The 72,089-nt window shown below is 40.5% G+C and overlaps 1 pseudogene and 6 gene segments (V, D, J or C); all 7 read right to left on the bottom strand.

The window, feature by feature from the left end:
* Nucleotides 1–3,938: 3,938 nt before the first annotated feature.
* Nucleotides 3,939–4,938, bottom strand: LOC118724836. The segment is given in 2 exon segments: nucleotides 3,939–4,584; nucleotides 4,839–4,938. Coding segments are annotated over 2 exon segments (357 nt in total).
* A 13,056-nt stretch (nucleotides 4,939–17,994) lies between these two features.
* On the bottom strand, nucleotides 17,995–20,197 carry LOC118724826. The segment is given in 2 exon segments: nucleotides 17,995–19,900; nucleotides 19,988–20,197. Coding segments are annotated over 2 exon segments (363 nt in total).
* Nucleotides 20,198–27,097: 6,900 nt separating this feature from the next.
* LOC118714699 lies at nucleotides 27,098–27,793 on the bottom strand. The segment is given in 2 exon segments: nucleotides 27,098–27,462; nucleotides 27,670–27,793. Coding segments are annotated over 2 exon segments (417 nt in total).
* A 2,882-nt stretch (nucleotides 27,794–30,675) lies between these two features.
* Nucleotides 30,676–31,603, bottom strand: LOC118714580. The segment is given in 2 exon segments: nucleotides 30,676–31,125; nucleotides 31,379–31,603. Coding segments are annotated over 2 exon segments (453 nt in total).
* An 11,704-nt stretch (nucleotides 31,604–43,307) lies between these two features.
* LOC123652692 lies at nucleotides 43,308–44,747 on the bottom strand. The segment is given in 2 exon segments: nucleotides 43,308–43,996; nucleotides 44,636–44,747. Coding segments are annotated over 2 exon segments (399 nt in total).
* Nucleotides 44,748–51,786: 7,039 nt separating this feature from the next.
* LOC118714488 lies at nucleotides 51,787–53,285 on the bottom strand (annotated as a pseudogene).
* A 468-nt stretch (nucleotides 53,286–53,753) lies between these two features.
* Nucleotides 53,754–54,551, bottom strand: LOC118714427. The segment is given in 2 exon segments: nucleotides 53,754–54,187; nucleotides 54,416–54,551. Coding segments are annotated over 2 exon segments (522 nt in total).
* Nucleotides 54,552–72,089: the final 17,538 nt, after the last annotated feature.

The raw sequence follows: 72,089 nt of genomic DNA, 5'->3' as shown, positions 1-72,089 counted from the left end.
AGATCAGAAATGCTGGCTCCCAGAAGTTCCTCTGTGCCTTGGCCTTCCCAAACACATGAAGGATTTGATTCCAGAGTCTAGAAATCTGACCTAGATTTTTCAGAATTGTTCCAGTTCTTTTGTATGTATTAGCAGTTTCTTGTAAATTAAATTAAATTAAATTAAATTGAATTAAATTAAATTTTATATTTTCCATCACCATTTATTTCCTCTATGATGGCTCCCACCTTCCCTACTGCCCTCACAAGATCATGCCCAGTTCTTTCTCTTTTTGTTTAATTCTTCCCCTCCCAACACTCCCACCGCACTCCACCCACACCCCACCAGAGCTGTCTTCTTTTTTTTTTTTTAATTTCTCTTTATTGTTGAAAGTGTTCTAGATGTCCTCTTTGTTTCTTAGTTGTTGTTTTTCCCATTGACCCCCTTCTCCCCACACCTGTCCCTCCGAAGCCTTCACCACTCTATGATCTACATCCATGAACTATGTACATCCTATATAATAAAGAGGTAATATGCAAATAGACCACTACTCCAACACACAAGATGGCTGTCCCCATGTGGTCAAATATGGCCCCCTCCCCCCCTTGTGAACACAAGATGGCCACCACAAGATGGCCAGCAGTGGAGGGCAGTTGTGGGCAATCAAGCCAGCAGGGGAGGGCAGTTGGGGGTGATCAGGCCTGTAGGGGAGGGTTGTTAGTGGTGATCAGGTCAGCAGGGGAGAATAATTAGTGTCAATCAGGCCAGCAGGGGAGCAGTTAGGCATTGATCATGCTGGCAGGAGAATGGTTAGGTGGTGATCAAGTTGGCAGGCAGAGATGGTAAGGGAAAATCAGGCAGGCAGGCAGGTGAGCAGTTGGGAGCCACCAGTCCTAGACTGTGAGAGGGATGTCTGACTGCCTTCAAAGGGTCTCAGATTGGAAAGAGTGCAGGCTGGCTAAGAGATACCCCAGCCCCAAATGAATTTCATGTACCAGGTCTGTATTATGCATAAAAGTTCCTTGGTTAAACTTTTTCCCTTTACCCACTATCCCCGTCCCCCTTCCCTTTGACATTCACTAGTCTGTTCCATGGTTTGATGTCTGTGGATATATTTTGTTCATTAGATTTTACATATGAGTGAAATCATGTGATATTTATCTTTCTCTGACTGGTTTATTTTGTTTAGCATAATGCTCTCCAGGTCCATACATGCTGTTGCAAATGGTAAGAGTTCCTTCTTTTTTACCCCCACATAGTATTCCATTGTGTAAATGTATAACAGCATTTTTTATCCACTCATTTGCTGATAGGCACTTGGGCTGTTTCCAAATCTTAGCTATTGTAAATTGCACTGCTATGAACATAGGGGTGCATATCAGAGCTGTCTTCTTGAACCTGAGAATCCTTTGCAGCTCCTGTCAACTAATGCAAGCAGTGCCCTCTTCAGATCAAATAAGTAATTACTGGGGAAATTTCTATAATTGACTCTTCTACACAGAAAAAAAAAAAAAATGTTTTAATCCAGAAATCTGTTCAGAAAGTTATCTGTTTATATGAGTTTCTGATTCCTATTTCCACTTAATGAAGAGACCTTGATTATTTATTTATTACAAATTTTTATTGAGTTTATTGGGGTGACATTGGTTAATGAAATTATATAGTTTTCAGGTGTACAATTTTATAGTACAACATCCGTATATTGTATTTTATGTTCACCACTCCAAGTCAAGTCTCCTTCCATCACCATTTATCCCTCTTTTTCCTTCCTCTACCTCCTCCCACCCCTTTCTTTCTGGTAATCACCAAATTGTTGTCTGTGTCTATAACTTCTCCTACCCTCTTTCCTTCCCTCCCTCCCTGCCTTCTTTTCTTTTCTTTTCTTTTCTTTTCTTTTCTTTTCTTTTCTTTTCTTTTCTTTTCTTTTCTTTTCTTTTCTTTCTTTTCTTTTCTTTTATTCTCTCTCTCTCTCTCTCTCTCTCTCTCTCTCTCTCTCTCTCTCTCTCTCTCTCTTCACTTTTCTTTCTTCCTTCCTTTCTCTCTTCACTTTTCTTCTCCAGCTCCACCAAATCTTCTCTTCTCTAATAGCGTACAGTTTGTTTTCTTTAGTTTGTTTTCTTTAGGTATGAACCTGTTTCTATTTTGTTTGTTTATTTTGCCCATTAGATTGCATATATAAGTGAAATCACATGCTATTTGTAGTTCTCTGACTGTGTTATTTTACTTAGCATAATATTCTCTAGATCCATTCTTGCTGTCACAAAAGGTAAGATTCCCCCCCACATTTTTTTTTTTTTTTACATTTGAGTAGTATTTTATTGTTTCCCCCAAATAAACCCTGAAATAAGGACTCAGGTGAAGGTAATTTATTTAGGGAGTGATATTAGGAAGCATGAGTGAGAAAGTATGTAGGGCAAGGTTGGGGCTTGATTCTGCCAGGATCTCCCAAGAAGAGCTTAGGGTCCCTTAGGATTGTTAGCTGGAAATCAGGAAGCTAGTGCATTTAATTTATTGGTCCTCTTTCATCACTGGTTGGTGCTTGCCAGGAGGGCTGGTAATTCCCCTGTCCTTTCAGGCTGTGCTTGCCTGTGGCCTGAGTGAGCTCTTAAAGAGTCAGAGAAAGCCTTGGGGTAGAAAGTAAAAATTGTTCAGTGCATGCTTAATGTTGGATGTTACAGTTTGAATGAGTCTGAGTATCCACAGACTTGTCTACCACAGCCATTAATAAAATTAGAGCGAGACATTTGAATGGGGCAACAAGTCACACATTCACTTTGCACTATTGAAATGCATGCTTATCACTATATTACTGAATTTTCAAGGTTTTGGCTGGGTGCTATTTATTTAAAACACTTAATACAGGATGGTTTTAAAAAAATTGCAGCCAGCCAAAACCTGGAGAATTCAGTTTAAACATTTAATTACTGCTTCTGGAGAACAGCATTTTAATCACTAAGTGTGTTGCCCCTGAGCAGCTTCTTAGAGGAGCCTTTGACATGAGTGTTGGGCCCTACTTCTTTATCAGGTAGCAAGGCTGTAATTGATAGTCATCTTCTCCCTCTTCTTCCACACTCTCCAGATTTCCTTGCATAGCTCTTCAGTCAACCTAGATTGCTTGCCTGGTGCGGTGACTGAAGGTCAAAGTTCTTAATCACTCTGCCCTTTTATAGATCTTGTATCAATAATTGCCACATGTTGTTTTTATTGGACATGGAAATGCCCAATATGAAACACTGCAATTCCGGATATATTCCTTCTTGCCCTTGATGTGTCACAACAACCTGCTGCTTCATGACTATGAGGGTCAGCTACCCCTCCAAGTCTGATAACCATTGTCTTTGTCTGCTGGACCATTGGCACATGGAGTTCAAAGTGACCTAGATGATGGTCATAACTAGTTTCAGTGGGACCCTTGCTGAATTCCCTGGTGGAAACAGTCTTCCTCTGGGAACCAGACCTCTAATCCAATAGAACCTAACGTTGAGGGAAAGAGAACAATAAATTCTGGAATGGGGTATAGGAGAGATGTGAGAAGAGTCTATTCCACACCCATTTCTTAGTTTCTACACTTGTGTATATTAGCTAGGATGCTAAAAGTATCTATTCATATATCAGCCATTAATATAACAAATTTTATTTCTTCTGGAGAATAGCATTGTAGCCACTAATGTTGGCCCTGAGTGGGTCCTTTGCTGAGCCTTTAACAGGCCATTCTATCATTTCCTCTGGATCATCTGACCTCTGTATCATGGACATAGGTCATCTTTCAGGTTCTTGGATGGACTAGTGGATACCCTCCCAAGGTATGCTGCCACTGTCTCATTTTCTGTATTTTAAATTGGGTACTTTGTTCTGTGGAGATTCTGTGTTAGTCATGGATGGGAAAATAAGAGAAAAGTGAAAAAAAAAACATTTTATAAAGGTTCAAGTAACAAGATGGAAAAGTTTAAGATTCTTGTAGGTATGTACTCCCAGGCAAATTATAAAATTTTTCTGGATGAAGGAAATGCTTAGGAAGTCTGATCTGTCACATATATCACACAGAGCTATGAGGGTTACATGTGATAATATGTATGAGGACTCTTGGTAAAATTGGAAGGCACTACATATGCCATTATTTTTATTGTAATTTTAAGGACTCTAGCTTGCAGACATCCATCTTTCTGTGTTTCTGATATTCAGATATAAGGAATTTTAATTCCCAAGAAAAGACAATAATTTCTATGTTCCTATTAAGCACCCCTTGACACAGGCACTGAGGCCAGAGGTTTCTGTAAGCCTCTCCCTGTCACTCATCTCACTGTGCCTCACTGAGAGCACAGAAGTACACTGCAGCATCCTCCAGCTGGCAGTCTGAGATCCTGAGGCTGAAGTTTTTGGTTGCTTTCTGGAAGTTCACGGAGAAGTGATTATCTGTTGCATTCTGTTGCTTCAAAGATTCTTGGCGGATAATGAAAACCATCTCCCCGCTGGGAGGCTGTTTGTACCAGAACAAATAATAATTACTTTCACTTGTATCATATGTGCAGGCCAGGGTCACAGGCTCTGCCTCCTGCACAGACGTTTCTTGTTGAGGCTGAGTGACCTTCTGGGCCAGGCTGGATCCTGTGGGAAAGAGGACAGAAAGGACTGCACTGGGGGATGGCACCAGAGAGATAAAGCAGGCAGACTCCCAGCTGGCTCCCATACCCACCCACCTTTCCTCTTCTTGATCCAAACCCCAGGCAGAACATATATCACTTTTGGATCCCTTAGCTGGGCTCTGTGAGACAATGCAGGTTCTGTGCTCTTAATCCTCTCTTGTTTTAGAGCTGCATTAGGTAACATTATAAATAAATAAAGACTTACAGCTTCCTTACCAAGACAGGTAGAGACCATGACTGCCCATAGCAAGGTAGCAAGCGTCATGCTGGCAGTTCTCCCTGCAGGCTGAGGAGTCTCTTTCTCTGATTTAGATTCTTCTCTGTGCTTGGTGACAGGAAATGGTATCATAGGTAGGAGGAGTGTCATAGTGAGGAGTCTCTCCGATACATTTTGGTCTCTCTTTCAGAAAATAGGCCTTGCTTATAATTTTAATGAAAGTGAGACTTGTTTTCAGAGTTCTTTTATTCTAGAATGAAAATAGAGAGGAAAGAATGCTGACATTTATTTCTGATATGACCTAGTTTTGAAGAGGAGGCTGGACCTGGAATGGCGAGCAGAAGTGGCAGGTTTCATTTGGAACAATGGCGAACTCTGAAATTTTTGTTTTCTTCTTTTGAAAATAAAAATGGCAAAGCAATTATGGTTAATATGAACAATTGATTACGGATAATAAGAATGCACTTGGTATATTATATATTCAATTTTTACAATTTCTTAAAATAAAGAGAAAAAAGATACATGTTTTGACTAAAAAGAGCACTGACAAACTTGGAAGCTGTTCATATCATGTCTAATTATGTCTACTTTTCCATAGCTACTTTAAAAAATTAGTCCTTCTTTGTGCTGTATCAAGTTCCTCTGAAGTAACTTTTGCAAGTGTTCTCATCAGCACTAAATAGCCTCAATCAACTCATTGTAAGAGTTGTTCTCACTACACATTTCATTTTGAGAAAAGATTGTGAACAAAAAACTTTTAAACAAAATGAATGTACTATGATTCATTAGATTTCCCATTTCCAGAGGAGTGACAGAGATGCATACTTAATTTCAGAGTTGGAGTCCCTGAGCAGCATGGTTCTCCATAACCAAGTGGTAAGGGGCTGAACCTCTCACCTCAGAGAGGTGCAGGGAGTTGTGAGAATTGGGAACAGCCTCGAATGAAGATGTTAGAATCTCTTGTGCTCCCAAACCCAGTTTGGTAACAATGGGAGAAGGGGCAACAATTTCTTCTAGATCATCTCCATCCTTGTCTGATGATTTGAATTTCTGAAAGTCAGCTTCAAAATGAGGATTTGTGTTAACAGTTTGTAAAAACATTGGTAGGAAGTGATTCAGGGAAGGGAAGGAAGATGATATAGGGTGTTGTCCATCAAGTGAGTTATTACTATGGGCAATTGGAGCTTAATCCAGCTGGGAAAGGCTGGGATTCAGGATAGCATACCCTTTAGAGTTATCTGAAATAAAGCATGAAGGAGCTGGAATAATCCATAAACTCACTGCCATCGCTGACTGGGGGCTGCCTAGGAACTCAGCACCGTGTTGAAGAACAGCTCTTCAACTTCTCCGAGTGCTATCTCATGCAGGTGCTTTGGCTGGGCCTTCGAGTTGTTATTCCAATGTTCTCCTAGGCTAGTGGTTTGTGGATAACGCTCTTTTTAGTAGGATCATTATATCCAGCGGTCAAGTGTCCATTGTCACACCTCCTTGGTATAACATGGGTCTGTTGTTGCAGAGGGATGAGAAATCCTTTAAAGATCAGTTAGACACTTTGAGCCCTCAGTTTTGTGCTGTTATGTGTGGCATTATGGAAGGGAAGGCAACTCCTACCCAGATGTGTGTATGAATCCAAATTTAAATAAAAGATTTCTGTCACCTCCAGCATGGAAGTGGTTTAATGTAATCAACTTGCCAACCAGTGGCTGGTGATTTCCTTCAGAAGTGATTCCATATTGAAGGCTCACTGTGGTGTCTTCTGCTAACAGGATGGCTGTTTGGCAGCAGAAGTAGCTAAATCTATCTGAATTGTTGAGATAAAACCATCATTCTGGGCTATGGAGAACCTCTATCCTGTCACCTTGGCTAATCTGTTCATTGGTCTATTTTTCAAGCACTGAAGTGGACAGACACTGGTGGCATCCTCTGTTTGGATTATGTTGCTTCCTCTGTAGTGGGTGTGGATATCCTATCTAATAAAGAGGGAATATGCTAATTGACCATCACACCCTCACAAAGATGGTAGCACCCACAGCCACAAGATGCTCAGCCCTACCAGGGAGGCAGACACGCAGTATGTCCAGGCCTGCCCCCAGGTGGGTCTGGCTGCTCCATGAGCCTGCCTCTGGGGTCCCCTAGTCCTCTCAGCCCCTCAGCCACCCAGGACCAGCCCGAAGCACAGGCAAGCCTCGTATGTTGACTGCCCAGCTGCCCAAGGCTGCCAGAGACTCAGGTAACCAGGGTCACTGAGGCTTGTGCTGCCAGCAGTGGCAGCAGCAGGGGTGTGATGGGGCATTGCCTTTCCCTGGTTGCTGAGTCACCTCCTGCCCCTGAGGGCTCCTGGACTGTGAGAGGGGGTAGGCTGAGCTGAAGAACCCTCCCTCCAGTGCATGAATTTTCATGCAGTGGGCCTCTAGTAAGAGATAATGATTTCAACTATTTGTGCCTATACACACTGCTTCTTCAGTTCATCGTCACTCCTTAATGTGACTCATCTTCCTCCCATTCCACCGGCTCAGGAGTCTGACCTTAGAAAAGAGCAGGATTCTGAGCACTTTTCAAAGACCCACTGTTCATAACCTCTGGTCACACCCCTTTGATTCTTCCCCTGCCGGCTGGTTGACCTTTCCCCTCTAAAGGAGAAACCAGATTTCCCATCACATTGTGTTCTCTTTTTATGATGTCCTTTATGAACTTTATATTACAAGTTTCCCTCAGGTTTTGCACTTGATCTTCTAAGCCAGTCTTTTTGGGATGTCAAAATATATTTCCTTTCATTTCTGTAGTTGATGACCATAGCTTTACAGATACTATATTTCCAGTATATTTGTAAAAGTCTACAAAGGATCTCAATTTGGACAAAAGAGCAAGAATTTGACTAATTTTGCCGAAACCGGTTTGGCTCAATGGATAGCACGTTGGCTTGGGGACTGAAGGGTCCCAGGTTCGATTCCGGTCAAGGGTATGTACCTTGGTTGCAGGCATATCCCCAGTGGGGGTGTGCAAGAGGCAGCTGATCGATGACTCTCTCTCATCGATGTTTCTAACTCTCTCTCTCTCTCTCCCTTCCTCTCTGTACAAAATCAATAAAATATATATTTAAAAAAAAAGAATTTGACTAATTTTAACTGAGTAAGGACTTCACACTGAGAAACAAAATACTGTATATCACATGGTATTTGACATCACTGTCCTTCTACACATGGTCTTCAAATGAAAAACATTTTATTATATGCAATAAAAAGTGCCTCATGTTTCCCTTTACTTAGAGCAAAGTTAAAGTCAGTGTCCTGAAGACCTTAGAGGGAAGGTGCAGGGCTGGGCAGGGTTTAGGTGCAGGGTTCAGGTGCCTGAGCCACACTGTGTGCTCGCTGCACACAGGAACCTGGTTGAATCCTGGAGCGTGGAATCCCTCACATGCAGGGAAAAGTGCTGGCCCTCTGTGTTAAGCCTGACAGTGAATTTTCTGCTGATCTTTTCTTTCACATTTAACCGCATTTGTATCAGGGAGTTGAGTCCTTTCCCGGGATCTTGCCTAAACCATTGGAAGAAATCAAAATTGCTGTTTGTATAACTACAATTCATCGTGAAGCTCTCTCCTTCCTGGACTTTCAGGAAAGCTGGGCTCTGTTCCACTGGCGGTTGTTGGTTTGACCCTGTTTAGGAAGAGTGAAGAGATTTTTATACAAAAGAAACTGTTTTTTTTTTTCCTTAGTTGTTTTCTGTTCCTTAGAATAAACCCCCGTTTGTCCCTGAGATCCCTCTAGATTTCATTCTCAGAGGTGCCCCATTTCCCTCGCTTGGCTCTGCTGTTCCCCCTCACACTGTCCCTCACTCACAGGTTAGCTGCACACACAGGAGCATCAGGGAAGCTCGCAGGGGAATCTCCATTTTTGCTTCTTCCTGGAGACTGAGGATTCAGTTAGGAGACGTGGAACTGGCCATGTTCAGTGGGCCTATGTCACTGTTCTAGATTCTTCTGTTTCTCTTGGGTGGAAACCCCTGGTGATCTTCTTACTGTTTTTGCAACCAACCAAAATTTCACTTGTCACATTAAACTCATCTTTGAAAAATACTCTTTCTTGCTGCTCCTCTGCAGAGGTCTAGCTTCCAGCCAGTCATTTATGTCAGTGGAAACACTGCCCCCATGTGGTCTGAACTTTTAAATTAAAGTTTGTTTTTAATTTAATACCACTTAGTACAAAGTAATCATGTTCAATGAAAGGAAATTAGGACATACAGGGGCGGGGCGGGGTGTGGAGGGGAAGAAAACAAAATAGTCTCAAAATGTTCTTCAGGGATAACTATCTGAATATCCTTAACAACTGATATTCCGTTCCTCACTCTCCTCCCGTTTGATGGAAATCTATGTGGGTTCTTTGCCTGTATGACTCTGTATTACATTCTAAGGGGTATAAATAAAAGGTTGAGAGAAGAACTGGTTGTTTCTCTTAACTGGTTATGGTCTACCCTGTTTTGTTATGTTTCTCAATCTGAACAGTTTTAAATTAGTTAAAAGAGTTGACTTTCCCAGAATTCTCTATTATCTATCTATCTATCTATCTATCTATCTATCTATCTATCTAAAAAGCCAGCCACCATAATGGTCATAATGACCATAATGACCGGTAGCTATGACACCCACTGTGTCCAGCAAACTGGCCTGATCAGGGCATGGGGCTTGCTGACCAACCTTGCAGCCCTTCGTCTCTGCTGGCTTGACCCTGATTGGACTCTCCCACCCCAATCAAGAGTGGGGCGGGCTGGCCAAAAGCCCTCTCCCTTCCTCCCCGCCAGCCCTGCCCCCAATCAGCCCACTACACCATGATAGGCCCACTGCTTCTCCTCCACCCCCCACTGGTCCACCCCTGATTACAATCCTCCCCAATAGGGGGCAGGGCTGGCTGGCCAACCTCCCGCCATCTCCTCCTCGCGACAGGCCAGCCCTAATCCGCCCCAATTGGGACTGGGCCAGCAGACCACACCCATGCACAAATTTATGCACTGGACCTCTAGAAAAAATATAAAGAAGGGAGCTATAATATCCTATCGTTTAATATATTCTCAACTTTGAGAGAACAACCTGGTATCTGGCTAACTTTGAGAATGATGATGCATTTGCAAAAAATCTAAGTGTTTCTTATATTTAGATCTGGGCATTGTGCAAACTCTAGTAATTTCTCATATTTTACATATTAGTTACCTGAAACATATTAATTTCATATTTCTTATATTTTCAGCAAGGATTAGGGACTCAAGAAAATGAGAGATTAAGAAAGTTCTATTCTTCGAATTCAATCCTCATTCAGATGACACTAGATACCTACTTGACCACATTTTCTCAGCTACATTCCCTGGGTAAACCCTGGCCCTGGCAAATCTATCCCCATCCTTCCCTCCCTTCATTTCTTAGTGTGGGCCTGAGGTAAGTGGCTAAAAGTATGTGATGAATAACATCTTTGATATTAATTGTGGATATTAGTCTTTCATTCTTCTTCATATATGAAATTTTTAAAATAGGGAGGCTGCTTATTCTAGCTTTTCCCCTGATCAGCTTGTAATTGTCCCTCAGACTGGATTTAGCACCCTTTGAAAGATGCAGGTATGAGATAAACGTTGTTGTACCTTCTCCTGTCCTCTCATTGCTGCTTGAGAAAAACACAATGAACACATGGGGTGGTTGCCAGATAACGAGTATTTGTAAATTGGTACACTTCCCTGTGAATATGATTGTTCTTTTTCCCAGTAAGAACACTGTCAAATCATGTCAGATCTGACACTGCAGAAATGCTAGCAAACCTTCTAGGTATCTTAAGATTTCCTTTCTACTGCTGAGTACATTTAACAAGAATGATTTCAAAGAAAGGAATTTTAATCTGGGAAGAAAAGAAGGAGTTGTTCCTGTTGTTTGGAGGCATTGATATTTACACGAACATTTCCCTTGAAATTTTCTCTCCTGTCTCCAAGTGATGGTTTTAACATTCTAGGCTATTCCCAGCAGGAATGCATCTAGTGAAAAGTGACTAACAATTTTCCTGAGCAATGATAGACAGGAGTTGTGGGAGGTCATTAATAAATGTTGAATGTTGCCAGCTAAAGTTTATTCACCTTTAACCTTGTGGCATGTTTAATAAAATGTGCAAAAAAAAAAAAATTCTAATTATACAGCTAGGGAGACTAAAAACACACATATAAAATAGTTAACTCTAGGTGGCAGTGCATGATAGGCATCTGCCTTTACTACAAAGAGAAGCAAACTATAGGAACAAAGTATTTGGAGTTAGGAGGAAATAGCTCCAGGTTGTTGTGTCTCAGTGGTTGAACATCGACCCATGAACCAGGAAGTCACAGTTTGATTCCCTGTCAGAGCACCTGCCCAGGTTGTTGGCTCAATCCCCAGTAGGGGGAGTGCAGGAGGCAGCTGATTAATGATTCTCACCATTGATGTTCCTATATTTTCCTCTCCCTTTTTCTCTCTAACATCAATAAAAAATATTTAAAAAATATTTTTTGAAAAGTAAGTAGCTTAATAACTGGCAAAATAGCTAAGAAGAAAAATCATACGACCATAATCATTAATGCAGAAAAAAAATGTAACAAAATACAACCCAATTGTTAAAAATATTAAAAAATAAGAATTAAAAATTAATTCCTTAACATAAAATGCATATTCCATAGCCCCAAATCAGCACCTATTGATGGGGAAATGTAGAAGTTTTCTTAAAGTTAGGAGAAAGACGCTGATATCCAATAGCTTTACCACTACTTAATACTGTGTTGTATTGAGATGGAGTAAATGAGGGGAGAGCCTATAGGAGGAAATAGGCATTATACTTTAGATACGTTAAATATTAGATGCCAATTATACATCCAGTATAAATGTTATACAGATTATAGTATACTAGAGGCCCAAATTTTGTGCACGGTATGTGTGCGTGTGTGTGTGTGTGTGTGTGTGTGTGGCGAGGGGGGGGGGGTTGAATAGAATAGCAAATCAATAATTAGCAAATCAATCCTTCTCACAATCCAGGACTGCTGGCTCCCAACTGTTCACCTGCCTGCCTTGCTGACTGCCCCTAACCATTTCTGCCTGCCAGCCTGATCACCCCCTAACCACTCCCATGCCAGCCTGATTTATGTCTAACTGCTCCCCTTCCAACCCATTTGCCTCCAACTTCCCTCCTCTGCCGGCCTGGTCACCCCTAAATGCCCTCCCCTGTAGGATTGATTGCCTTCAACTGCCCTCCCTTGCAGGCCTGGTCCCTCCCAACTGCACTCCCCTGCTGGCCATCTTGTGTCCACATGGGGGCAGGATCTTTGACCACATGGGACAACTATCTTGATCTTATGTGTTGGAGTGATGGTCAATCTGCATATTCCTCTTTTGTTAGATAGGATAGAGGCCTGGTACATGGGTGGGGGCCAGCTGGTTTGCCCTGAATGGTGTCCCAGATCAGGGTGGGGGTTCTCTTGGGGTGTGGGATGGCCTGGGCAAGGGGCCTGTGATGGTTTTCAGGCCAGCCATGCTCCCTAGTGACCCAATTGGAGGCCCTGGTATCTGGGATTTATTTACCTTCTATAATTGAAACTTTGTAGCCTGGAGTGGAGGTGTAGGAGGGCCAGGGCAGGTGGAAAGCTTGGCTTCCTCCATTGCCAGGGGCAACCCTAGCCTGCTCTCTCCAGCTTTGTGGCTGCCGCCATTTTTCTTGGGATTTATCTTCTATAATTAAAACTTTGTATCCTTGAGTGGAGGCCTGGGCCGGCCAGCGTGTGTGGAAAGCTTGGCTTCCTCCATTGCCAGGGAAACCCAAGCTTCCCTCCTGCTCTCTGTGGTGGCAGCCATCTTGGTTGGGGTTAATTTACATACTTGCTCTGATTGGCTGGTGGGCGTGGCTGGTGAGCATGGCTTGTGGGTGTAGTAGAGTGATGGTTAATTTGCATATTACTCTTTTATTAGGTAGGACATGAGACTGACTTTCAATGGAGAGGGCTGGGATCAAGATGTGCATTTGTGAGTCATCAATGTTTAAGTGATAACTAAAGCCATATTCCTAGATGAGATCGTAGGGGAGGTAGTCCTAAATCTTTTCCCTCTTAGAATCTCTAGCTGGACCTGAGAATTAAATTGATATAAAACAGAAGAGAGAGCATACAGCCCTAGCTGGTTTTGTTCAGTGGATAGACCTTCAATCTATGGCCTAATTGGTCTCAAGTTCAATTCTAGTCAAGGGCACATGCCCAGGTTTTGGCCTTGATCCCCAGTAGGGGTGTGCAGCAAGCAGCCAACCAATGGTTCTCTCTCATCATTGATGTTTCTATCTCTCTCTTCCTCTCCCTTTCTCTCTCTGAAATCAATAAAATTTATATATTATATATATGTATATATGTATATATTAAAAAGAGAGAGCATACAGATAATTAATTTAGAAAACCTTTTATAGAAGTTTTGTTATCCTGTTTCCCCGAAAATAAGACAGTGTCTTATATTAATTTTTGCTGCCAAAGATGAGCTAGGTCTTATTTTCAGGGGGTGTCTTATTTTTCCATGAAGAAGAATACAGTACACATTTATTGTTAAATGAAAATAAAGGAAATTTATTACCTGTATACGGTAATGGTAGTCCGGTAGTTGTCAACACAAACCAGACAAACTGTGAATCCTACAGTATCAATTTATTCAATGACAATCATGTCAACATCTTCTGGAACATCATCATAACATTCCAATCCCTGAATTTCCTGGTGAATTACTTGTGACTCCATTTCTTTCAGAATCAGTGGACCAAATCTCTCATGTTTAGCCTAGGGGGGGCCTTATTTTTGAGGGGATGCCTTATATTTCATTCAGAAGGAAACCTGTAAGTAGGTCTTATTTTCAGAGGATGTCTTATTTCAGGGAAACACGGTAGGAATGAAAAGAGAGACCGAAAACAAAAAGACTGTAAACTGTTGAACCACTAATTCCAGTTCTAGGATGCTGTCCTAATGAAATTATGAGAAATTGATCACATGATCTCACTCATTTGTGGAATATAATGAACAACATAAAATAATGAACAAAACAGATCCAGAGACAGAGAAACATTGATCAGACCATCAAACCTCAGAGGGAAGGTAGGGGAGGATGGGGGTGAGGGGGAGAGATCAACCAAAGGACTTGTACACATGCAAATAAGTCTAACCAATGGACACAGACACCAGGGGGGCAAGGGCATGAGTGGGGAAGTGGGGATACAAAGGGGGTATAAGGACACATTTTTAATACCTTAACCAATAAAGAAAAAAAAAGGAAATTCAAATTTGTGTTTAAGTTGTTTACCATAATACAATTTAAATAAATTAAAATGGGAAATAATAAAATATTCAAAAAAGAAAATTATGAAATTAAGTGTGATATACTTAAGATGCAGAATAGTAGATAATCAATTCAAACTATGAATGCAAATTTTAATAATAAAAGTCAGGCTCTTAATAAAAGGACAAGAGTGTTCCTGCAACGGTTTTTCATTTGAGAGATAATGAAGCCATTCTAATAACTTTCAAATTTTAGCTTTAAAGATCTATTAAGGCAAATCTTGAGTGTGTCCCTTTGGAGAGCTCTTCTCTGTCTATGGATTATTCCTGTTTCTTCTCTCTTTTTGTCAAATTGTTCTGGGTCTCTTTCACCATTCAAGATCCTAAATGAGTGTAAAATATCACCCAACATCTGTACCAAGAAAATCTTTCCTGGAACAATGGTGACTGGGATTACTCTAACTCTCCTGGTTGCTTTGCCTGGATAGATCATACATATTTGTTGAAAATAAGAAATGCAAACTTTGATTGCAAGTTTTCACATCTCTCACTTCATCCATCATCGAATAATGTTACAGATAGCTTTTTAATTGATAAAATAGATTTCACTTCCTCACTGTTCTCAGTTTCTAATTTTAAAGAGTGACTTTCACAATGATGTAGAAATAGGTCTAATTCTCTAAAAGGTAGAATAACCATGTTAGTTTTATTATAGTGTTGATATGTACTTTTTATGTGCTTACTTGATTCTCAAAACCCACACCAAATAGTAGAAAAATGGGCCTTCAAGATGCCTAAAATTTAGCATATTGCTGCCTGAAGAACCTTCTGTTTTATATACACCAAACCCTGCTTTTCAAAGAATAAACCAAATTAGACACCATGCTTGTGATGATTTTTTTTTTTAAAGACATGGGGGAAAGGGGTAAATTCGAGTTTAGCCTTTATGTCTAAGGACAATCTGACTTATGCTTATGGTAATTCAATATTCTGAAGAGCAGATAAGTAGGTGGAAACATAGCTAAACCACAACAGTTACAGGTCCAGAGAATGGTAAAATCTCACATAAATTCAGCAGTTATCTTGAATGAAAACATGCTAATTCCTGCTTTGCTTTATCAGTCCTCTCTTTTCCATTGGGAAACAGGTTATCTTTTCTGTTTGTTTTAGTCATTAAAGCAGTTTTGCTCCAAATGCACATTCATGTATCAATTTTGAACCTTGATGGTCATTGTTCTGCCCTCCATCCAAGAAGTCTCCAGTGGCTCTAGTGACAGGTGGCCTGTGCTGCTCTTTCACAGTCATCCCTCGTCACCCTCTGAGCTTGGGCAGAGGGAGACATGAAGGGCCCTGCATTCACTCTCTCCTGGGCTCGGGAGTCTCGTTTCCTTGGCTGAGACTGCTCTTCCTTCATGTGAGCACCCCCAAGGCGTGGAGGAGAGCTTCCTTCTCTTCCTCGGTTCTTATCTCTGTCTGGACAGGCTGGCAAGTATCCAAATGCTTGCTTTCCCGTGAGGGTGTCAGTGGTTTTGTCAGACGGTGCGGTTTCCTGGAAGGAGTGATCGGTCCCAGGGGCAAAGCTTTCCTCACCAAACCCACACGCAGACCACTTCACAGCCTTTTGCTGTGAGGGGCTTCTACCACGTGGCAGATCTTATAGACAGGTGCAGGTACAGCTCTTGGTTCAGAACCTAGACCATTTCAGGAAAACTGCTTCATAAAAAGCAGGTGGGAATGTAGCCTACTGTTCCTTCCTTTAGCTCCTCTGTCTTTCTCCTGCATTTAATTATTTTTGCCTCAAGAAGCTGACATTCTCTGCCAAACCTCAACTTAGTGAAGAGGCTGGAGGCTGGACTAGGTCCCTCCAGTCATATAAGAAGGAGTGGATTAACTTATATACCTTCCTTCTGCAGGAGGCTTGCTTTCCCCCAAAAGGGCACTTCTGTGTGCTCCCCATGTTCCCTCTCATATCTCCTTGGTTAACTACAGTCAAACTGGTTTGGCCTCTCTAACCAAGCAGAAGGGCCAAGAATTTCTCTTTTTTAGTTGGAACTGTAGACTTTTGTCATTGTTTTCACCAGTACCCAGTCTGCTGTGATTCTTACACTTTCTGTAAGTGTGGAAGCAGGTAAAGTTCTTAGTAAGGACATATACTATCTGGTTATACAAAATATGCCAAAACATTGCGGCAGGCCAAAATAGCTTGCATGTATAAAGACAATTTCCAGAAGGTTAAAGGATTTTATTATAAAAATAAAAATGACAAATGACAAAATGAAGTGAAAATCAAAATGGCTAAAAATCTAGGGGTATTTTTATAGGCATGAATCATGGGAACTATTCTTCAGTGAGGCAGGGTTGGGTCAAAACCTTGGGAACTTTTTGGGTGAAGTCTGAAACTGGCCCCTGCTCATGGAGGGCAAGGAGAGACAGAAGAGGAAGATCACACCGGATTGGTGGCAGCTTTAATAAGCAAGGGGACTTAGGAGGAGGTGTGGCATCTGTGGCTTCCAGGCAATATCTCCACCACCCAATAGAATCTCAAAAATGTATACAAAGGCCTTAACAAAAGGTCTCTCTCTCTCCCCTCTCTCTCTTTCTTCCCCCACTCAACCCATGCCTGAGATATGTTTTTATTGATTTTAGAGAGAGGGAAAGGGAGAGAGGGAGACATTAATGGGAAAGCTAAACGTCAATGGGTTGCCTCCTGTACTCACCCCAGCTAGAATCAAACCTGCCACCTAGGAATGTGCCCTGACCAGAAATCAAACCGGTAACCTTTTGGTGTATGAGACGATGATCCAACCAGCTGAGTACTAGGCAGGGCAGTTCTCTGTTCAAAACTAGTGAGAAGAAGAAAAAAAAAAAGATATTCACACATATTACTAGTGAGAGTGTGAAATGCTGTAAATTTATTTGAAAGGAATAAAAAATATCTGTTAAAAATAAAGGTAGAGATATCCTTTTATTGACTAATCCAACTTTTAGAAATCTACCCTAAAGATATAAACTATACGAATATAGTTATTTATCACAGCCATAGTCCTGACTTAACAAAACTGAATATCTACCAATAAAGAAGTACTTGAAAGGATCATGGTTCATCCATACAGTGAACAAATAGACATTAGTTAAAATAAATGAGTTAGAATAATGGTGAAGACAATCACCAGATAATTTAAATTTTTACATCATAGGGACAAGAGAGTGGATGAGTATTAACTTTTCCTTCATATATCTTTGTATTGTTTCATTTATTATAATAAGCAGTGTTGCTTTCATAATTGGACTATATCAGAAGTTTAAAGAAAAAAAGAAAAGAATTAGATTAAAAGCAAAGACTGCTCTACAAAAATCTGCTACATTTCAAGGTGAGAGTGAAATTTAGGACCGTGGATTAAAAACATTCAGTGACTGTACTTGAAGATGGCTTTGCCTACAGCACAGTTACCCATGACCTTCCCAGCCTTCAGTTAAGCTGCCCACAGTTTCTAATCTTTTCCATTTGGGGTCGATGGGTCTTCCCCTCATGCCTGTAGCAGGGGAATGGGGTTCAAGCTCTGAGGTTTTGTTCTTACAGTTCTTGTTCCTCTTACTGCTGGCATTCTGAGTGCACAGAAACACCCCCCTCACCCCTCTCAACTCCTGGCCTCACAGCTGAGATGGTGAGATAAACAGTCCTGGCTGCTTTTTGCAAGTTCACAGAAAACCGTCCATCCCTGGAGGCTCCTGAACTTTGAAAAATCACTTGAAATATCTTCCCACCTGTATGTTACAGAAACCAAGAGAGAAACTAAGTTGGATTACCTGCAAAGTATTTGCAGTGCAGAGCACTTGTTTAGTATGAATGTAAGCCTAGCATGGTTACCAAGATGTGCTCTATATTTTACTTAACTCTCCGTGAAGAGCATTTCCACATTGTTACTTTTACTGGCTAGCGCCTGAAATGGTTGTACAGCATTCAGATTCCTGTAAAAGGCTGAAAACATTTTAGTAGTGATTTATCTTGCCCAAAAGTTGTTTTTCTCTTTAAAATCAGTACTCAATGTAAATTCTGAGAAACAAATCAAAGATATGGACTAGGCAATGAATTTTAAAATCCCTTTGCAAGTAGGTCACTATGTAAAGGGTGGTAGGTCGCTATGCAGAGGGTTATACCACTACATTATATTGCGATATAAAAATAACAATTTCCCACAAACAGAAGCTAAGAAAAGTTACATATCACTCTCCTTAAATCATTTTATGCCTCCTGAACACCAGTTTCCCCACAACTCATTTCTTTTAAGTTAACTTGAAACAGAACTTTGAAATTTATTTTCTAGCCACAGTATTTGTCAGTGTTTATTTGGACTCAAGTTTCCTTTTGTAGAAGAAAACATTGTTTAACAACCTGACTTGCTGTCTTGTTTCCAAGCCCCTCTTACTGGCTGGTGCAATCATTCCTCAGGCAGTGGGGCTGGGCCAGGCTTCCCCGGGAGCCTCAGAAGCCCGAGGTTTCCAGCCTGGAAGCCATAGGGTGCTGGTGCTGCAGCAGACTGTGTGCTGAACGAGGCTCTAAATTTCCCTTCCTCTCTTCCATCCCACTCAACATCAGTGCAAACAAAGAAGCTAGGCTTGGCACAGATCTGGCTGGATGCTAGCCGCCCGTTAGAAGCATAGCTTGAGTCATTGAATGGGTGGCAGGTATCCTGTGGCCTCACAGTCAGCCCCACATTCCACCTCACTCGGCCTCTCATCCCCACCTGGAAGGGAAGAGCTGCCCAGGAGCAGGTAATAGTCACGGAGGCAATTTTTCTTTCCTCACCCACCACCTGATGCAGAACTTTGTGCTTCTCCTCTTCCCTTCAGACTTGTGAGAAATGAGCCTCTGTTCTTGTCCACATCATGAGAAATGCCCAAGTGCCTGTAGCTGGGAGCTCAGAAATGAGGGAGGGCTTCAAGGCAATTTGTCCTCTAGTGGCTGGCCTTGCTGAGCACACCTTTCAACCTCTGGCGTGATGACCAGAGATCCCAGGTCAAAGAGGCCTTTTCTGAGTCCCGGATGTGTATTTTTATGTTTTTAATGATTGCTATTATTTTTTCCAGTGTGGTGTAAAAGATCCTCAGATGCCCCCAGAAAGGCCCCTGGAGACCAAAGAAAGTAGATATTGAGAAAGAGAATAAAAGATGCCTCCCATTTGCCGAGTATCCAGCACGTGCACTTTAAAGCCATGCCTCCTAAGAGCTTGAGTTATCATCTTTAATTTTAGAAAATGGGATCTTAAAACTTAAGTTATTTATTTGCCTGGAAATTATATTGCTATTATATAGTTAGAACAGAACTCTCCTGAACCAATATCTCCTACCTTTTATGCTGAATCTCACAAAACAAAAACACCAAAGTCCGTGTTCCACGTTCCCCTCCCTCCCTCCTGTGCGCTGGTGTTCTTGTACAGCTGCTCTATGCAGTGCTCTCAGCGTGGTTTCCTCAGGGCACAGTGATACAGGGCAGTGTCTGCACACTCCAGTTGTCTGAAGTACAAATAGATTGTATCTGCTGTGCTGTTTGAATAAAACTTTTCTTTGGCAAAATCCGCGTCTCCTTTTCCAGTATACCCCCACCCTCTGTAGAGAATAAATTCCGGTGCCCGGTTTGGGTACTGTCGAAACCAGTAGAGATCAACAGCGCCTCTAGAAGTATGATAATTACAAAGGAGCTTCACACTCCCTCCCTCCGTGGCAGACACTTCTGTCTCCTGGGATTCGATCCGGTCTGCTCTCTCAGACCCTGCAACATAAAAACACACAGCAGCCAAGTGTCAATCTAGCTGTCAGGTCCAGGAGGGCAACTGGGGGTGCAGGATGGGACACTCACCTGAGAGGGCCAGGGCTAGGAGTGAAGTGAAGATGAACCTGACAATCATCGTTTCCTGTGGATTCCTCAAGGGTGAACTTCCATTACTCAGTGGATGCTTCAAACTGGCAGCATCTGTGGGAGGTCAAGTCACTGCAGGAGCTCTCTGGAGGGTTTACCATGACTCACAGGTCAGAAATGGGAGGAGCTCAACTGAATTACATTAGGAGACTTTCTCTCTCTCTCTCTCTCTCTCTCTCCCCCCCCCTCTCTCTTTTTTCTCCCTGAAGAAACAGAAATACCTCCTTTTGCAGTGACTTTGAGAAACGCTTGTTCTTTGTTGAAAATAATGTGAGTGCCTCACATCTCTCTAGAGTTTTTTTTTTCCATTGACCATGAACACATGTAAAATGGAAAGTATAAATGTTGAGCAGTTAACAGTGGTAATTTCTATAGGTTGAGGCTATAGTTATTTATATTTTCAACACATACATTATTCTTCTTTCAAAATATGTTTTCATCAATTTTTTAGAGAAAGGAAGGGCGGGGGAGAGGGAGAGGGAAACCTGGATGAGAGAGAAACACTGGCTGGCTCCCACACGGCACTTCGCCCACTAGGGATTAAGATCACAACCCCGGCATGCGCCCTGACTGGGAATCTAACCAGTGACCTCTTGGTTCATAGGTCTACACTCAACCACTGAGCCACACTGGCCAGGCACACAGCTATTTCTTTAATTTGTCTTTTTCTTTTATAAAAAATGAATATTAATCTTGTAGTAAGAATTAAGTATTTATTTTGGTGAGAAGTCCCTCTTTTGAGATGTAAATTTGTTTGGTTCTTATTCTAGTAGAAACAATGAAAAAGAAACTGTCCCCATTCCAGCTGCTTCTCCACCCCCTCAGCCCTAACAGCTGAGTCCTTTATAAATTGTCAGCTCTTCATATCCCTGAACCAGAGTGAACCAGCTGGGGGAGGACTTAACAAGTTTTTTGTCTCAGGAATCTTCTTGAAAAAAAAAAACAAACAAGAGAAGTTTCCCACCAATTTTTTTTCCTTAAAGTATAGCTAGACTTGTCAAACTGATTTTTAAAGAAGAACAAGAAAAGGAAAAGAGAAAGGGAGGGCAGGAGGAGATCACAGTCTGAAATAGGAGAATAGATTTGAGTCCAGGCAGGGGAGAGGGACACTGGAATGGCATTTGTGGAAAGAGCCCTTTACGTACAATGTAGTAAAAAACCTAACTTTCATTTATTGAATATTTACTGTGTGTAAGACGCTGGAGTGGGTTCCAGAAAGCTTTCCTTTCTATGTAGTTACTTGGGAATCTTGGTGAGACCCCTGTGTAGCATCTCAGGATTTGGCCTCTTGTCCACCTGAACGAGACTGAATCAGGTTTTGTAAATGTCTTCTTTGTGCAGCTCACTACTAGTGCGAAGACAGGTGCTCAGACTCTCCAAAGGAGGTTTTGTTCATGGCAGAGGCCTTTCCATCACGGTGCCAGATACATATGTTTTGAGATATAAACTCAGGGCCTGGGCACGTTTATTTTTTGAGTATATTTCTTGAGGACTTTCAGGTGATATTGTGAAGAGAGATGGAATATTCTGGATGCTGGTGTGCCAGGGAAGAACAAAAAAAGATGATGGTAAGAAGAACCTTAAAAACCCCATTGAATAACAAACATAATTGCTTAGAGGAAAACTTCAAGAAAATAACACAGTCCTTTCCGTGGGAGTTAGACTAACTAGAAGAATAGGGTGGTGGCCTTGTTCTGTTTCTTTAAGTTAATATTATTTTACAAACACTTTTTATATCACTTCCAATATTTACACCTTAAAGTTTTTATTTGTCTGTATTTAACACACTAGCAAATTGATGACTCAATCCTATGGCTGAATATTTAAGTTGTTGTACAATTTGGGACACCATACCTGGAGTTTCATGTTTCTTGTTTTTCTCTTAGTGGATTTTCTCCTTAGGAAAGACTCAGTGGAATTTATGGGTTGCAATTCCTGACTGTTTACACAGCCATCTGCCAGGGGAGACGAGGACCCATTCTTCTTATGAGCTCTCGCAGCCAAGAGTGATAGTGAGCCCTTCTAGTTAACCACCTGTGCCAGCTTGTGGCAGACAGACATTGCATTCAGCCTCTCAGCAGGAAGTCTCCCAAGACCTGGCTTCAGCTGCTGTGAATGCCACACTGTTTCCTGTGTGTGTGGGGGAGGGGAGGTGACCCTCTATAAGACCCCTCCCCACAACATGTGAAAGAAACATCTAAAATTATGAAATGTTTTAAGAGATTGAAAAGCAGATAAAATAATGACTCATTATCAACGACATGAGTTTAGCATGGGATATATAATGAAGGAAGCACAGATGTGGATTTAGTACATTTTAAACATTTTTAAAAAATTATAACAAGTCATCAGGGAGGCACTCATGCCTCACTATGCATTTAGGACATTGGAGATTGTCTGTAACAGGTATTGGGTATTGTGTATGGGAACAGCTGAGGGCATGTAGACTGTACATCGCTGGGGATAGGAAGATTTTGACAGCAAATAAGAGTTGGAACTATGATTTTCATTTTTCAGCTTTGGTCCTGTATAAATCTTGAAAATTAGAGGTGGGAGATAAAAATCCAATTTCTATATAACTTTTGAGGAACATATCTAGTGCATTAATGATGGTCACCTGTAGTCATTGGTCTGCTTCCAAATCTTTCCTTCCTAGGTCTTCACATGAAAAAAAAAATTATCTTTCTTTTTCCTATGCTCTTTTATTATTATTTTTTAATTTTTTTTTTTACCTTACACTTGCCAGAATGGCTACCATCAATAAATCAACAAACAAGTGCTGGTGAGGATGTGAAGAAAAGGGAACCCTAGTCCACTGTTGGTAGGAAGCAGATAGATGCAGCCACTGTAGAAAATAATACAGGGTTTCCTCAAAAAATTAAAAATGGAACTGCTGTTTGACTCAGTTACTCCACTTCTGGGAATCTATCCTAAGAAAACTGAAACACCAATCAGAAAGAATATATGCACCCCTATGTTCATAGCAGCATTGTTTACAATAGCTAAGATCTGGAAATAGCTCAAGTTGCCCTTCAGTAGATGAGTGGGGGGAAAAACTGATATATTTATACAAGGGAATAATATGTGATTGTAAAAAGGAAGGAACTCTTATCTTTCATGATAGCATGTATGAACTTGAGATTATTATGCTAAGTGAAATTAGCCAGCCAGAGAACCTTATGATCTCACTTGTATGTGGAATCTAATGAACAAAATAAACTAATGAGCAAAACAGAACCAGAGGCCTGGATGCATAGTACAGACTGACAGATATCAGAAGGGAGTAGGAAGGGAGGGACATCTACAGGATTTCCCACTTCTATTTTATATATAAACTAGAGGCTCTGTGAACAAAATTCATGCACAAGGGGGGTTATGTGTATCTCTCAGCCCAGCCTGCACTCTCTCCAATCTGGGACCCCTTGAGGGATGTCCCACTGCCTGTTTAGGGCTGATTCCACCTAAATGGGCAGTCAGACAATCCTCTCTCAATCCAGGACTGCTGGCCCTCAACTGATCGTCTGCCTGCCTGCCTAATTGTCCTTAACTGCTTCTGCCTGCCAGCCTGATCACCCTCTACCAGGGGTCCTCAAACTTTTTAAAGTGGGGGCCAGATCACGGTCCCTCAGAGAGCTGGAGGGCCGGACTATATGAACTACTAATTCTACTGTAACACCTCGGCTGCGCTCACTGCCCAAAAAACCTGGCGGGCCGGATCAGACTCCTCTGTGGGCCGCATGTGGCCCGAGGGCCATAGTTTGAAGACGCCTGCAGGCTAACCACTCCTTTGCCAGCCTAATTGACCCTAACTGCCCTCCCTTGCTGGACCAGTCACCCCTAATTGTCCTCTTTTGCCAGCCTGGTTGCCCCTAACTGCCCTCCCCTGCTGGCCTAGTCTCTCCCAACTGCCCTCCCCTGCAGACCTGGTCCCTCCCAACTACCCTCCCCTGCAGGCCTGATCACCCACAACTACCTTCCCCTGCTGGCCTGGTTGCCCCTAGTTGCCCTCCCCTGCAGGCCTGGTGTCCCCCCCCCCCCCCAACTGCCCTTCTCTGCAGGCTTGGTCACTCCTAACTGCCCTTCCCTGCAGGCCTGGTTGTCCCCAACTGCCCTCCCCTGCAGGCCTGCTTCCCCCCAACTACCCTCCCCTGCTGGCTATCTTGTGGTGGCCATCTTGTGTCCACATGGGGTCAGCCATCTTGTGTGTTGGAATGATGGTCAATTTGCATATTACCTATTTATTATATAGGATTATATAGGATAAAGTCCACTTCTCCTTCCATCTCTGCTTCCTGTGTTCAAGCTCTTGGTGCGGATAAAAATGGGGGGAAGAAAAAAAAAAAGGCAAAGGTGTGTGTAGGCTGAAACATGGCAGTGCATTCTGTTCATTTTTACTCTATTTTGTTCCCTCCTCTTTGCATGATTACCTGCCCTTTCTCACAGCATATCCTCATTCCCTGGGCAGTGAAGTCTAAACTGTGCTCAGTTGTAGTGCATTTTCTCACAAACTTAGGAGTCTAAGTTACTTTTACTGTCCTCATTCTCTTATAGAGATAGGGTATTAAAGACATACCACTTATAGCATCAACTATCAAGAAAAATAGGCCTTTTTGTAACTTTAACACCTTCCCAATTTAAGGGAGCATTAGTCTGCAGTGATTTGAAGGGCCAGCAACCAAAAATCTTGTTTCAATGCTGTGTAGTTCCCATTGTTATTCAGCAGAACTGTGAGTGTCAGATAAGGGCTATATAACACAGTTTCACCTTCCTTGGATTTTGGTATTGTAAAATGAAGTGTATTGTATTTTTTCTATTTCTAAAATGCTCAGTATAGGTAGTATAAAAATAATATTGTAAATTAGAAAAACGATAAAAAGTTTTAAACCCAGTACTCAAAGACAACTAATACTGCTACAAATATTTAGGTATTATTTTATTCATCTGTTATTGTGAACAAGTTATTTTATTCACATGTTAAACACATGTTATTATGGTATTTGGTGAAATTTTCTGGTATGAAATTGTGGTTGTACTGTGGCTAAATTACCCCCCTGTGATATTTAACACAGGGTATGTGATGGAGAAAGTATAGACTTTGAAATCAGATAGACTTGATTTTAAATTTTATTAAGTATTTGTCTGGAGTTGGGGGAACCAACTCTTTCTGAGTTTGCATTTCCTAATCTGTTAACTGAGAACAAGAACAATGACCCATCAGAGTTATTTTGAAAATTCAATGAGTTAATGTACAACATATCTGATTATATATCTTATTGAAAGATTATACCATAACTAAGTTATGTTAGTTTTTGCATAATTTAGTTTAACTAACCCCTTTCTTTTGGAAGACTACTTAAGATACTGGATGTTTAAGTTAATGTGAAACATTTTGAGAAAATTCTGCCATCACTCTCAGAAAGCACTTGAATCAAGTAATGATAACTTCTGTTTCCCACCCTTGGTTTTCTTTTTAAGATTAAAAAACCTTTTGACAGAGAGAGAGAGAGAGGGAGAGAGAGAGAGAGAGAGAGAGAGAGAGAGAGAGAGAGAGAGAGAGAGAGAGAGAGAGGGAGAGAGAAACATTGATGTGAGAGCAAAAAATCAGTCAGCTGACTCTTGCATGCCCCCAGATGGAGCCCACAACCCGGGCATATACCCTGACTGGGAATCCAACCAGCAACCTTTCAGTGCACAGACGATGCCCAACACCTGAGCCACACCAGCCAGGGCTCCACTCTTTGCTCTTTGCTAATAGGTCCAGCAAGGAACGTTGCAGGCAGAACTCTACGTATAAGTGTGCCGGTCCTACGTGGAAAGATAAAACAAAAAATAAACAGGACTTTTTATCCATCTGCTAGCAAGTTATTAATATAAGGAAGAAAGTAAAAGGGAACTAAATAATCTTAATAGCCTGGGAAGCAGAAGCAGACAACAGAGCAGAATTCCATCTAGTTTACTGGTAAATAGACTCATTCACAGCCAGGAAACTGCCAACTAGGGAACTTCATCCTGGAAATGGGACTTGAAATCTCATGGGGGTGGGGGAATGCTCAAGGCCCAATACTGCTGGGTGCGTGTGCAACAGGAGCTAGATGATGTAATGAAACTTTTGGACATGCACGCTGTAAGTCAGGGTGACAAAACAGAGGGGCAGAGCTTAGCCTGGGAACAATCAGATTAAATAGAGCATGAAACCCCAATGGAATTTACTGGGAAGAGGGCCCAATCCAGGCCCAGAAAAAGTTAGAAGTTTGGATTGGATAGTTTGAATGGTACTTTGTTCTTTAACTAAACCAAGAAGATAGATGGAGGATTAACCAAAGCCTCATGGCAGTGCTTTAGAGCCTGCCCACCCTTTACCTCCCCGAGGGTGCGTTAATCCCTCTTAATTCACAATAAAGTATTGCCCTCACGTCTAAACTTCTCTACCCATGTGCCTTTGAAGTTCTTTCCTCACATCACCTCAAAAGAGCTTACTACGTTCACAGGCAACACATCCATGCTGCCGCAGAATCCATGGTGGGTGGTGCACATAGCAGTTGCCAGGGAAAGGTCTTGCTTTCTGCCACAGGGCATATTGATACATATGGCCATGGAGTTGGAATCATATGAGTGACCTGCTAAAGACATTAGCCTCCCCTAGAAAAGCCCAGGAAAGATAGTGAATTCTGTGATGTGATTCAGTTTGACTATGTCTCAGTGAACTGCATAAGTAATTGTCAACAGGGGCATGGGGATCTTGACCAATAGTTGTTTTTCCTTATAGCTTTTTAAAAGTATTTTTTATTGTTTAAAGTATTACATATAGTATTACATGTCTCCTTTTTTCCCCATTGACCTCCCCCATCCACCCCCACCCCCCAGCACATACCCTCACCCCCCCGCCCCTGCCCCTTGATGTCTGTGTCTATTGGCTATGCTTATATGCATGCATACAAGTTCTTTGGTTGACCTCTTATTCCCCTTGACCCCATTCCCCGCCACCTTCCATTGAAGTTTGTCAGTCTGTCTGATGCTTCCTTACAGCTTCTGCATGAGGGCATGCCCAATTTAGCAAGTTCTCCATCTCATAGTTGCAGGATGCTCAGCTGTAGCATTTTGGTACAGACTGCAGGTGACTGGAGAGCACTGTGCCTCCACTGCGCAGAGGTAGGTGGCTGAGTCTTCCATCTGGGTAGCTGCGATATGCAGGGTGCTGAAACGTTCTGTCTTGTCTAAGGTGCCTTTTATTCTTCCTGAATCAAAATCACTTGTAATTAGCCTACACAGAAATGTGATGGCTTTCCCTTTCTGTTTATACCAATGCAGGCTTTGGAAGTTAGCCACTTCGTAACGGCAGTGGAGAGTTGCATTGTCTCCCTCACGGACAGGCAGGGACGGGGGGCTCTGGAGTACATTGTCCTCACTGCACACCCCTGTTCAGAAAAAAGCAACAAATGAAAGTTAGCCGGAGAGACTGATGTCAGGGCAAGTCTTCTCAGAGATCATAACTACTCTTCCTTAAAACCATAGGTTTTATCCCCAGATAAGCCAAAAGGAGTTCCACTTTTCTTTCTTAATTTTCTGAGGATCAACCCTCCGTTTTCCTGGTTGTCGCTGACCTTGTGAATAGGACTACTCACAGCTGAGTTGAAGCCATAAGATCGCCAGTGAAGCTTGTGGCCACTTCTCCATCCTTCAGTCCAGAGTTTGTTTTCCTGAGCAGAATGTGATTCACTGCCCTGAGTTCTTCCTTTTATTTTTTGAACTGACTCTTTTCTTTCCTTGGCAGGTATGCAAACATATGCACATGCACACACACACACACACACACACACACACACAAAAGGGAAATAGCAACTCGGCTATTCTGCCAACAGAAAATAAGTGTCATTGGGTCTTACCTCAAACTCAGTTCTCTTCCACCCACTCACTGAGGGAAGTTGTTTGAAAGAGAGCACTGCCATCTTGTGAGCAGGGAGCAGAAAAACTGAAAATTTGGGCCCACACATCTTATCAATGATGATAGATTCTTCCAAAATTGTTTTATCCTTAAAGGACTAACAGTCCAATGCTACCCATAGCTCTCACAGTGGTCCTGTGGCTCGGGGAAGGCAGACACGAGCAGTATGCCGGAAAGTCCGTAGTTCAAGCCAGGACCTCCCCTGTGAGGGGAAGGGCTGAAGCACTGAGGAGAGATAGCCTGGAGGAAAAGCTGGGGAGAGAGAAGAGGGTCTTTCCAAAGCTCTTTTGAAGGTTCACTATTGATCTCATGGTTTTGGAACATCCTATATAATAAAACCCTAATATGCAAATTGACCAAATGGCGAAATGACCGGTCACTATGATTTGCACTGACCACCAGGGTCAGATGCTCAACACAGAAGCTTCCCCCTCGTGGTCAGTGTGCTCTCACAGGGTGAATGCCACTCAGCCAGAAGCTGGACTCAAGGCTGGTGAGGGCAGCAGTGGTGGCAGGAGCCTCTCCTGCCTCTGCCACAGCACTAAGGAGCAGCGAGAGGTGGGCAGAAAGGAGTGAGGGGTCCTGGACTGCAAGAGGGTACCGGCTGGGCTGAGGGGAGCCCCACCCCACCAGTGCATGAATTTCATGCATTGGGCCTCTAGTATGTCATATATTTGTTCAAAAATATTTTTTTTTCTCATTTCATAGGAAATCTTTCTCTAAAAGATTGTAAAATGTAGCAGTGATGAGGAAAATGGCTTGTAAGACTTTAATCACTAGATGCCTGGTGCATGAAATTTGTGCATGGTAGGCCTGGCCAGGGATCAGTGCCAATCTGTGGGGTGACTGGCAGGGTGATTGGGGTTCTCCCCCACTGGCAGCCAGCTTGCTGGTCTGGGGCTTGCAGGCTGGAGGCAGCTCCTGTGTTGAGCATCTGCCCCTTGGTGGTCAGTGTGCATCTTAGTGATCGGTCGTCCTGCTGGTTGTTCCACCATTGAATCAATTTTCATATTAGGCTTTTATTATATAGGACTTATTTGATTGCTTAATACTAACTTTCTAGTGTCTCTGCTCAGTAATATATTTATTGTGAGGTTTTAGTTTATAATTTTTATTATATTTAGAAATCTCCCTTCTATTCTTTCTTTTGTGTATATAAATGTTGACTATAAGGTCAGGAATCTTAGCAAAACATTACAATTTAGTTTGGGCTTCTAGTAATTATATCTCTCTAAATACTTAGCTAGATAGGCCATATAATTAATTTCCATTCTTCAGCCAGCTGCATTCTATAAATTCTTAATTTTCAGGCTTCATTACAATAAACAATTCTCATGTAACATAGCAGAAATAGTTCATAACAGCCCATAAAAAATCTCATTTATATTCCATCTACTAATTGCATTGGAATGTTTACCAGGAGGATGTTTTCAATCTCACTAACTTGGGTGTCAATCAAAAGGAGTCAAGGAATGAATTATACTCATCAGCTCTTTTTTTTTAATATATATTTTTATTGATTTTTTACAGAGAGGCAGAGAGAGGGATAGAGAGTTAGAAACATCGATGAGAGAGAATCATCGATTAGCTGTCTCTTGCACACCCTCTACTGGTGATGTGCCCACAACCAATGTACATGCCCTTGACCAGAATTGAACCTGGGACCTTTCAGTCCGCAGGCCGACTCTATCCACTGAGCCAAACCGGTTTTGGCTACTCACCAGCTTTTACCTCCAAATGGATAACTACTTAAAATCTATTGAAATTTATTTTTTTTTATTTGTAACTTGCCTTGTCACTCTCTTTAAATATGTACTTTGATTAAGTTTCTTGCTTAATAATTTGTATTTCTTGTTTAAGAATTTCTGCCTGCTTCAATGGTATGGATACTATTCATGTATTATGTTCTGAAATTTTAGAATTTTACTTTTAGTATTTACATGCAATACATTTCAAATGGAATGACATGAGGTAGTCATAAAGATATTCGATTGAATCAGCATCATAAGGTGTATTTCTCTCTTTCTTTTTTTTTTAGTAGTTCCACTTTTCTCTTTAACTCTCATATCTATGGATCTAATTCTAGTCTCTCTATTATATCCATTGTTCTACTTGTCTAGTCTTGGACCAATATATGCTATTCATTGCTGCATCTTTCTTCTGTGGTTAAGTTACAAAATGCTTAAAATTTATCAAATACTTATTTTTCATCTATTGAAATGGTCACATATTTTTTCCTTATTAAATAACATGAATAATTTTAAAATTACTTGAATTGTATATTAACACTGAATTTGGTATGCTAGTGTTTTATTTGGACATTTGATGCCTACATAGAATGGAAATCAGCATGTAATCTGTATGTGCATGTGCATGTGTGCCACTCTCCATAGGCTTTGATGTCAGGATAATACTAACCTTTTGGAATGAGCTTGATATCTTTGGATTTTTCTGTGTTATAAAATCTAGGGCATTTCAAACAGTATAGAATAACCTGTTACTAGAAAATCTTATAAATTCCAGCCATAAATCACTCCAATCTTGGTGTCATTTTTAACTATATTTATTTTATGTGATTGGCTTACTCAATTTGTCTACCTCTTCTTGAGTAGAGTTCATCAATTAATATTTTCTTAGAAAATTAACCACTTATTGTTCACATTAACATTTATTGTCATAGTATTAATGATCATGTTCTCATATTTTTGTTTGGAAGATAAAGCATTAAGAATTCATGGGCTGTATGCATAACCACATTTCATGCCAAGAGGAGCAGGAGCTAGAGGAAGTACAGAGACTGGGGTCCCGTTGCAGGTTTGAGTGCGGGCTGCAGGTGTGAGGGGAGCACTGTGCTGCCCAGCACAGAAGTAGGTGCCCGCATCGGCAAGTTCAGGGGCTGACATGTTCAGAAAGCTGTCCTTTCTCGTTTCACCAAACTGAGCAGCCAGTTTCTCATTTCTGAAAAAATCACCACTTTTATATAAGGTTACCAAGAGGACAGGGCCTTTCCCAGCATCCTGCTTGTACCATAGCAAGGTGTTTAATGTGCTGGGAGAAATGCAGCTCATGGAGATGCTCTCTCCTTCCGAGATGGACAGAGACTGAGGACTCTGATTCAGCTGTTGGCCACTCACCCCTGTTTCTAAAGACAAAACAAAGTATTCAGGATCAGTTTTCAGTCACTTGTCTCAAAGCTGTGATGAACACTCTATTCCCTAACTCCCCAGCCCTGCCTCAGTGCTTTTCCTTTTCCTCCCTCCCTCCCTTTCTCCCTTTTCTCTTTGTTTCTCTCTTTTCATAGACATGGATAAAACTTCATCTCCTGCACTCACTGTATTTCCACCCCTGTAGAGTTCTCTGTGTAAGAATCAGAAAGCCCCAAGACTCACGTGTCTGCATCCAGAGGATTATTAATAAACCTTCAAGGAGCATCCCCATCACAAGTCCTTCAAAAAGAATTATTTCCTAAATGGATTTTTGCTTCAAAAGAACTCCCCTGGGCTTAGAGCAGCACTATAAATATCACTGTGGTGTGAAGCTATCTGTTCTGTGTGTCAGCCAATCTGATCTCTAACTGGAGGTTTCTGAGTTTTGAGCTAACCTTGCAGGTTAACTATGAATGGAGATACTGCCCCCTTATGGCTAGCTACTAGATTTCCTTCCACTGGGAGCTGTTTTTCGTTTGCTTGTATGCTTTTAGCTAATCATATTTCTCTTTACCATTGAATGAGCGTTTACTGAGAATCTACTAAGTTATGAATCCCAAGGACATGTAGGACAGGTGATAGGTGACAAGGGATGAGGTATTTTGCGAATTGAGGGTGGCAACTGGCTTAGCCGACTGAAGAAAATGGAGTCCTGAGGGTCCCTAGAGGAAAATGGCAGCAAAAATCCAGGTACCCTGAAAGTCTCAAGAATTAGCACCTGATAACCTCAGAAGATCAGAGTGAAGCATGGGAGTATGGACTTGAAACTGGATGTATCCAGTGTAAAGCACAATTTTCTGAGGTACCATTATAGTCTCGCATCTCCCATCCTGACCTGAAAGTCAGATTTCCACTCCTTCTTACTGCTTTCAGGGGGGGAAATGCCTATTTTTCTGAAAATATTGACTTAAGAGGAATAAGAATCTGGATACCAGGACTAGATGAGAGTTATGTGAGCCAAACAGAGGAACTGGAGCTATCTTCTCTTGCTCAAATATCAGATTTGTATCCCATTAAGTGTGAGTGAGCATCCAGATCCTTACACATTTGAAAACAAAAAAAGCCTTAACATGAAAGATAAAGACAAAAACAAAAATAGAAAAGAACACTGATAGAGATCATGCAGGAAGAAAAAGGTTATATTACTTATTAACACAATGGTGTGAGCAGTCTTTTTTTTTTTTTTTTTTTTTTTTTTTTCAGGAAGAAGCAAATAAAACTTTGAGTAATAGCAAAACCTCATTTTGGCAAAATGGAATTTTCAAGAGGAAGTTTTGTTTTGAAGAGTGAAATTCATCCTGCAGCTTTGAGTTTCAAATGCCAGAGGTCAAACTGAGTGCCTGAGAAGTGCCTTGTTGCTCCACTACTGATTGAGGTGAATGAGTCTCCACCTTGTACTGCCTGGAGGGTCTGTTTTATATCCCACTGTGTGCCTCAGACTTAGGAGAGCAGGGAAATTTATTTCTGTGTCCCTGGATGTCCTTTTCTCCTCTTAGTATCAATGCTAATTTTGGGTCTAGGTTTGCCTGAGATTTACCCTGTGTGTCTATTTACCCTGCTTCTTCCCTGTTCCCACTGTGTAGTGATTATGTTACTTAATATGAACCATTGTCCCCCACCAAGTAAAAACACTGATAACCTTGCATTTCTTTTTAAATGACTGCAATATTTTATTAGAGAAATGCACTTTTTAAAAGAATTTTTAAAAAACTGGATAAGCAAAAAACTAAAACATCTTCATGAGATGAAAACCATTCTGCAGTAATCCAATCCTCTCAGTGTGGGAGGCACAGATGTATTACCTCCTTGTGAGCATCATGGTCGCTGTTGCAGCCTCAGCAATGATGAGGCCTTGTTTCAGTTCTCCGTGAGCCCTGAGCTCTCAGCCTTGACAGCCCCCCTCTCCTTGGGAACTCTGGGCTTAACACACTTCTGTTATGCCCAGATTTCTTGATCCTCAAGGAACACCAGGGAGCTGAGTCCGATGCAATAGCAGAAAGCCTGAATTCTATGCTAGCATGGGCTCTGTCCCACTTACACCGACATCTGCATGGCTGAAGAGAGTGAGCTTCAACAGGTCAAGGGGTTTTATAGGGGTGGTGATGTCACTGCTTTGGCTGACCCTGATTGGTTGGGTGAGGGCTAGGGTCCAGTTACAAAATGGAGGATAGCTTAGTCCTGCCCCACAGTACAAAAAATGGAGTCAGGAGTTAGCCCCGCCCCACCCTGCCTTCTCAATTTCTAGTCCCAATGGAGAATAGGCCAGTTACATAAAAGGTAACATTAAGCCCTGAGCTAGCCATGACATACATTTTGAATATTCAATTGAAATATTTTTCTTGCATATTGAAATAAATGAGGATATACTACAGAAAATAATGTAACACATGGATTTTCAAGCTTGAATATGACAGTTCAAAGAAATTTCATACAGATAGGGAGGAGCATATCTTCCAGGCCTCCAAGATTGTAGCCTCATACTCTCCTAAGCATTAGCAGTAATTTTTAGATAAATTGAAAACAAGAACAACAACATACAAACAAACACTGAAGTTACTAAGAAGACTCATATGTCTTAAGTCTACAAGCTAAGAAATAATTGCCTTGTTTTATGATTTAATTGCTCACATGATTTCTAATTGGAATTGCTATGCCAGAGAATCAAGGGTAGCAACTGGGCCCAGAGGTGTGGCTCAGTAGTTGAGCATCGACCTATGAACCAGGAGGTCACAGTTCAGTTCCCGGTCAGGACTCGATCCCTAGTGTGGGGTGTGCAGGAGGCAGCCAATCAATGAGTTTTCTCTCATTATTGATGTTTCTATCGCTTTCTCCCTCTCTCTTCCTCTCTGAAATAAATAAAAACATATATTTTTTAAAGGGTAGAAAATGGTTCTAGTGAGTTCATTTAGAAGGAAAACACTGCGATGACAGGATGGATTATTTCTATTTAAAGTTGTAAGAAAGAGAAATATACCAAGTGGCAACACCAATAAAACAAAGAATAAATACAGGGTGGACACCACTTTTAAGTACAGGAAATGGCACAGATGCAGGGCTGCAGACATTGTCTTGGGGGAGTAACCTGGGGACCAAAGAAGGTCTAGCTCAGTACCGGGTAGGGTAGGAACGAATGACCCTGCTTCCATCTCATTCTGATTAGTTTTGCAAAAGTTGGAGCAAAGCATGACTGTCTCCAGGTCAGTGGGCAGTGACTATGAGAATATTTTTTCAGTGGTACCTAATGACAGGAAGTGGGCAGAGGTGAGGACTTGCCACATGACAGGTGAGTGGCCTCCATGTCTGTGGAGTGTCTGTAGACTTCAATGTGCTTCCCCAGAATTCGAGTTCTCAAAAGCATTCCTTGATGGGAATTTTTTCTGACTTCAATTTTCTATTCGATAAAGTGAAGATAATATATTCCATATTATTGCCTTTTTGCTAGATTAAATAAAAATGGATATGGTTATTTAAATGTTGTGTATTGTACATATTCATGGCCATGATTGTTATGTAAAGACATCTATCTTAGATAACATGCCACAAATTATTATGCAGTGTCAAGCAATAAGCAATCCCTTTTCTTTTCTGAATTATATTATCCTCCTGAGGAAATTTGAATAAAAATGCACACTGCCCTACACACTGGCAGACAGCCTACACTATGGTTTAAGAATGTGAGAGGCAGCATTTTTACCATGCAACATCCTTCCTACCCAACTGTCACAGTAACTGAAAATGCAGCCTTTGAGGTGACTTCCTTTGAATTTCCTTTGACATTCCTTTTTCAAACACAAACAATCCAGGGAGGAGTAACCTAGAATGTTACCTCAAAATGTAAATTAGATTATAAACCACTCCATTTTAGAGATCAAATTAGGAAATGGACATGAATCAATAAAGAGAGAGAAGATTCTGGAAAGCAATTCAGTGACTAGCAATATTAGGTTTGGGTGGTTAAAGGAGTATTAGAAGGTCACAGAGTGCCAGAGAATCAAGGGTAGCAACTTCTAGAAAAAGAAATATTTCTTTTTCTAGAAGGAGCAGCAGATAAAGGTGCAGGGATGGTGAAAAACTAAAGGCAAAGTCTTTACAAATCCCACTTCCACCCGATTCGGCCCTGAATTCAGATCTTTTTATCAAACACAATAAGAAACGTGAAAAATAAAGTCTGGTAGATGAGCTTTGTCAGAGGAGTGAGTATGATTTGGAATTTTTTGAAGCTGCTTTGGAGGTAAGGGCCAACAGGGTGTGGCTGCAGCCCGTGGGCAGTGAGAACAGGTGAGGACTTATTGTTGAAGTGAAGGCCAGTCTAAGACTGGGTTAGCGCTCTGCCTCTTTCTCTCTTATCTACCTGTCTATCTATCTATCTATCTATCTATCTATCTATCTATCTATCTATCTATCATCTAGCATCATCTATTTATCTATCATCTATCTACCTATCCATTTGTCTATTCTATATTTATAAACTAAGAGAAAAGCATTGCCCCAGACTCCTACCGGTGTGCAATATTGCTGTTCTGTTACATAAAGTCAAGTCTCAGTGTGCAACAAAGAATGACTCATAATTTCTTTCTATTAACAAGGTGAGTGAGTAGCAGAAGAAAAAATTTCCTTGGAACAACAGAGGCACAGAATTAGTGCACAGTTATTGCATAAATCATGGGAATTTATGCTATCCACATCCCAGTAGTTTGAGGTTCTACCTACTAAAAAGTGACAATTTACCCAGACAAATTAAATTTGGGAATAAAGGTATAGCTTCCTCTACTCTCACGCCTACCCTGTAGCTTACAATGAGACAATCACATCTTCCTTGGGCTTCTCTTGGCAAGTGTCCTAGCGGCCTCTCAGGGGCCCTGTGTCCGGAGAGCTCTGTGGCCTTGCTGCACACTTGGGGACAGCCCATACAGGCCTGGAGATCACTGTGCATGGACCCCACAGAAGTAGATGCCTGAGTGGCTGGTCGGGCAGGTGAGTGGGTGGGGGGTGTGCTGTGATGTGCAGGGCACTTTGCTTCTTTTTCTCGTCCAAGTTGGCAGTCATTTTTTCATGACTCTTTTCTTCCCCACTTTTCCATAACATTATCAACAAGGAGATGGGGCCTCCGCTGTCCTGCCAGTACTAGTGGAAGGCAAATACAGTCTTTGGTGAATTGCTGTTTATGATGAAATTTTTTCCTTCTGGGATGAAATGAATGTTCAGGGACTATGGACTCTGCTCCTGTTTTTTGCTACTGATCCCTGTCCAAAAAGACAATGTAAACACATACACACACACACACACACACACACACACACACACACACACGAGACCCTGTAAGATCTTTATGCTCATAGTAGAGATGGTTTTTTCTCCTGTATCCCACTTCCTCCAGGCAGCAACATTATCACATCAACATAAAATATGGTTGATTCTTTTAACATGTACCTGCCTCTCAAAAGGGCTTTCCCAGGATGGAAGAAGACTCAGTTCCTGCCCTTAGGAAGGCCTTCCCCTCCTGACTCTCCTGCACTGACTGCATACTCACAGGCTGCCTGCAGCTCCAGTATCCCCATGACGACTTGCAGCAGCCTCTTCATTCCTTGGCTCCTTAGAGAAGCCGAGTCAGGTTTCCACCCATGGGCTTCCCCAGCTGAGGTTACTTTAGCTCAGTGGTCTCTCCTCCTGCACCAATCAGAGTCCAGTCCTAGCTTCCCACTTATCCAGCACTGCAGGAAACAAACTCAAATACTTTTTAAACACTGCCATCCTTTGGCCAGACTGAACAATATTGAATAACGAATGACTTTTCTAGAATTCACTTATATATGAAATACGTCTATGTATTGCAACAAAGTATGCTACTTATAATGAGATACAGAAAATATCCCGTTGCGCTTGTATGCGTGAAATAGTTTCCCCTTTATAATTAGAAGAAAGTGAAAAATTCTATTTTCTGTAGTATAGTCATTGTTTTCAACATTTAGCTCTGCCTACTTTTAATTTTAATCTTTTAAAAACTGCTTTACTGATGCATACTTGACATATAATGGATGGGACATATGTAAATTGTACAGTTTAACTATTTGTGACATGGGCATACAAATGTGAAGTCATTATCACAATCAAGATACTGAGCATATGCACCACCTGCCACAATTTATCCAGTCTCGGGTTCATGATTTTTTTTTTTTCTTTGTGATTACTATTTTTCAAGCTATTATGAGCACTCACTTATAAGTTTTGTGTGGACATAAGATTTTATTTCTTTTGGGTTACTACTTAGGAGTGGAATTGCTGCTATGATAAGCATATGTTCAATTTCTAAGAAATAGTGAAACTGTTTTTTGAGTGATTGTAGCATTTATATTCCCAACAGCAGTATATGAGGATTCTAGTGGCTCCAAAACCTTGCCAATACTTTGTATTGTCAGTCATGTTTAGTCATTCTAGTAGGTATGTAGTGACATCCTGTTTTATTTATTTATCTTTGTATAGTTGGAATAATTTATTAATTTAGTTTGCTATATACTTTAAAAATCACATATTATATAAACAGTGTAGTAAGATGTGTTATTTTCCCTCCACTCATATTTCATGAAGCAATTTTATTTAAGCTTTTAACATTCTTTTATACCTGTGTCAACATCATTAAGAATTTGTTATCATTAACCTTTCACAGAACACATAAACTTTGTTTTTGCTCAAATATTTCTGACTCAGCACTTTTTCAATCTGTGTATGAACTTTATTCTTTGTCACAAAAGCCTGGTTGCATATTATTAGGTTGCATGGATTAAAAATAAATCTGGTGTGTATTTGTCATCTCCAAGCATAACCACTTTATTGTTCTTCAAGTGTTTTTTTAAAAGGGCTTGCTTAAAAAGACAATACTTGCAACACTCCAGGAATAATGATTGAATATGTGTGCAATGTGTTTGCCTTTATGTTTTTCTGATTCTGCGAAGACACCTCCATGAAAATCCAAAACTTCATTGATTGAGGTTATTTCAGGCTAATGAGTTTCCCCCAAAGAGCGTATTGCTGTTCAAAAGGCAGTAATTGAGAGCATGCACCATAATGTAGACTTCATAAGGACTTGAATATAAAATAAATCCTTCTTACTTGAGAAATAATTTTGGAGCAAAGTCTTTTTTTTCTTTATTGATTAAAGTATTACATATGTGTCCTTGCCCACCTCCCCACTTCTGCTCTCACTGCCCTGGTGTCTGTGCCCATTGGTTAGGCTTTTATGCATGCATACAAGTCCTTCGGTTGATCTCTCCCCTTTACCCTCACCTCACCTTCCCTCTGAGGTTTGGCAGTCTGATCGATGCTTCTCTGTCTCTGGATCTGTTTATGTTCATCAGCTTATGTTGTTCATTATATTCCACGAATGAGTGAGATAATGTAATATTTATCTTTCTCTGACTGGCTTATTTCCCTTAGCATAATGTTCTCCAATTCCATTCATGGTGTTATAAATGGTGAGAATCCCCCCCCCCCCCCCCCCCCCCCCCCCCGCAGCAGAGTATTTCATTGTGTATATATGTATATACCATAGTTTTTTAATCCACTCACCTGCTGATGGGCACTTAGGCTATTTCCAAATCTTATTAATAGCTATGATAAATTGTGCTGCTATGAACATAGGGGTGCATATATCCTTTCTGATTGCTGTTTCTAGTTTCTCGGGATATATTCTTAATTAGGATCACAGGGTCAAATGGGAGTTTCATTTTTAGTTTTTTTGTGTGTTTTTTTTTTTGTTTTTTGTTTTTTTTAGGAAACTCCATACTGTTCTCCACAGTGGTTGCATCAGTCTGCATTCCCACCAGAAGTACATAAGGGTTCCTTTTTCTCCACATCCTTGCCAGCACTTATCATTTGTTGATTTGTTGATGATAGCCATTCTGACAGGTGTGGAATGGTACTGCATTGTTGTTTTGAATTTCATCTCTTGGATGATTAGTGACTTTGAGCATATTTTCATATGTCTCTTGGCCTTCCTCGTGTCCTCTTTTGAAAAGTATCTATTTAGGTCCATTGCTCATTTTTTGATTGGGTTGTTTATCTTCTTTTTGTTAAGTTGTATGAGTTCCTTGTCAATGTTGGAGATTAAACCCTTATCAGAGATAACATTGACAAATATGTTCTCCCATGTAGTGGTCTTTCTTATTGTTTTCTTGATGGTTTCTTTTGCTGTGCAGAAGCTTTTTATCTTGATGTAGTCCAATTTGTTTATTCTTTCTTTAGTTTCCATTGCCCCAGGAGCTGTATTGGTAAAGATATTGCTTTGGCATACGTCTGAGATTTTGCTGCCTGTGGATTCCTCTAGTATTGTTATGATTTCCCATCTTACATTTAAGTCCTTTATCCATTTTGAGTTTATTTATTTATTTATTTTTGAATGGTGTAAGTTGGTGGTCTAGTTTCATTTTTTGCATGTATCTGTTCAATTTTCCCAATACCATTTATTGAAGAGACTGTTTCCACTCCATTGTATGCTCTTGCCTCCTTGTCAAATATAATTGAGCATTGTGGTTTGGGTCAATTCCTGGGTTCTCTATCCATTGGTCTACTGGTATATGTCTGTTCTTGTGCCAGTACCAGACTGTTTTGAGAACAGTGGCTTTGTAATATACCTTGATATCTGGTATTGAGATCCCTCCTACTTTGTTCTTCTTTCTCAGGATTGTTGCAGTTACTCAGGGTCTTTTTTCATTCCAGATGAATTTTTGGAGAGTTCATTCTAGGTCTGTGAAATATGCCTTTGGTATTTTAATGGGACGTGCATTAAATCTATAGATTGCTTTGGATAGTATGGACACTTTAATGATGTTGATCCTACCAATCCATGAGCATGGTATGTTCTTCCATCTTTTTATGTCTTCCTATATTTCTTTTTTTCAGTGTCCAGTAGTTTTCTGAGTACAGGTCTTTTACCTCCTTAAGTTTATTTCTAGGTATCTTAATTTTTTTGGTGCGATGGTAAATGGGATTGTTTTTTTTAAATCTCTCTTTCTACAAGTTCACTATTGGTGTATAAAAATGCCATAGATTTCTTGGCATGTCAGTGTCTGGAGCTGTGGAGTGGGAAGACTCAGTTTTTGCTGCTGGGGCCTTGTGCCCTTGGCTGGATTTGTGTGTGCCTCACAGAGGCACCCATGGTCTGTTTGCTAAGGTGGAGCACTCATGCACTCAGAGGTGCCTTTGTACTGAAGCCACATGATCAAGGTGTCTGTGAGCAGGCAGCCAGGAGAGGGGGGAAGTACGAATTTCTACTCCTGGGCCTGTGTGCCCTTGTTTGGATATGAGCACATCCTCAGGGGCTCACAGAGGCACCCAAGATCCGCTTTTGCAGCCTTGGGCTCAGAAGGCCTGTGTGCTGGAAAAGCATGACTGTGGTGTCCAGAGGTCTGCAGCTGTGCAGTGGGAAGACTCAATTTTTGCTGCTGGTGTCTTGAGCCCTTGGTTGGATTCATGCATACCAAGTGACAGCTTACAGAGGTACCCCAGGACTGTTTGCCAGGGTGGTGCACTCAGAGAGGTCCTTGTGCTGAAGCCACATGACGGAGGTGTCTGTGGGCAGGTATCCAGGAAGGGAGAATTCAGAATTTCTACTACTGGAGCAGTGCTCCCTTGTTTGTATAAGAGTGTGCCCAGCAGGGGTTCACAGTGGCACCCAAGAGAAGCCTGTGGAGTGGCGGGCTCAGGAGGCCTATGTACCGGAAAAGTTGTGGTGTCTGGAGGTCTGCAGCTGCAGAGTCGAGAAGTCACTCTTACTGCTTCGGGAGCCATGTATCTCTGGAGGTGGAAGTCCTAGGGTCTGCAAGTCTGTGGGTGGGGCAGCAGGATTCTGGCTGGAGTGGCTGCAGGGTCATGGGCAGTGTCCAAGGCCTGTTTAGGTGGTGGTGCTGATGAGTTCCTAGAAGAGGCTGCTCTCCCCTTTAAGATGGCATGGGCTATGTGCCCGAGCCCCACAGCCTGGGGAGTGCCTGCTGCAGTGGTAGGTGCTCCCTGTGCAGGAGAGTCTAGTCTGCCAGCCTCTGCAATTCCTGCCAGATTTAACTGTCCCTCACTCACACATACACACCACACACATACACACACACCACACACTCTCCTTTCCCACCTCACTCACTCAAACCCTCTCCCTCACCTCCATCCTGCTAGCTGCCATCTTCCTCTTCTCTCTGTATTTCTTTATGTGTATCCAAATTACCATCTGATACTATTTCCTTTCATCCTGGAAAACTTCCTTTAGTATGTTTTATGAGGCTCCTTCCAGCAATGGATTTTCTTCATTCAAATTTATATGGAAATGACATTATTTTACCTGCTGAAGGGAACATTTTTCTAAGCAGCTTCCAGTTTAAGCAAAGGATTAGTGGGAACAAAAGATGTGTCAGTTAGAGTGAAGACCATTACAGACACTGAGATATGGATGGACAGCATGATTGAGGGGTAGGGAAGCAGGTGAATTCTATCTTATATGGCACCCATTGGAATGGCATATGACTTGGTTAGGGTTGTTGGGACAAAGCACCACAAACTGGGTAGCTTGAAAAACAGAAATCAATTGTTTCCTAGTCCAGGTTAGAAGTCCATAACCAAGCTGTCAGCAAGGTTACAGTCATACCTTGGTTCTTAAAAGTCTCCCATCTCAAATAATTCGGTTCTCAACCAAGTTGTTTAAGGGGTGAGGTGGGGGTTGGGAGTGAAGGATGTCTCTGTTAACAAACAGAACTTTAGTTCTTGACCCAACAACCCTTTCATGCTGTTACCTGTATGATCAGGAATGTGTATCTCAGGCAATAAACAAAGTCAGTTTACTGCTAAACTTTGCACTGTTAACATCTTAGGAAATTGTGCTGTGAATATTTTTGTGTTTTTAGCTTTTGTTGCTGCTTATTGTTACTAAATACAACAGTAAGTCACCATAGGTTCTAAGATGGTTAGCAATAGCAGCAAAGTGAAAGGAAAGTTGTGAGAACAATGATAGAACTTAAAAAAAAAAAAAAAGAAATTATTGCAAAGTATGATAAAGGTGTTTGGGTGCCTGATCTGGCTTCCAAGTATGGCATGATGAAATCATCAATTAGCACAATTGTAAAACATAAAGAGGATATCAAGAGTGCTAATGTTGCTAAGGGTATGAAAGTGCTCAAGAAACAATAATCACAGGTAATTGAAGAAGTACAAAAACTATTGTTGATTTGGATAAATGAAAAGCAGTTCACTGGTGTTAGCATTTGGGAGGCAAAGATAAGTGAAAAAATGAAGATGCCACATGCTGATCTTCTGAAAGACATTCCTGGAACAAGTGCTGAAAGTGATTCTCTAGGACTAGAAGGCACTCTGGAACAGATTAATTCAATTTACATCCATTCTAATGGGGGGAAAAAAAGTGGTTCAGTTTTCAAACCAATCACTTCTTGAACAGTCTTCCAGAATGAATTAAGTTTGAGCACTGAGATTTCACAGTATTTCCTTCTGAGCCTGATGCGTGAAGAATCTATTTGTTCCAGGCCCCTCGTTGGGCTTGTAGATGCCTTATTCTGATCTCTGCCTTCAGGTTCATATGGTCTCCTCTGTGTGTGTGTGTGTGTGTGTGTGTGTGTGTGGTCATATATAGGGTGTCCCAAAAATGTATGTACACACTTGGAATAATTATAAAAGCAGTGTTTATTAAAATACATTTCATTTTCAAAATTGAGCTATCAGCTGTTAAAATGTGTATACAATTTTGGGGGATACCCTATATTGCCCTTTTATAAAGATACAAGTCTTACTGGATAAAGTTTCACCATGATGATCTGATTTTATCTTGGTTATCTTATAACAACCCTGTTTCCTAAAATGGTCACATTGTAAAGTACCTGGGGACTACTATGAGACATGCAACGTAAGAATTTGTGTGTACATGAGGATTTGTTAAATCCATAACAAATAGTAAATCTTTTAGAAATCAATGAGTTTGTTACTCTTTGATTTTAAAAAATGTTAAGTTCTATAGGTAAAATGCAGAATGTGGAAGACAAATAACTCAGTTTCTGAAATTCTTTTCAATTTGTGAAAAGTTGGAGGAACGCCTAACATGATGCAATATCCAGAACCTGGGCACTTCACTGGTTCCAAAGAAAAAAAGTCTTTAGGACAACCAAATGGTTGTTCGCTGTTTTAGTGAGACTACTTAGGAAGCAACATTTGATTAAAACAGAGTCGTGGCAAATTCTCATTTCCTTTCCCCTCCATTGCAGGTTCACAACTGTGAATTTCTATATCCTTCAAGCTTTTTGTCTTTTCAAAGTAAACGCTTCTTCCTCATCTTCTTGGCTCCTTTCAATTCTTTCCTCCTTGATTTTCTCAGTCTTCTCTTTACTTCTTTTCCTTTTTTTCTTCTTTTCTTCTTCTTCTCCTTCCATTGGGTTTGTGCTCTTTCTTGTGCAGTGGCTCTTTAGATGCTGCTGATGCTTTCCTTCCGCCAGGGAGATATTGCACAGGTGCAGCCCCACACGTGCCACTGTGCCTCTCTCACGATGCAGTAGTACACAGCGGAGTCTCTCAGAGTGACGTGGGGCACGACCAAGGTACTGGATTTTCTGTCTGTTGCGACGATCAGAGTGAACGTTCCTTTGGTGTCAGTGCCTTTTAAACCATGAATCACATACTCTGGACCCTGGTGGGGAATCTGTCGATACCAATGTATGTACTCACTTCCACTGATTGTGGAGTGGTTACAGGGCAGACGCACAGTTTCTTCTGCAGTACTCTCCATTGCCGCTGGCTGGGTGGACTTAGCATCACCCATAATACCTGAGGGGTTGAGAAACAATGGATTAGCTCTGCAATGTCCAATTTGGGGCATCTAAGGTCAGATTCATAAGGACCCCTGAACTCTCCCCTACATGAGCATTTGTGTGTGTGTCACACAGGACAAGATAAATGTTACTAGTTTTCATTATTGAGCTATCCAGAGCCACTGGTCAAAGATCAATTGTTATATTCTAGATCCTTAGGCTTAATGGACCCTAAACTGCTTACAGTCTTGGAGCTGTGAGATTCAGGGGATCTTCTATGAGAAATTCTTCACAGTGGCATACAGGGGTGGGGGACATCTGGCCTGCGGCCATATAAGGCCAATAAATCATTTGGTCTGGCCCTGTCAAGGCATCAGCAGTGAGTAAAATGAAATGCCTGACCAAATATATCAGGCTCATTTTTAGGTTGGTAATTTTGTATGTCCCACAAATGATGTTATAAATATCCAAATGGCCCTTGGCAGAAAGAAAGCTCCCACTCTTGCTCTAGAGAATCACACAGACACATGGAAACACATAGATGCATCTCCCTCTGAGCATGTGGTAAAGTGCAGTGGGAGAAGTTAAAGCAGCAGAGACCTCACCTTTGTCTTTAGCCATGAAAACCATCCTTTCTCAGACCCAGATCACTTACCCAAAGTTAGGAGGATAGTTATTCCTGTGACTGATCTCATAGTTAAAGCAAAGATTGGGGTTCCAGGCCTCTGAACTCAGCATCTGAGTGTGATGCTAGGTTTGAGGAAGTCCCAACAACAACACAGCAACCACTAGCACAGCCTCAACCAGGAAGCTTTCAAATGGGCGTTCCCCAGGCAGGCATCAGTGAAAGACAGAGCAATCTCTTGATGGCGTTCACCCCACCCTCAGGATTAAGCATGAGTTTTGAAAGAGGGCAAGAATATTTTCCCAATATTTAGTCCTAATTCAGAGGGTTTGCACTGAGATCATTTTCAAGGTTCAAAATCAGAGTCTATGTCTGAGTGAGTCTGACTCAGTAGCATCACCCACAGAGATTAATGATCCCTCATTTGTGATGCATGGCGAAACCCACCATTGAGCTGGTATGAAATGTCCTTTAATCCAAGTTACTTATGTTTAGCCTTGGGCTGTAAGAGAAGAGAATTCCTGTCCATATTCTGAGCCAGATCAAGTGAGTCTCAGGAGTAATAATACATAATCTAACTTCCAAAGTTAGAAAATTTGCCGAAACCGATTTGGCTCAGTGGATAGAGCGTCGGTCTGTGGACTGAGGGGTCCCAGGTTTGATTCCAGTCAAGGGCATGTACCTTGGTTGTGGGCACATCCCCGGTAATGGGTGTGCAGGAGGCAGCTGGTCGATGTTTCTCTCTCATTGACATTTCTACTCTCTATCCTTCTCCCTTCCTCTCTGGAAAAATCAATAAAATATATTTTTTAAAAAGTTAGAAAATTTTCTAATAAACAACAACAACAACAACAAAACACCATAAGCTCAGGTAGAAATCCACTGTGGAAGGCAATATTTGCAACATGTATGACAAAAACAATTTCATTGTTGTCTAATACTGCTGTGCTCAGTCTGACAGGATAAGATACAATCAGAGCCCAGTCTAAGAGCCAGGAGTCTGGTAGTCAGGTCTCCCACATTGGCTCCTGGAACAATGTGTTGAGCATCTTTCTGATGGACATTTTTGGATGCCTCTGGTTTTGATACAGAAACCAATCACTTGCATGGTACTTATTTCTATTCCACTTATCTCCTCTTTAACTGGCATTTTCTCATCTTCATGCTCATGCCTACGGGTAGCATGCATTGAGGACACTAAGGAAAAAAGCATAGAAGGAAGAGAAGACTTAGAAAGGGAAATGAAATGAAGACTTTTGACAAGAGAGGTGGAAATAAATATAAAGGAATTCTTCTGACTATTCTCAAAAGAGGCTATTATTAACAAAATGGGATAGAATAAAATTAAATTATTCATCCTCCTGTGCTACAATAACTAAGCTTCTTATTTTGCTATAGGAACACATATTTGACTCTTTAATGTTAAACTATTAACCACCTCTCTCTTCTCTTCACATGAGGGATCCGCTCTTTGCTCTGCATTTGGGAAAGGGCTCATTCATGTCTTTGGGGCTGACACTCATTCATGAAGTACAAGGAAGGAAAGGGGATGAAAGCAAGTTCTTTCACAATTCAATGATTACCTGTAACTCACACTGCTTTAAGTTTGCTGCTCTAATAGCCCCCTCTGGTGACTGTACAGATGAACTCCTTTACTTAGAACTGGGAATCAAGTCAGTCCGCAATCTTTCAAGGTGTTTTCCTGTCTAAGGATAGGTATCTCCTATATGCTACCACCCTCTAGTGGCAAGGCTCAGTGAAGAGTTTAGTACCACAATAACTATTCTAAAGAATGTTGAATCTTAGAGGGAAGGTAGAAATGGGTGGGAAGAAATTAATCAAATAATTTGTATGAATATATGCATAACTCATGGACACAGACAATAGTGTGGTGAAGGCCTAAGGCAGGACAGGAGTGGGGGCGAAGGAGAGGCTAGCAAATGGGATCAAAAGAGAGGACATATGTAATACTTTCAACAATAAAGCTAAAACAAAAAAAGACTGAATTATTTCAGTCACTTGGGGGTTTTAGAATTATTTTTGTGACCTTTTCCTCATAGAAATTATTTTAAAACCCCCCCTCAATCAAATTTCTTTCCTTTCCTTAGTGTCTTCTTTTTCCATGCTTGACAGCTGTTCTGAGAGCCACATTATTTATTGGTTAGCATAGGATTTGGCAGAGACCAAGCACTTACTAATACTTTATTGGGTGAATTCATTAATTATTTACTGGGAAAATTTATATGGAATGACTCTCAAAATTATTCTAAATAAAAACTTCCAATATTCTGGAAAACAAATGAAACAAAAGTATCCAGTAGTGAAGATAAATGCAAAATTAGACCTGTGGACAAAATTCAAATAGCATTCCAGCTCTCACTCCCCATCTTTCCAAAAAAGAAAAAAAAGAAAAGAAAAATTCACAAATCCAGGACAGGGAGTATGAGAATATGGCAACCTGAGGCATTGTTGTCATGCCAGCTTAAAGCAATAATAGCAATTGAAGGCTGGTGTAAATATATACATGAAAGAAATATTGGGATTGCTAAAAGAAATATGAAAGCTAAGAGTCATTATGTCATCTATTTGTGTAATGTAAATGTCAGACCAACATTACAAGTTTTTATCTAGTGCTCATTACTGCAGGATTCAGATGATATGAACAATCAAGATAGTCCCCAAATAACAATAAACATTGTGGAAATTTTTGTTTTTGTTTGTTTTCATATAATATAAACTTGATATAATTCACATACCAGATAATACATCCACTTAAAGCATACAATTCAATGGTTTTAGTATATTCACAAAATTATGTAATCATCACCACAATCAATTTACAAACACTTCATGACCCCAGAAAGGAACCTGTACCAATGATCAGTCACTCACCATTTCCCTCCATGAAACTCCTTCTAGGCAACTGCTGATCTGCTTTGTCTCTGTCTTAGTCCACTCATGCTGCTATAGCAAATTACTACATATTGGGTAGTTTATAAACAACAGAAATTAATTTCTCATAGTTCTGGGGATGGGAAGTACAAGATCAAAGCACTGGCAGATTTGGTGTCCGGTAAGAGCCTGCTTTCTGGTCCACAGATGGTGCCTTCTTGCTGCGTGTTCACATGGTGGAAAGGGAAAAGGATTTCTTTGGACCCTCTTTATAAGTGCGCCAAATCTAAAAGCATCACTTTCAGATTTAGGACACAACTAATATATTTTGGTGAAACACAAACATTTAGACCATTGGGGGGGGGGGGGCACACACATTTAGATCATAGCAGTCTCTATAGATTTTCTCATTTTGCATATTTCTTATAAATGAAATTACATAATATATAGACTCCTGGGACTGGATTTTCTGATCTAGCACAATGTTTCTGGGCTCATCCATGTTGTAGCATATATGAATACTGCATTACTTTTTATTGCTTAATAATATTCTATTGCATGACTATACCATATTTCACTTAACAATTGATGCACATATGGATTATTTCAACTTTTGGTTATGAACATTTATGGATAAATTTTTGTGTGCATATGTGTTTTCTTTTTAAAAAAATAAGTTTTTATTGATTTTAGAGGGGTGGGGAGAAGAGAGAGAAACATTGATTGGCTGTCCCCTGAAAGCCCCCTACTGAGGATCAAGCCCATGACCTGGGCATGTGCCCTGACCAGGACTCGAGTCAGTGACCTCTTGATGTATGGCACAATGCTCAACCAATTGAGCCACACTGGCCAGGGTGCGCATATGTTTTCATTTCCCTTGGGTATATACAGAGGAGGGGAATTGCTGGGTCATATAATAGCTATGTTTCATGATGTGAAGAACTTTCAGCCATTTTCCGTTGTGGCTGCACCATTTTACACACTCATAAAGTCTAAGGACCTTTATTTCTTTATATTCTCACCAATTCTCTTTATTTTTTTATTTTTTGTCTTTTTAATTAAGCCATGTCAGGGGCTATATTTGAGAAGTGTTATTTTCCTGTGGTTTTCAAGGACAAATGGTGATTGTAACATATACCCTTTACCAAAATGAGGAAGTTTTGTTAGGAATTTATTTCTTTATTATGGGTGAATATTTAATATACAATTATAAATGTATGTAACTATTGAGATAATTAAATGATGTTTTTATTCATGTGGATTACTTTGATTTAAAATGTTGAGTAAACATTACATTAAAGCCATGGTTATAATATTAATACATAATATATTACCTTTTATACATTCTGCCATTTTTTTTACTAATATTTTGTTTAAAAGTTTTGAATTTCTGTTTATTGAGTGAGATTATTTTATATGTAAAAAAATTCTCTATTCAGGTTTTAACATAACAATTATTCTGCCCTCGTAAAATATTCATTTCTTTCTCTCTTTTTTTTGGTATTTATTAAGTTTGGTGCCTCAGTCAAGTTATGTATGACAGATGATGCTGTCATAATTACTTTAAAATCTCAGTGGTTAAAAGAAACAGTTGTTTATTTCTTGCACAAACGTAGTAGTTAATTTTGAATCAAGGTGACCCTCCAGGTCAGCTAGATAATATGTGATGACTAATAATTGAACCTTCATATCAATACAAAATTCAACCATCACCACAACCTGAAAAAGCAGAGATTGAAAGGTAAGTGAAATGATACATGCCATTTCTACCCACATTTCCTTTTGTTGTTGTTGTTGTTAATCCTTACCCAAGGATATATATTTTTTCCCATTGATTTTTTTAGAGAGAATGGAAGGGAGCGGGTCGGGGGGCAGAGAGAGAGAAACATCAATGTGAGACACATGCATTGGCTGCCTCGCACTCCAATCTGGGCCAGAGACTGAGCCAGCAACCAAGGTAGGTGCTGTGACCCTTCAGTCTGAGGGCTGATGCTCTAACCACTGAGCAAAGTTGGCTAGGTCATGGTTTTTTATCCCATGCAAGTCCTATGGCCATGTCAATCTTCAGAAGGTTTGCAATCCTCCCGGGTTGCTGAAAGGAGAGGGAACTGGATACTAGTGAACAGTCATTGTGCATTCCATAGTCAGCCTTTAGACTCACAACTGAGAATTCATTTCCTCTCTTCCTCCCATGCAGAAGCAGGTACTTCTCTGAGAGAGATACCTTAGGATCCCCTTCCAGTGACTCCTTCTGATCGATATCCTATCGTCTTCTTCAGGTCTTGATGTGACTCCTTTGAAGCACTATGAAGAAAGAAATAAACAGAAAACAAACAAAAACATGTAAACTGTTTCCTGCACACACTCAACATACAATTATGAAACAGTTACTGGATTGTGTTGTATGACGTTCTCCTGCTAAGGAGAATGAAGAGAGTCACACAACTTTGGTCTGAAGCAAGTTTGTGACTCCAGGAGGCACTCCTAATGGCATTCCTTACCCTGTTTTGATGAGACTGCTTTCCGCAGGGAGTTCTCTGCTCACTGTTTTTCACATTCCCTGGCTCAGCAGGCCGGGAGAGTCTTCTTCTATTACCTCCTTTAGCCACATGTTAAGGGCTGTCTATGCCTTTCCTAGGGAATAGTTTTCTAAGCCCATTCTCTTCCTGGGTTTGTTAAGCGGAATAATTATTTTGAATCTCTAATGATCATAGTCTGTTTTAGTCAAAGTTGCTTTTGGCCTTACAGAACTTTCAAAAGGTGAGTAACCTTCTTATCTATTTGACTCCAGTAAGAGTCATGTATTTATGTATTAAAAATATATTGAAGCCAGTCTGCCCATGACCACATTTACATAATAGAAGGCTGACCAAGAGGACCTAGACCCTCTTGCTGAGGTCAGTGTTGTTGGACTAATGTTCATCTAACTCCTTCAGTAGCACCACTGTACCTGACCTTTCTCCTTCAGAATAAACAGGCCTCGGGCACTATTGAGAACCCTCTTCTCTTACTGAAACTGGTCAAGATGTGCTGGGAACTTAGTAGCACTTAAAGTTGTCAAACCTTTCAGTCCTTGCAGACACTGGCCACAAGTCATTGTGGTTCCTAGAGTTTCCCAATGAACAGAGGCAACATTTTATTTTGAATATAGAAACTAATCTCAGATTAGAATATGAAAATAACATAAAAACAAATGTATATATTTATAAATTTTGTTTTTAATACACACACACACACACACACACACACACACACACACACACACTAGTGGCCCAGTGCATGGATTTCTTGCACTGGGGAAGGGGGAGGGGTGTCCCTCAGCCTGGCCTGCATCCTCTCCAATCTGGGACCTATGTGGGATTGGGCCTAAACCTGCAGTTGGACAAACCCCTTGCAATGTGGGACTCCTGGCTTCTAACCGTTCACCTGCCTGCTTGCTTGATCTCCCCTAATCACTCTGCCTGCTGGCCTGCTAACCCCCAACTGTACCCCTCACCAGCCTGATCACCCTCAACTGCCCTCCCCTCCTGGCTTGATCATCCATAACCATTTCTGCCTTGGCCCTGCTACCATGGCTTTGTCCAGAAGGACATCTTGAAGGTCTCATGGTCTAATTAGTACATTACTCTTTTATTAATATAGATAGGATATGACATACTGCCATAACTATAACATATCTACCAGTATTACTCTATGAGAATACATACTTCATGCAATAGGAAGTCATCTAATACATTACATTGTATATGTTGTAAGCAATAATATGCACCCTGTAGCAATAATATACACCCTGTGACTTCCCTTCCTGATCTGGGAATGGTTCCCCAGTTCCTTTGAACATTTTCTGGCCCCAATTTTTTTTTTTTAATTTTTTTTTTGTCATTCAGTGTAACTTACTTTACTGTTTATTGCACATGATTTAAGGTCTTTAATTTCTAACCACCAAAGATTCAAAGGACTATTTTTTTCCATGAAGTTTAACATTAACATTAGTGCATTCATGTATTCATGTGTTTTTATTGTAAACATCTGAATTATTCACATTGTCATAGATCCTGAACTCATAAGCGTGGACCATGCACAGGCTGGCAGCAAGCCGGGAAGCCACTCTGAAAGCAAACAGATACTCTGCATAAGGAGAAAAGTATAGCATAACATTTAATGTCCAACCTGAGTCACCTCAGAATGTTATATATATTTTGACTTATTAATTCATATAGTATTGGGAACTCAACTGCTTGGTTGGTTTCAGGAGGATTATTCCTGAAATAATTAAGGAAAGGGGGGGCTCAAACTTTCTTCTTAGTTGCTTGCTCCTCCCCAGTACCTTCATCTTTCTTCTCATCCTCAGCTTCTTGGGCATCTTCTCCTTCACTTTCACCTCCTTCCTCCTCCTTTGCAACCTCAAATTCTTCCTTGGCACCTTCTTCCTTTTCCTTTCCTTCTCCTTCTCCTCCTCTTCAGTTTCTCCTTCAGAAGGGGGTTCATCCTTAGATGCCTTGGCTTTTGCAGCCTCAGTGATCTCCTCCACCTCGATCTGCTCCTCTTGGAGGTGGCTGGTGTATTAAGAAGGGAAGGAGCGAGCGGACATCAAGTAAGAGCTAGTCTGTAAACCACCGTAGGCAGATCACCAAAGACCTGGGAACTCTGGGAGTAGCCGCTGGCTATGCTTCCCACGCTGGTGAAACTGAGCCGGGTCTCCTCACATTCCAAGAGTTTCCTGTAAGCTGCAATGCCAATGTCCAAAACTATCTTCACATTGAGGAGGTGCTGGTATCCTTTTAAATATCATGCCATTTCACTATTTATGGTTCTCAACTCATTTTCTAATTTGTTGATTGTGTCTTGCATAGCACTAAGATACTGCTTATCCTCCAGCTCTTGCAGCTGCTTTCCCAGCACTTACTTCATGGCCCAGCTTGCTTCCATCTCCAGGGTCTTGGCCTTGAGCAGTCGCTGGCCCTCATCACGTAGGTGCTCTTGGCAGCTCTCTCGGTCAGCATGGTGAAACAGCTCTTGTCCCATTCTTCGGCATTCTGCATGTTCTTGGCAGCCAGCTTCTCATACTGGGTGCGGATGTCGGTGAGCATAGTGGAGAGGTGGGACTTGGAGAACACATCCATCTCCATGGAGATCTGAGCATACTGGACATGCACCTTCTTTAGAAAGGCAATTTTGTCCATCAGGCTTTCGATGCCCTTTTCTGGCTCAGCACTGGCAGGAGCCACCTCACCTGCACCTTTGTTCACCTCCATCAGCCAGCCCTCTGCATCCTCATGGCTCAGCACCTCTTCCTGGTAGGTCGCCTGCAGGTTGTTCCCAGCACTTCAGAGCCCCAGTGCCTCCTAACTGTCCACTTCTCTCTCCTATTCAGGGACAGGGCCCAGTGGGGCTAGGCACAGGCATCCCATTTTCACTAAAATGTTCAACTCTGGCCTGCTTCACCGGTGTCCTCAGGTGGTCTGGGGGCTGACAGTGATCCCAGAGACCCTGGCCACCCCTGCCTACAGACCCTGCAGGCGAAGTCAGGCACTGTCCATGCCATCTTCCCGGTCCTAATCCCTGCCTGGACCCCACGGGCAGTGTCAGGCACTGTCCATGCCATTTGCCAGGTCCTGATCACACCCTGGACTCTGCAAGCAGTGTCAGGCGCTGTTTGCTGGAACTGCCTGATCCCGATTGCAGCCTGGACTCCGCAGGTGACATCAGAGGCTGTCCATGCTGCCTTCCTGGTCCTAATTGCCGCCTGGACCCCACAGGCAGCGTCAGGAGCTGTCCATGCCACCATGCTTGGTCCCGATGGCTTCCTGGACCCTGTTGGTTAAGTCAGGCTGCTGCCCAGCCTTCATATGCAAATTTACCTGCCATCTTAGTTGGATTCATTTGCATATCACTCCTGATTGTGGGCATAGCAAAGGTACAGTCAATTAGCATCTTTCTCTTTTATTAGTATAGATATATGTAAATATATAACATAATGGGATGGTTTCTAGTGCTATTCAAATCTGAAAGTCGATAATTCAGGATGAGAATTAGAAAACTACTCCTGATTTTCCTGAAATAAATGGTTTTATTCATCTAACTATTTAGGAACAATTTGAAAAGCACTTGGTGATTTATTTCAACCCAAGTTACAAATATAATACCTGGGAACCCCAGAGAGCAATGCTATTTCATACACTGAGCTCACTATGGGGTTTTTTCTTTCTTTCTTTCTTTCTTTTTTTAATAGAGGGGAACTTTACTTTAGAAGATGTCAGCTGTGCCACCACACACAGTGCTTGCCTTCTTCCTTCCTGTGGTTCATGGTTTCTTCCGAACTTCTGAGCAGGTGGATGTTTTTATGGAGCTCAAAGGTTTTTGTTAACCTTCTACTATCATTTTTATTACTGTGGGAATACAGAGCACAAAAGTATTTTGCTGAGTCTGTCAGTTGTAAGGAAGAGATAGTGAGGCTGATGAAATTTTTTTCCCTTTGAAAGTTCACAAAGTAGCGATCCTGTTTTGCATTTGGGTCAGAATAGTACTGAGAAACAAGGAAAATCATCTCTCCACTAGGAGGCTGTTTGTACCAATACAAAGTATAAGTTATCCAACTGATTTCATATGTGCAGTCCATGGTCACAGCTTCTCCTTCCTGCATTGTCACTGTAGTCTGAGCTTGAGTGACTTTATCAGTCTTGATGAATCCTATAGAAAAAAAAAAAAAGGAGAAAACACAGTTGCTCTTCTGAAATGGCTCAGATGGGTTATTGAAGAATACATTAATTTACAACATAAGAATAAAGGGGGGAAAATCACATAGTGTTTCATTTTCTTGCCTCTATCCCTTTTAACATTCCCACCAGTTACCACTTCCACAGTCCCATCTTAATCTCTAAGAGGAAGCTGAGGCCCCATGTTTGTGGCCACACGTACTGAAGCTAAAGAAGAACATGAATGCCCACAGCAGGCCTGGGCAGAGCATGGAAGAAAGTCTTCTGGCGAAAATTTCTCTTGTTCTCATTTTAGCCCAGGGACCAGCCCTTCTCTGAGTGCCTCAGTGCTGAGTGCCTGTTAGATGTTTCTGCCGCTGAACAGGAAGTAAAGTTCATACGTAGAACATTAGATTTGCTCTATTCAGAGACGGAAACACCTACCCCACCCCAAACCTCTGTATTGCTTAAATGATTTCCTGTAGCAATACATTTGAATATGGCTATTTTATCTGACAAGCTATTATATATGAAGTTTAATTATCTCTTTTGTTATTGAATTCTTGATTAAGACTATTATGATCAAAGACTATATTTTGAGTGATCTAAATAATTTAAAATTGACTAAATCTTGTTTTAATTGATTAAGGCTTCTCATAGAGAAGAGAGTCAACTTTGATACATATTTCATGTGCATTTGAAAAGAGTCTGTATTCTATTTTATTGGGGGGAGGTGAAATGTTATATATATGAAAATTTGATAAAATATTAATTGTGTTAGTCATATTTTTTCTACGTTTCTACTGAGAAAGTGTGTTAATTACTACTCTGATTGTATAATTGTTTATTGATTTTTATATAAATTATCAAATTCTATTGATTAATTCTACTGATTTATCTTTGATGTAATTTAAAGCTATGTTATTAGGTGCATATAGAAATAGTATTGGCCTAGCTTCCTGGTAGATTGTATATGTAATCATTTTGAAATATTGCTCTATATCTCTAGTCATAATTCCTGGTTAAATGCCTACTTTATCCGATATTAGTTTAACTACTAAGCTTTCTTTTGGTTAAGGACTTCAAATGTCTTTTTATCCATATCTAATAGAATTAAATCCTCTTTATCCATATCTAAAAGAATCAAATCCCTACTCCTATCATATTTAAACATTAAGTTGAAATGTATTAATGTTCTTAATATACAAACTAAAACTCTAAGAAGAAAACATAGATACTGTATAAATCTTTTTGATCTTGGTTAGACAATGGTTTAAAAAAAATAAAATCAGGACACAAGACACTGCTTGTGGGGGGGTGGAACAAGTGAAGGCATGTGCTTGGGGGAGGTTAATGGGGAAAAAAAGGAGACATATGTACTACTATTTGTAGTACTTTAAACAATAAATAAAATTAAAAAAAATCAACCCAGCCAGTGTGGCTCAGTAGTTGAGAGTCAATCTATGAACCAGGGGGTCATGGCTCTGGTTGCAGACTTGATGCCCAGAAGGGGACATGCAGGAGACAACCAATCAATGACTCTCTCATCATTGATGTTTCTATCTTGTTCCGTCTCTCATCTTCTCTCTGAAATAAATAAAAAACATATTTAAAAAAACATATTTAAAAAAACATATTTAAAAAACATATTTAAAAAAACATATTTAAAACATAAATAAAATAAAATAAAATAAAAGCACAAATAACTAAATAGAAAATAGATGAGACCATCAAAATAAAAAAAACTCTTCTGCTTCAAAAGATACTATCAGCACACTGAAGAAGTCAAGCCAGAGGAGAGAACAAAGACCCCAGTATTTGCTGCTTCCCACAACCACATAAAAATTACAACTAAAATACAGAATAATCAACATTCAGAACTGTCTGAAATCTGGCTAAATGGAATTCCTACAACTAGCGAGGTAAAGAAGAAAGCACATTGAGACTGGTAGGAGGGGTAGAGATGCAAGACGGGTGGCCCAACATCCATGTGTGGTGTTGTGTGTGTGTTTTCTTAATTGGAAGAGATATCTTGGCTGTGGGGATCTCTCATGAAGAGCAAGTAGTCCTAGCCCACACCAGACCATCAGCCCAGGGTTCCAGAGCTGGGAAGAGAACTCCTCATTCCTTTGAGCTGTAAAAAACATCGGGATTGTTGCTGAGTGACACAGAGGCTGCTGAAGACCCAGGCAGTCCTTCTTAAAGTACTGGTGCACAGACTTGCTTGGACTCACCCATTCTGAGCTCCAGTGTTGGGTCAGTGGCTTCAGGGGGATCCAGAGATATTTGGGGAAGAACTGGATTGTCTGGCATTGGAGCAAGAACTTGAGGGCAGCTTTTTCCCTGACAGGGGTGCTCCCAGGGGCGATTGTTCCTATGCTGAGCCTTCCCCATTGCAGAGCTAACTGGCAGTTTCCATCAGCATGGCTCACAATATTTGCTCCACCCTGTATCTTTCTGTAGCTCCTACCAAATGACCTCAGGTCATGGCTGACTTTGTACCTCCCAGGAGGCCCCAGAGCCAGTGTACCTGCTTAAAAGCTCCAGACCATAACAGATTACAACTCTACTCATCCACCAGGAACACATCAAGGGGCAGACTCAATGAGAACCAAAGCCCTGAAGCAAGTCCTACTCCAAAAGGATGTCTTCTGCAGTAGCAGCTCTTCCACTATAGTCACAGCTGGTCCTCATAGCCAATTGGCTTGGAGGTCAATTGCCCCCATGATTCCAACAGCTATCAAGGCTCAACTACAATAAGAATCTGCACACAGCCTCACACTGGGGCACATATAGAGTGCCCAGCTCAGGTGAATGAGGAGGCTGAGCCACTGGGCCCTGCAGAACTCACTACACAAGGCCACTTTACCAATTTCAGGCGACACAGCAGCTTTACCTAATACATAGAAACAAACACAAGGAAGCAGCCAAAATGCAGAGACAAAGAAACATGTCACAAATGAAAGAACAGAAGAAATCTCCAAAAAAAAGTAATAAATGAAGCAAACAGAATACTAAATACAGAGTTCAAAACAATGGTTATAAGGATGCTCAAGGATCTTAATGAGAGCTAAATGACTTAGTGAGAATTTCCAGGATCTTAGTGAGACTTTCAAGAACCTTAGTGAGAACATCAAAGACATGAAAAAGGACCAGTCAGATATTAAGCACACACTAAGTAAAATAAAACATAATTAACAGGTATTCAACAATACAGTAGAGGATTCTAAGAATCAAATAAACAATTTGGACTATGAAGAAGCAAAAAATACCCAATCAGAAGAGTAAAAAGAAAAACTAATGTAAAAATATGAAGATAGTGTAAGGAGCCACTGGGCCAACTTCAAGTGTACCAACATCTGCATTATGGGGGTGCCAGAAAGAGAAGAGAGAGCAAAATTTAAAAACCTATTTGAAGAAATAATGACAAAAAACTCCCCTTACTTGGTGAAATAGACTTACAAGTCCAGAAGCTCAGAGAATCCCAAACAGAAAGAACCCAAAGAGGCCCACACTAAGACACATCATAATTAAAATGCCAAGAGTTAAAGACAAAAAGAGGATCTTAAAATCAGTTAGAGAAAAGCAGTTACCTACAAAGGAGTGCTCATATAACTGTCTGCTGATTTCTCAACATAAACTTTGCTGGCCAAAAGGGAGTGGCAAGAAATATTCAAAGTGATGAATAGCAAGTACCTACAACCAAGGTTATTCTACCCAGCAAAGTTATCATTCAGAATTGAAGGTCAGATAAAGAGCGTCACAGAAAAAGCTAAAGGAGTTCATCACCACTGAACCAGTATTACGTGAAATGTTGAAGAGTATTCTTTAAGAAAAAGAGAAGGAAGAGGGGGATGGGGGGGAGGAGGAGGAGGAAGAAAAAACAATAAAATGGCAATAAATACATATCTAAAAACAATTGAATTTAAAAATCAAAATAAGTGAACAAGGAACAATATAAATTGATGAATAAAATAGAACCAGGGGCATGGAAACATGGAACATACTGATGAATCTCAGAGGAAAGGAGGACTGGAAGAGATTAACTCAAGAATCTATATGTATATATTCATTACCTATGGACACAGACAATAAGGTAGAGAAGGCCTGGGGTGGGACAAAAACCAGGTGGAGGAATGCAATAGGGAGAAAAGGGGAGACATCTGTAATACTCTCAACAATAAAGATTTTTTTTTTAAAGGAGACAAACCATAGAATGGGAGGAACTATTAGCAAATTGTATATCTTTTTAAGAATTGAGTACCTAAAATATGTAAAGAACTCTTCTACCTCCAAAGTAAAAATATTTATATCCCACAGAAATTTTTTTTTAATATATTTTATTGATTTTGTACAGAGAGGAAGGGAAAGAGATAGAGAGTTAGAAACATCGATGAGAGAGAGTCATCGATCAGTTGCCTCTTGCACACCCCCTACTGGGGATATGCCCGCAACCAAGGTACATGCCCTTGACTGGAATCGAATCCGGGTCCCTTCAGTCCCCAAGCCGATGCTCTATCCATTGAGCTAAACCGGTCCCGGCCCCACAGAAATTTTTAATTGTAACAGCGGTTTCACTAGGCTGCTGGGAACAGTGGGAATATAGGTGAGAAGCCTATTTGGCCTGTGACCTCAGGTCTCCATTGGTTTAAAGCAAAGTTATGAGTTTGCAGCTTTTCTACATTTATATGATAAAGTGCAAGAAAGCAATGCTCTTTAATGTTTTATCTATCCAATTAGGATTGAAGCTGTGTTCATCTTTCATTTTACCTAAAATTGAGGTACTAATGTCAGGAATGCAGGTTTTTGTCAGCATTCTCCCTGAACCACAGAGTCATAGCAAAACACAATATTATTGTAAATCACATGTCATAATTATAATATCTTATTCCTATTCAGTCATAAGGGGAGCAATGTTTTATCTCCTACCGGTTGTATTTTGATTTCTATTGGGCACTAAGCCTTCATTTTTCAAACAACTGATTAAGCCTAAGGAGGGGTTCATGGAACCTCTGATTTATAGCCAGTATGTCAGAAGTTCAAGTAACCACCTGGACATAGTGATTGGCATCCTGAGTTGAAGGGCACTGTTGCAACTTACACTTTGTAGCTGGTGGTTCAGAATGTAACAATGTAGGCTTACGACTGACATCTGAGATGGGATGGGAGGCAGAATTGTAGAATTGAGCCCCAAACCAGTGGGATCTGACATTATCTCCAGGTAGATAATGTCAGAATGGAGCTGAATTATAGGACACCAATTGTTGTCTGAAGAATTACTTGGTATATATGGAAAACTTCTGCCCTATTCCTTCACATACATATTAAAATTAGGTTCAGTAACCCCAAAAGAATTCTTTCCCAAAAGACTGAGTTGAGCAGTTATAAAATCTAGAATCATAAAGTATATTATTCAAATACTATATTTCATATGTTTTTTATTACATATTTCATGGGAAGAATTATGATGTTATCTGAAGAGTATGGCTTTTACATGTGGTCCTATATGGTCTCTGAGTCAGCTGTGAAGGAGTTCTTCCTAGAATAAATTCAACAGCTTCCTGTCTAGGTCTTATTTTACACATTTCAACCACTAGTTGCTAACAAATGTCTAGGTAAGGTTTGTAATTCTTTCTTTAAAATATGGGAATAGGCCGTGGCCTCAGGTTGAGTTCTGTTTGTTTGTGAGGCTCATCTAACTTTTTTTTTTTTTCAAGTGGACTCTCTGAGACAACAGAAATATGTTATAGAGTCTTCTAGCTATGATAGTGATATGATACAGAGTCTTCTAGCTATGATAGTGATAATTTCTGCACTTTTGTGCTAAGAAATGCAGAAAATCATTTTACCACTGGAAGGACTTTGTACCAATAAAATACATAATATACAAGACTAGTGTCATATAAACAGTCTGGTTCCACAGTCTAATCCTCCTGCCTAGATATTGTCAGATGGGATTGAGTGACCTTCTGGGATATGCAAAATCTTGTAGACATAAAAAATAACCACAGAGAACCAAGATGACAGAATAGGTAAACACCTATACTTGCTGCCTTTCACAACCACATCAAAATTACAGCTAAAAGGTACACCAACTATTATCCAGAACTGCAGGAAAGCTAGCTGAGTGGAATTTCCACAACTATAGAGGTAAAGAAAGTGTATTGAGACTGGTAGAAGGTTCAGAAGCATGGAAAGTGCTGGTACCCAGGTGTGCTGCCATTTTAATCGGGAGAAAGATACAAGCTCCAGCTTGCTCTGAACTCCAGTTCCATGTGAGACTCTGGGGACCCAGACACATATGGGGAGAAACTGGACTGTCTGGCATTGAGGCAGGACCGCAAGGGTGGCTTTATTTCAGAGGTGCTCACAGTGATCCTCGTTCCTGTGTGGGGATGCAAGGACCTTTCTGGTGCAGGGCTGACTGGCAGCCATTGCTGTTTGCTCTGCCCAAGTGATTCCCTGAGACCCCGCCCCCACCCACTTTATAACCCCACCCAAGCTGTGTAGCAGCTTTTGAATATGAATGGCCTATCCTTTCTCAGCCTAAAACCTGTTAAATAGGTGGCAGCTGCTGTAGCAGCAGCAGCAGCAGCAGCCTGCCTTGCTACACAGTTGGGCCTCATCTGGGTATTTCCAAACCTAATACAAAGAGGAGAAATCTTCAGATTTATCTGTAGCTCCTGATGGGTGGCCCCAGGCAGTGGTTGACACTGCAGCTCCTTGGAGATCTAAGAACCACTGTACCCAGTGGTCAGAATCAGGGGCATGAAAAGGGAGCAGACTGACAATTCTCAGGGGGAAGGAGTTGTGAGGAGTGTGGGAAGAGATTGAACAAAGAGCTTACACCTATGGACAAGAACAGTGAGGGCAGCGTGAAGGACTGGGGTGGGGTGAGAACTAAGTGGAGGGGAACCATGAAGGGTAGGAAAGGAACATCTCTAATAATCTGAATAAAGATATATATATATATATCTCCAGATTGATCCTCTTAGCTCACCTTAAGGAAGTTTCCAAGAATTTCTTGTCAAGTTACAGTTAAATTTTAAGTCAAGGAAGACAGACTCAAAATCTGGTTCCTTTCTACTTCTTTCTTATTTTCCTGGCATATTTATTACAGTTGGCCATTGTGCATCCCCTGTATTCCTCCTCACCATCTGCCCTAAATCCTAGAGTTTCCTGAGTCTCATTATCAGCAACTGTTCCTGTCAGGGAAAACAGAAGACATCAACACCCATAATATGCTGAAAAGAGTTATTTTAGCACCTCCATCTCTAAAAAAACAACAATAGAGCCTGCTCTAAGCTTGGAACTAGTCTTATTCAATTTTGTGTAAAGCTCCACTTAGAATTGTTGGAGATGGGCAATGCAGCTGTCTCAGAACAGAAAATTGGTTTGGTGGGGATTGGTGGGATGAGTCATTAGATCATGCCCTACTCATAATTGCATAGACTATGTTGAACCACTACTGTGTTTAAGATAGCCTTTCCTTCTAATAAGGGTTGCTCAATTATTCTCCAGAAATGTTGTCCATGTCAATTTATTCTCAGATTCAGATTTGCATTAAAAGAACAATTCCTAGGTTTTCCTTCCCAAATGAAGAAAAGATACTTTAAATAAAATGCAGGTAAGGCTCTGTATCCTTGTATGGGAAAGAGATAAATTCTTACACACTACATTTCATGGTAATACTAGAACCCACACATTTTTTTTTTCTCTTTTCCCTCTGAATACATGTTTTCAAACACTCTTCTTTAAAGTGTACTCTCTTTTCTGACTTATAGATACAAATAGAGGCTCAGAACCTCCTTAAGATTACAGAGCGAGTAAATGGCAGGCTTGGGATATAATAGCTTTCTAATTTAGGAAAATGAACTTTGATCATCGCATTCTTGTTATCTCCCCTAATCTTCTGCTTCTCCTTTTATTTTTTTCAGTCCAAATTAAAATAGGAGAATTACTTAACTATGAAGTTAAGTGTTACAGATTATCATGATGTCTAGAACTTAAACATTTTTATCCACCTTACTTTTATGTAGATTTTATTGAACATAAGTTCCATAACATGTAAAATGTTTGACAATTTCATATACCTGTATAACCACTACACAGATTAATGTGTAATTTTTATTGTCTTATAAGTTTCCTAGTAATTAAGACCTGGCAACCATAACCTGATTTTTGTTACCATAGATTAAATTTGCCTTTTTCTGAAATATAATCTATATAAATTATTTAGTAGGCCCTCTTTTGTGTCTAGTTTCTTTCTCTCAGGATAATGTTTGGGAATTTGCCCATATTGATAAAGAAACAAACAGTTTATTTTTGATGCTGAGAAATATTAAATATTATGATTATACCGGTTTCTTAATTCATTTACAGACTCTTCTGCCATACCCAATCACTGTTGAGCACATGAATGAATTTTTCAGTCATTATACTCTTCAGTTCCAAGATTTCCACTTTTTATTTATGATTTAATTTCTTTGCTGAGATTTTATTTCTGTTCACTTATTAAGAAAATATTTTCCTAAATTTTAAAATATATTTTAGTTAGTTTTTTTGCACATATTTATTATAGGTGCTTTAAAATATTTTTCTGCTAAATTCAATACGTTGAGCCACCCCAGAATCAGTTTCTATTTGCTTTTTTTCTTGACTATGAATCATAGTTTCCTAATAATTTTTGGTTGCATAATGAAGATCAATGACTATAATTCTATTTTTGAATTTTAACTGCTCTAATAAAGAAGGAACATATTTTTCTCTTTGTCATTCTAAATTCTTAAAAACAAACAAACAAACACTATTAAGCATTTACTATACATGCCAATGTTGTGCTGAGTTTGACATAGAGGAACAACTGAGGAGTGTTATTGACCACAGCGTATCTGGGCAAACTGGTAAGAAAAGTTATTGTGTAGGATAACTCAGAGTACCCCAGACAGAACTGAAAATCAATCAGAATAAAGTACAGTGAGAAGGAAAGTAAAAGTCAGTCTAAAAATGAAAGTACTTTTCAATTACATTTCTATATAGCAGATATTGAAGATCATGGCAAAAGCTATTACTAGATAGCCTTCCAGGTAAGTGACATTATCCATGTACCAAGTTTAATCTTGATACCCAAAAATGACCAACACAAAAAAACTTATTTTTATTGTTGTTGGATTTTTCATTACCTCCCTAACCACAAACTGTGGATACCTAGCAGAAGAAATAGAAGTTATTTTCAGTTTTAGACAGGAATACATCCACAAAAGTAGTTCATATGTATAGCTTAAGTCATATAATAATTCACTTTGGTATTTGGAACTGAAATTTATTTGATTCAATTACATAAGTACTTACCCAGTAACTATATAATTATTTTTTTTAAGTTAAATTAGATCTGAACTTAAAAGATGGTCCACTTTTTGCATTTTATATTAAAGCCATTGAATTTCCCTCAGATTTCTCTTTTTCTTTTTCTTTTTTTTTTTTATAGGTGAGCCTTCTGGTAAGTGCCACAAGGGTGCCCTGGTGCTGAGAAAGCATCTGTGGCCCAGCTTCAGGTTTGAGTACAGCCTTCGGAGGCCTGAGTATCACTGTGTCCCTCCTGCACAGAAGTAGGTGCCTGAGTGACTGAGCTGGGAGGCTGGGATGTATAATAAGCTGTGTTGCTTCTTTTCATCCAATGTGGCAGTTATTTTGTCAAGACTGTCTTTTCCACTTGTTCTTAATATTATCAAGAAGACAGGACCTTCACCATGCTTCTGCCAGTACCACTGCAAGGAAAATACAGACTGTGTGGAATTACACTCCATGGTAACGTCTTCTCCCTCTTGAATGATCAAGGACTGAGGACTCTGCTGCATTTCTTGGCTTCTCACACCTGATCAGAAAAACAATTCAAGGACACAGAAAACCCACATGAGATGCTCAGTCTCATAAAAGGAAGGGCACTTTTCTTTCCTCCTTCCTTCCTCAAAACATAAACATCCCCACATGATTATAGAATATGTATGGTTTTCATAAGAGCCCTCCCAAGATCAGAAAGACAACCCAATTTCTGCCCTCCGGCTGCTGTCACCATTATAAGCCTCTCCTAGAAAAACCTGGTACTCACAAGCCAATCGCCACAACAGAGTGCCTAGAAGCACTTTCAGGAGAGTATCCATCCCTTGGCTCCCCAGAAAATCCAACAGACCCCGTCAGATTCTGAATGGGCGTCCTCAGCAGGAATTACTTTGAGCTCAGAGAGAGGTCTGTTGCAGTTGAGTCTAGAATACTGAAATTTAGGAGGACAGCCAATCGGAGACATCACAACACTTTCACCCTTTACAGAGAATCATGTGTATCTAGAATACTTTTAAAACAGTGCCCTCCTCTGGCCAGGCTGAGAAATGATTAAAATTTGGGCTTTCTTGAATAAGTTTCCATCCGATATATATCTTTGTTTTTTGTTTTTGTGTAAGGAAAGGCCTATCAATATACTGTATTAGAGTACAGAATTACTCCAGGATTCAGAGAAAAAGAAAAATCAAGGGGAAAACAGTAACATTTTATTATACCATTTACTTCTTCAGATCACTTTCAGTGTACATCAGTGCCTTCAAGATAATGTATAAGCATCTTTATTATTTTTACAAAGTGATGTCTGCATATTGTTTTGGTTTTGTGTTTTCTGTTGCCCATTTTGAGATGTATGCTCCAGCCATTTTGAGTTAGTTTAATGTCATTCTCTTACACTATATCTCAACTATACCTTTGCGCATTCTGTTTCTGTTTTCCTATAATATTTTTCCCTGACTCTATTTTTCACTAACCCTATTATGAGTCTTGAATTAGATATCATCTTTTTTAGGTAGCCTTCCCTTTTATTCTGTTTTCAATTTAGATGTCTCTATTAGATGGTCATAGTTCACTTTTCTCTTGTGATAGCTTTGATTATAATATTTTGTTATATATCCACAGTATTGCATGTTTCCTGAGTGCAAGCACAATATCTGTTTGCTTGTAGTTGCATTTCATGTATTTGAGCCCAAGTCACATATTAGGTGTCAAATTAAAAAATTATTAGAATACTTTGTCTTTCAGTCCTTAAATTCACTATGATCTCTATTGCCTTGTATATGTTTATACTCCTAACATCCCTTCCCCTATTGCTTCTATCCTTCATCCCAATTAATTCCTACCAAACCTTCAGGTCTCAGTTTAGGAATCACAGACTCCAGCTGTCTCTTACTCACTACTAAGGCTGGGACTGGAGTGGGACTTCGTATGCCTTCATATCAACCTTTGCTTTCCTAAATTTTGTCCTTGTCTCACTTTACTTTTTCTAATCATCCACCTATATAACTTACTAGACTATAAATACAACGAGAGTATATTCTATGCATTTTCTCATAGCTCTTTTTCCTCTGTCATATAACATTTATATAGAATTTAGAAGTTACTCCATAAATAATTGTTGATTGATTGAATGAATAAAACGTGAGAAAATGTTGGTTGGAAATTATTGTCCTTGCCTTACACCTGAAGTCTTGATATAAGATGGTAGGTCAGTTGTAGAAAGTAGATGCTTTCCAAGGCTGTCTCCCAAATATATCAAATGTGAGTGTTGCAGTATGAAGAGCTTGATCAAAAACAATAAGAATGAGGAGGTATGTAGCAGTCCCTTTTCTGCTATGACTTTTTGTATAGTTCCCAAACTGTGAGAGGGAGAAGGTTTGGCTGAGGGACCCCCCCCCCCCCCCCAGTGCATGAATTTCATGCACCAGGCCTCTGGTGTGATATAAAATATATAATATGTATATACATGTAATTTATATATACACATGTAATTTATATATACACTCAATAGATGTATATCCTACAATAACAGGGGCTGACTAAGAAAAATAATATAACAGTCATATATATATGTACATATACACATACACACACACACACATAACATGTGTAATATATTGTGATATAATTTGGTAGAAAACTAACACTTACTTTGGCCAATTTGCCATTGCAAGGTATGATGGAAGCAGAAGTTGATAAGATGCTTTCTTGTTTCAACTCTTACTCTTGCTTCTCTTTGATTGCCACAAGAATACACCTGACCTCGGCTGCTGGAGGAGTTTTAACTATCCTAAATAAAGGATAGCCAGCCAACAGCCAGTTGCTCTTCAGACATGACAGTGAGCTCAGCCAAACCCAGAAATACTGTTTAGCTGAGCTCTGTCTAAATAGTCAATTCACACAATTGTAAGTTAATTTATTCATTGTTTTAAGCCTTTGAGTTTTGAAGTAATTGCAACAATGGCTAACACATTATTGCAACAATGGCTAACACATACAACAGGAGATATGGGTGTTTAATTAAGCAGCCCATGGTATGCTTTCAAGAAGATAAGAACACATTGCATTATGGTAGCACATGTAGGCAATGAGCTCTGTGTTGACTTCATGATTGGATGTCTCAGAGTTCCAAAGATTTGGGATTTCTAAGCCCAACCAAAATGAAATGATTACTAAAACAGTCTCCTGTGAAATATATGTAGTTTCCATACTCAGGGACTACTTTGGAGGGCTACATAATCTATTTTTTGTAAGAAGATTTTTCAAAAATATCATTAACTTTTAGGTGAAAAATAATTTTAAGTTTCTTCACATATATTACACAATACATACACACAGAGAGACACTAAACTATGCAAACATTATGTACATAAGCTGTCTCATCCTATTTATCTTTTTCCCCATGGTAATTGAGAATCTTTTTTTTTAGCTTGAAATTATATAAGGTACTAAGAACAATTCTGGAATGAAGAAAAAAATATTTCCATAGAAATTCAGGTTGACTAATTTCCTTCTATTCACCACATGATTGAAAAGCCCAGCTAGTGTGGCCTGGTAGTTGAACATTAAGTTATGAACCAGGAGGTCATGGTTTGATTCCCAGTTAGGGCAAATGCCTGGGTTGTGGGCTCAATTCCTAGTAGGGGGCATGCAGAGGCAGCTGATGGATGTTCCTCTCCCATCAATATTTCTACCTTCTTTTTTTCTCTCTCTGTAAAAAGAGTTCATAAAAAATAAAACAAAAAGCATAAAACCAGTGGGCAGTATATTGAAATCATATAGCCAATGGACTACAAGGAAATAGATTTCACCTGGTTCTAGCCTGTATTTCATGAATGAAGAAATCTGATGGATTAATAAAATTTCCAAAGGGAATACAAATTGATAGTGGAAATTATAATATAAAATATAGAGACATTTTTATTAGTTAACAAGCTCATTGCATTACCACTCATTTGTATAAAATGGTAATCTCAAGAAGGTAACATAGCTCCCTTATATTTGAAGCTAAAAACTGCTAACCTACTGGACATTCCTGAATTAATCAATATTTGGGCTATTTCCCAGATCATTCAAAGTTCTTGTGGTCCTAAAATGACGTTGGTCTATTTTTTCACCCTCAACTTTGAGTTGCATTATAAATGCTTAGTGCCACATACCCATGTCAGCTGAGAATCAGGATGTTTACCAAGGACAAGATCTTTGCAGCTGACAAACTCCATGACATGCCTGTGTTTATTATTATGCCTGTGTTTATTATTTCCCCATGGAAACACCCCTTACTGATGGACAGTGTGTCAAAGAGTTCAGTGTCTTCCTGGGAAGAGAGTATACAGTAAGTGATTTACTGAAGCAATAACTAGATGTAATTTACAAGTGAAAACACACACACAAATAAACGCATGTAGGTGCAGTTATCCAGAAATAACCAGTGATTATTTTGTTCACTTTATGAAAAATGAAGCCCATGATTGCTGGTACTCAAAGGCACACAAATATTCACTGAGAGAACATGGATTAGGACCCTGGTATCCCTGTCCTAAATATGTATTTTCCTCTGAGATAGAGGGGAAACAGACTATCCTCACTTCAGGGCCTAGCAGGGGTCTTCAAACTACAGCCCGCGGGCCACATGCGGCCCGCAGAGGAGTCTGATCCGGCCTGCCAGGTTTTTTGGGCAGTGAGTGCAGCCGAGGTGTTACAGTAGGAATTAGTAGTTCATATAGTTCGGCCCTCCAGCTCTCTGAGGACCCCTGGGGGGGAACAAGGCATCACCAGCTATTGGTAACTTGGCTCCACCAGGAACCTCTCTCTGAAAGGGAACAATGAGAATGGTTAGACTCTTGGACAATCTGAGGCACAGAGAACATTCTTAACTCGTTTGTAGGACTTGCCATATGTCATTTTTCCTGACAGCTCAGCTTGCTCACTAATTGAAAGCACACCCTCTCTCATTGCTATGTATAAATGGACCAATTCTGTGTACTTCCCAGTCAGAGACTCCGAAGTGGGGGTCAGCTTGGTCACAGCTCCAGGTTTGAAGACAGGCTGCAGGTGTCTGGAGAGCACCGTGTACTTGCTGCGCATATGTACAAGGCTGAGTCTCCCGACTGCAAGGCCACAGTGTGCAGAGACAGGTGTTTGGCACTTACCCTGAGGAGGACTGTGGATCTTCCATCTTCTTTTTCACCCACACCTGAAGGTGTTGACATTAGGAATGAAGGACCTTTAGTGGGGCATTTTTTGTACCATGCAAAATATTTAAACATATTATTATTGTAGTCACAGTTCAGAATAGAGATTCCTCCTTCTTGCACACTTAGGGATGGAGAATTTTGCTTAACCTGTTGCTGGTCATCATTCTCCTGTTGACTCTTCACCCCTGTTTGTAAAGAGTAATAGATATTACATTTTATTCTTAAAGTTCCCACAGAAAAGCAATATAGGCCAGAAAGCAAAACAAAACAAAACTCCTCAACTATCTCATCTCTCAGCCTTGCAGTATTCCCTTGAGTTTCTCTACTATATTCAAACCTCCCACCCCAAACTCACAGTCTGGCTGAAGACACAAAATCAATAATAACGCTGCTAGGAGTTTGTCCATTTCTCCTAAGTAGACTGACTGTCTTCTCTCCTGCCCAGCCAACTATCAGTCTGACTTCAACTTCCTACGCTCTATTCAGATCCTTGCAGAGAGCCTTCTATTTCACATATGAACAGCCCTGTTTTAAGTGAAAGTTATTTTTCTTTATGAAAGGAAGCACTGCCCCCTTTAGTCCACATGTAGCAATTTTCTGAAAATGTATTTCTGAATTTCCTAAAGATCAGTTTGTAATTCCTTCCCCAAGTTAAATTGAAATAAGAAACTAATAAAATGGTTTTCAGAGATCACATAATTCAAATATATATGTCTTTATTGCAAGCAGAAAATGATAACTGATAATATAGAGAATCATGCAAAGGCAAATGATTGACACTTTCTCAGCTGGCTTACTTAAGCAGACTCTTTATTTTAAAATATTAATAAGAATTGGTGTTGGTGGAGTACACATAGGATTTGATGTTATATTGTATGCAGTGGTTACAAATATAGAACACAGGGAGCTTATCTTGAATGTAATTGCATTCTGATGTGGTCTTCAGTGGTGTCCATATTTCCTTTTGTTAGATAAATGCCACAAGGTAATTAAATAAGTTATACAAATCTGGATACCTCTCTTAAAAACATGGAGTCACTACAGAGCTCATGGAGGGCCTACCTACACTACTGTAATGCAGTGTATTCTATCTTCAGCATGACAAAATGTCTCCTCTGTAATAGTGTCCTCTGAAATAGATCACCTTCTGAACTAGATGATCTCCCCCAGGACCTGAATGAATAATTTAGTGTGCTTATATTCTCAAATGAGAAAAAATTGCATAATCCTGTGAAGTCTATAGACATTATTTTAGACTAAATTGGGAAAGCAAAGGCTGTTATGAAATCAAATAGATGTCAGTCAGGGATAGCTTCCTGGTATATGTGATTTCCCAGCTTGAAACCTAGCAGGTTAGATCATAATCTTTATTTATTTATTTATTTATTTTATTTTTATTTATTTATTTTTTTAATAAGTTTTTATTGTTCATATTATTGCAAATGTTCCTTCCCCCCCCCCCCCCCACCATTGCTCTCCTCCACCAGGTTCCCACCCCGCCCTCTGCCCTTTCCCCTCTCCCCATTGTCCTCATCCATAGGTGCACAGTTTATGTTCAGTCTCTTCCCACGCCCCCCTCTCCCCTTTACCCCAAGAATCGTCAGTTCACTCCCCTTCCATACCTCTGATTCTATTATATTCAACAGTTAATATTGTTCATCAGATTTTTTTAATTTCCTTGGTTTTTAGATTCACTTGTTGATAGTTATGTATTTGTTGTTCATAATTTTTATCTTTGTTTACTTTCTCTTCTGAAAGAACCCCCTTCAGCAATTCATATAATTCTGGTTTGTTGGTGATGAACTCCTTTAGCTTTTTTTTATTAGTGAAGCTCTTTATCTGGCCTTCGATTCTGAGTGATAGCTTTGCTGGGTAGATTATTTTTGGCTGTAGGTTCTTGCTATTCATCACCTTGAATATTTCTTGCCATTCCCTTCTGGCCTGCATGGTTTCTGTTGAGAAGTCAGCTGACAATCGTATAGGTGCTCCTTTGTAGGTTACTACCTTCTTTGCTCTTGCTCCTTTTAATATTCTCTCTTTGTCTTTTGCTCTTGGAATTTTAATAATGATGTGTCTCGGTGTGGTCCTCTTTGGATTCCTTTTGTTTGGAGTTCTGTCCGCTTCCTGGACTTGTAAGTCTAATTCTTTCACCAGGTAGGGGAAGTTTTCTGTCACTATTTCTTTCAGTATGTTTTTGATATCTTGCTCTCTCTCATCTTCTGGGACCCCCATAATTCTGATGTTGGTTCGCTTGAAGTTGTCCCAGAGGTTTCTTACATTATCTTCAATTTTCTGGATTCTCTTGCCTTCTAGCTTCTGTGGAGGAGTGTCTTCTGGCTCTTTATGTTCCAAATCTTTGACTTGATTCTTGCGATCTTCCCTTCTGTTTTTAGGACTCAGTAAAATATTTTTTATTTCAGACAATGTATTCTTTATTTCTTGTTGATCCCTTATCATTTCTTGTTGACTCCTTATTAATTCTAGTTGATCTCTTTTCATATCCTCATAGGCCTTATCCATCTTTTCTAGGAAATTCTTGAAAAACCTTATAAGCGTAGATTTGAACTCTATATCCAGACGCTTTTTGTCCTCCATTTCTTTCGTTTGTGATCTATTTTGTTGTCTCATTTCGCAATTACAGATGGGACGGGGTTTCAGGGTGGAGCCTGCAGCTTTGGCTTCCATAAGCCCCGCCCTATGCGGGTCCTTCAGTGCTCCCTGCAGGCGCCTCTGAGAGAAAGGTGCCCTTGATTTTTGCCTGCTGCCAAACAGTCTATGCTCTCCCCCAATGAGCCCGGATTTTGGGTTCAGTTCAGTTGGAAGTGGAGTTGGAGGTGGCGTTCAGAGCAGTCTCGAGCCCAGGTCTCCTTCCCATCAGGGCAATCTCGCGGCACAGCCGATCGTCCCTTCTCTGCGCGCAGTGTGCGCGCCTCTGGGACCTCCTTTCGCCTCTCCCCGGGGTTCCGCCTTACAGCCCGGCTCCCTATGGCTGAGCCTGAGTCCCCGGAGTCTGGCCCAGAACCGGGTTCAGAGCAGTTGGGGGCCCAGCACAGTCGGAGCTTTTCTCTCCTTTCCGCTCGGGAACGCCCGCCAGGCACTCGGCCTCCCTCCTCTCTGGCTCCGTCCTCTCCGCGCTCCGCGTCTCCGTACCTTGGGCTTTTCCAGCTCCTCCGCGCCTCCTTCTGGTTTTCTCCTTGCTTCTTGCTGTAGAATTTCCAGTCAGTCAACCTTCCTGTAGTTCTGGGCAATGTCCGTTTTATATTTTAGTTGTATTTTATTGAAATTGTTGTGTGCGGCTGCGGCTAGGTGTTCACCTGGGCGCAGCCATCTTGGATCCTCTCTAGATCATAATCTTTAAAGATAACA

This window comes from Pipistrellus kuhlii, unplaced genomic scaffold (assembly GCF_014108245.1).
Source record: "Pipistrellus kuhlii isolate mPipKuh1 unplaced genomic scaffold, mPipKuh1.p scaffold_m20_p_1, whole genome shotgun sequence".
Lineage (NCBI taxonomy): Eukaryota > Metazoa > Chordata > Mammalia > Chiroptera > Vespertilionidae > Pipistrellus > Pipistrellus kuhlii.
This window is presented reverse-complemented; position numbering and strand designations above follow the sequence as displayed.